The 71,318-nt window shown below is 47.1% G+C and overlaps 2 protein-coding genes across 3 annotated transcripts; both read right to left on the bottom strand.

Moving 5' to 3' along the window:
* Positions 1-16,546: 16,546 nt before the first annotated feature.
* On the bottom strand, positions 16,547-21,552 carry LOC112584421 (anthrax toxin receptor-like). Its single transcript, XM_044942030.1, has 3 exons — positions 21,122-21,552; positions 19,187-19,258; positions 16,547-16,634 (listed from the first exon to the last, which is right to left on the bottom strand). The coding sequence occupies exons 1-3, from the start codon at positions 21,322-21,324 to the stop codon at positions 16,547-16,549; spliced, it is 363 nt and encodes a 120-aa protein (XP_044797965.1). The 5' UTR covers positions 21,325-21,552.
* A 4,521-nt stretch (positions 21,553-26,073) lies between these two features.
* On the bottom strand, positions 26,074-36,954 carry LOC102397016 (anthrax toxin receptor-like). 2 transcript variants are annotated; one of them, XM_025284887.2, is made up of 5 exons: positions 36,731-36,954; positions 35,506-35,544; positions 34,314-34,385; positions 32,795-32,872; positions 26,074-28,746 (listed from the first exon to the last, which is right to left on the bottom strand). In XM_025284887.2, exons 1-5 carry the CDS (start codon positions 36,950-36,952, stop codon positions 28,525-28,527), a joined length of 633 nt encoding a protein of 210 aa, XP_025140672.1. In that variant the 5' UTR covers positions 36,953-36,954; the 3' UTR covers positions 26,074-28,524. The 2 variants fall into 2 exon arrangements, with proteins under 2 accessions (XP_025140672.1, XP_044798331.1); XM_044942396.1 differs by lacking the exon at positions 32,795-32,872.
* Between the last annotated feature and the right edge of the window lie 34,364 nt (positions 36,955-71,318).

The raw sequence follows: 71,318 nt of genomic DNA on the forward strand, positions 1-71,318 counted from the left end.
AAACAGACGAAGAGACAGAGGAATACCCAGCAGGTAAAGGAACAGGATAAATGCCCACCAAACCAAACAAAAGAGGAAGAGATACGAAATCTATCTGATAAAGAATTCCAAATAATGATAGTGAAAATGATCCAAAATCTTGAAAACAAAATGGAATCACAGATAAAATAGCCTGGAGACAAGGACTGAGAAGATGCAAGAAAGGTTTAACAAGGACCTAGAAGAAATAAAAATGAGTCAATATATAATGAATAATGCAATAAATGAGATCAAAAACAACTCTGGAGGGAACAAATAGTAGAATAATGGAAGCAGAAGATAGGATTAGTGAGGTAGAAGATAGAATGGTAGAAATAAATGAATCAGAGAGGAAAAAAGAAAAACGAATTAAAAAGAAATGAGGACAATCTCAGAGACCTCCAGGACAATGTTAAAGGCCCCAACATTCGAATCATAGGAGTCCCAGAAGAAGACAAAAAGAAAGACCATGAGAAAATACTTGAGATAATAGTTGAAAACTTCCCTAAAATGGGGAAGGAAATAATCACCCAAGTCCAAGAAACCCAGAGAGTCCCAAACAGAATAAACCCAAGGCAAAACACCCCAAGACACATATTAATCAAATTAACAAAGATCAAACACAGAGAACAAACATTAAAAGCAGCAAGGGAAAAACAACAAATAACACACAAGAGGATTCCCATGAGGATAACAGCTGATCTTTCAATAGAAACTCTTCAGGCAGGAGGGAATGGCAGGACATACTTAAAGTCATGAAAGAAAATAACCTACAGCCCAGATTACTGTACCCAGCAAGTATCTCATTCAAATATGAAGCTTATGATAATCAAAAGCTTTACAGACAAGCAAAAGCTGAGAGAATTTAGCACCACCAAACCAGCTCTCCAACAAATGCTAAAGGATCTTCTCTAGACAGGAAACATAAAAAGGCTGTATAAACTCGAACCCAAAACAATAAAGTAAATGGCAACGGGATCATACTTATCAATAATTACCTTAAACGTAAATGGGTTGAATGCCTCAACCAAAAGACAAAGACTGGCTGAATGGGTACAAAAACAAGACCCCTATATATGTTGTCTACAAGAGACCCACCTCAAAACAAGGGACACATACAGACTGAAAGTGAAGGGCTGGAGAAAGATATTCCACACAAATAGAGACCAAAAGAAAGCAGGAATAGCAATACTCATATCAGATAAAATAGACTTTAAAACAAAGGCTGTGAAAAGAGACAAAGAAGGACACTACATAATGATCAAATGATCACTATCAGGACAAGGGTGCCCACTTTCACCACTACTATTCAACATAGTTTTGGAAGTTTTGGCCACAGCAATCAGAGCAGAAAAAGAAATAAAAGGAGTCCAAATTGGAAAAGAAGAAGTAAAACTCTCACTGTTTGCAGAATACATGATCCTCTACATTGAAAACCCTAAAGACTCCACCAGAAAATTATTAGAGCTAATCAATGAATATAGTAAAGTTGCAGGATATAAAATCTACACACAGAAATCCCTTGCATTCCTATACACTAATAATGAGAAAATAGAGAAATTAAGGAAACAATTCCATTCACCATTGCAATGAAAAGAATGAAATACTTAGGAATATATCTACCTAAAGAAACTAAAGACCTATATATAGAAAACTATAAAACACTGGTGAAAGAAATCAAAGAGGACACTAATAGATGGAGAAATATACCGTGTTCATGGATCAGAAGAATCAATATAGTGAAAATGAGTATACTACCCAAAGCAATCTATAGATTCAATGCAATCCCTATCAAACTACCAACAGTATTTTTCACAGAGCTAGAACAAATAATTTTACAATTTGTATGGAAATACAAAAAACCTCGAATAGCCAAAGCTATCTTGGGAAAGAAGAATGGAACTGGAGGAATCAACCTGCCTGACTTCAGGCTCTGCTACAAAGCCACAGTCATCAAGAGTATAGTACTGGCACAAGGACAGAAATATAGATCAATGGAACAAAATAGAAAGCCCAGAGATAAATCCACACACCTATGGACACCTTATCTTTGACAAAGGAGGCAAGAATATGCAATGGAGAAAAGACAATCTCTTTAACAAGTGGTGCTGGGAAAACTGGTCAACCACTTGTAAAATAATGAAACTAGAACACTTTCTAACACCATACACAAAAATAAACTCAAAATGGATTAAAGATCTCAACATAAGACCAGAAACTATAAAACTCCTAGAGGAGAACATAGGCAAAACACTCTCCAACATAAATCACAGAAGGATTCTCTATGACCCACCTCACAGAATATTGGAAATAAAAGCAAAAATAAACAAATGGGACCTAATTAAAATTAAAAGCTTCTGCAAAACAAAGGAAACTCTAAGTAAGGTGAAAAGACAGCCTTCAGAATGGGAGAAAATAATAGCAAATGAAGCAACTGACAAAGAACTAATCTCAAAAATATACAAGCAACTCCTGCAGCTCAATTCCAGAAAAATAAATGACCCAATCAAAAAATGGGCCAAAGAACTAAATAGACATTTCTCCAAAGAAGACATACAGATGGCTAACAAACACATGAAAAGATGCTCAACATCACACAATGAGGTACCATTTCACGCCAGTCAGAATGGCTGCTATCCAAAAGTCTACAAGCAATAAATGCTGGAGAGGGTGTGGAGAAAAGGGAACCCTCTTATACTGTTGGTGGAATGAAAACTAGTACAGCCACTATGGAGAACAGTGTGGAGATTCCTTTAAAAACTGGAAATAGAACTGCCATACGACCCAGCAATCCCACTGCTGGGCATACACACCAAGGAAACCAGAATTGAAAGAGACACTTGTACCCCGATATTCATCGCAGCACTGTTTATAATGGCCAGGACATGGAATCAACCTAGATGTCCATCAGCAGATGAATGGATAAGAAACCTGTGGTACATATACACAATGGAGTATTGCTCAGCCATTAAAAAGAATACATTTGAATCAGTTCTAATGAGGGGGATGAAACTGGAGCCTATTATACAGAGTGAAGTAAGCCAGAAAGAAAAACATAAATACAGAATACTAAGTGCCTGATGAACTATAGAATGAGGTTCGTGACATTGTACAGGAGACAGGGATCAAGACCATCCCCATAGAAAAGAAATGCAAAAAGGCAAAATGGCTGTCTGGGGGAGGCCTTACAAATAGCTGTGAAAAGAAGAGAAGTGAAAAGCAAAGTAGAAAAGGAAAGATATAAGCATCTGAATGCAGAGTTCCAAAGAATAGCAAGAAGAGATAAGAAAGCCTTCTTCAGCAATCAATGCAAACAAATAGAGGAAAACAACAGAATGGGAAAGACTAGGGATCTCTTCAAGAAAATCAGAGATGCCAAAGGAACATTTCATGCAAAGATGGGCTCGATAAAGGACAGAAATGGTATGGACCTAACAGAAGCAGAAGATATTAAGAAGAGATGGCAAGAATACACAGAAGAACTGTACAAAAAGATCACGACCCAGATAATCATGATGGTGTGATCACTGACCTAGAGCCAGACATCCTGGAATGTGAAGTCAAGTGGGCCTTAGAAAGCATCACTACAAACAAAGCTAGTGGAGGTGATGGAATTTCAGTTGAGCTATTCCAAATCCTGAAAGATGATGCTGTGAAAGTGCTGCACTCAATATGCCAGCAAATTTGGAAAACTCAGCAGTGGCCACAGGACTGGAAAAGGTCAGTTTTCATTCCAATCCCAAAGAAAGGTAATGCCAAAGACTGCTCAAACTACCACACAATTGCACTTGTCTCACACGCTAGTAAAGTAATGCTCAAAATTCTCCAAGCCACACTTCAGCAATATGTGAACCGTGAACTTCCTGATGTTCAAGCTGGTTTTAGAAAAGGCAGAGGAACCAGAGATCAAATTGCCAACATCTGCTGGATCATGGAAAAAGCAAGAGAGTTCCAGAAAAACATCTATTTCTGCTTTATTGACTATGCCAAAGCCTTTGACTGTGTGGATCACAATAAACTGTGGAAAATTCTGAAAGAGATGGGAATACCAGACCACCTGACCTGCCTCTTGAGAAATTTGTATGCAGGTCAGGAAGCAACAGTTAGAACTGGACATGGAACAACAGACTGGTTCCAAATAGGAAAAGGAGTACGTCAAGGTTGTATATTGTCACCCTGCTTATTTAACTTCTATGCAGAGTACATCATGAGAAATGCTGGACTGGAAGAAACACAAGCTGGAATCAAGATTGCTGGGAGAAATATCAATAACCTCAGATATGCAGATGACACCACCCTTATGGCAGAAAGTGAAGAGGAACTAAAAAGCCTCTTGATGAAAGGGAAAGAGGAGAGTGAAAAAGTTGGCTTAAAGCTCAGCATTCAGAAAACGAAGATCATGGCATCCGGTCCCATCACTTCATGGCAAATAGATGGGGAAACAGTGGAAACAGTGTCAGACTTTATTTTTATGGGCTCCAAAATCACTACAGATGGTGTCTGCAGCCATGAAATTAAAAGACCCTTACTCCTTGGAAGGAAAGTTATGACCAACCTAGATAGCATATTCAAAAGCAGAGACATTACTTTGCCAACAAAGGTCCGTCTAGTCAAGGGTATGGTTTTTCCAGTAGTCATGTATGGATGTGAGAGTTGGACTGTGAAGAAAGCTGAGCGCCAAAGAATTGATGCTTTTGAACTGTGGTGTTGGAGAAGACTCGAGAGTCCCTTGGACTGCAAGGAGATCCAACCAGTCCATTCTGAAGGAGATCAGCCCTGGGATTTCCTTGGAAGGACTGATGCTAAAGCTGAAACTCCAATACTTAGGCCACCTCATGGGAAGAGTTGACTCAATTGAAAAGATCCTGATGCTGGGAGGGATTGGGGACAGGAGGAGAAGGGGACGACAGAGGATGAGATGGCTGGATGGCATCACCAACTCGATGGACGTGAGTCTGAGTGAACTCCGGGAGTTGGAGATGGACAGGGAGACCTGGCGTGCTGCGATTCATGGGGTCACAAAGAGTCGGACACGAGTGACTGAACCGAACTGAACGGAACTGATTCACTTTAAAGAATATCATGCTGTCTTAAGAAATGCCTTCAGTACAGTGATGATGATTCAGCTAGGATAACTTCTCTTGGTCTAGCTTTACCTCCTTCCCCTAATAATCAAAACTAAAACAGTGTGTGAAATAGGACAAATATAATGCCCTCATATTACTATCTAAGAAGTTATTCATGTTGAAAATATTGTTATTGTACTTAGGATGCAATCTGAATCAGCTGTGGTTTAACTCTGCCAGGTTAGTTGAAGAATAAAACATGGATGAATCCACTAAAAAAAAAAAAAGGAAGAAGTTGTGGTACATATACACAATGGAAAATTACTCAGCCATAAAAAGGAAGGCATTTGAGTCAGTTCTGATGAGGTAGATGAACCTAGAACCTATTATACCAGAGTGAAGTGAGCCAGAAAGAGAAAGATAAATATCGTATTCTAACACACATATACGGAATCTAGAAAAATGGTTCCAAAGAATTTATTTACAGGGCAGCAGTGGAGAAACAGACATAGAGAATAGACTTATGGACATAGGGAGAGCAAAGGAGAGGGTGAGATGTATGGAAAGAGTAACATGGAAGCTCACATTACCATATGCAAAATAGATAGCCAACGAAAGTTTGCTGTAGGGCTCAGGAAACTCAAACAGGGGCTCTGTATCAACCTAGAGGGGTGGGATGGGGAGGGAGATGGGAGGGAGCTTCAAAAGGGAAGGGGTATATGTATACCTATGGCCGATTCATGTTGAGGTTTGATAGAAAACAACAAAATTCTGTAAAGCAATTATACTTCAATAAAAAAATAGAGGAAAAAAAAAAGATGCTAAGGGATTGATTATTTTTAGGATTTCCATATGAAGGGAGAGTTAACCAGGCTTCCAGCCAAGTTCCCCCTCCACTTGTCAGTTTTGCCGCTATCATTAAAGTGTCTACAGTGAGAGGCCAGTAAGAACTTTGAAGGCTTTGTTGGGTGAAGGGAATGCAGTGTGTTGTGGCATATTTCTTAGTTGGAGGTATCAAGGGATTTACTTACCAAAGACTTTGCCGGAGCCCAACTGATATCTGCAAACAATTTCATCCTTCCTTTTTTCATCTAGGCCAGATGCAAAAAATGTCACTTCATAGGCTACTGCAAGAGTAACATCCAAAGGTCTGTGTTAGAAGGGCCTCAGTGCTGTCTTCCCTCTGATCTCACAGTTACAGAATTTCTCCCAAAACTGAACTCCCAAGTGACTTATATGAGGAAGCAGACAGAATTTCACCCAAAACTGAACTCCCAAGTGACTTCTATGAGGAAGCAGCTCTGTCTGAACCAAACTCTGGTGACCTCTTGTGCATGATCCTCACTGAGTGTCCACTCTGAGGCTACTGGGCTGGGCTTTGAGGCCTTGGGGTGCTGCTACAAATGAATGAACAGTTGAGCTAAAAGATACCCAGTCTCATACCCTCCACAGGGGTAAATCAAGACCTGGAAAAGCCACACTCTTCCCTAAGTGGTATAGACAGTGCTTGCCACTGAAAATCACGGAGGAACCAAGACAACACAGGCTGAAGACAGTCCTGACCTTTGAGTTGAGCACACAAGCCCGGTGCTTGTGGGGTTTTCTGACACTTGAGGGTCTGTTTCACCTCCCTATGTTTCTCTGTGTCTATGGCAGGCTAGTGACCCCAGGAGCAAAATCAGGACCTGGGTGAGGCATGCAATGAGGCAAGGACCCTGCACAGGAGAATCCCCCATGGAGGGTGAAATCCTGTCTTAGCTGTGGTTCTGAAGTCTGCAGTGACTATTCTTCCCCTCCTTCTTCCTGCCCCTTCACATGCCTCACACAATGCCCTACCCCCACCAGAGAGATTCACCAAGCACTTCCTTTAGCCAGGGTGGTAGACACTGATATGCAGTTCTGGGCCATAGCCCCTCGCCAGACTACTGGGTCCCCAGGGGTGCTTCCTGGCAACTGAAACAAATACCAGGGGATCCAGAGAGGGCAAGTCATAGGCCTGCCCCTGGGGAGCTGGCCAGGGTAAATGCAGGTCATCCTACTGCAAGTCCATGGTCGTTAGCCTCCACCCCTGCAGCCTGGCAAAGGTTGGCTAGTTCCAATTGCATATCCTTGATTTACCCAAGGTCACTTAACTTGAGAAACATTCCTCAGAAATGCCAGCACAGCCTTAGATCTCGCAGTCCTGATTTTTCCGGCTTTAGGTGTTCCTGCGGCTCCCATCATATCAAGGTGGGGTTTGCAAATTCTCTTTTGAAGTAAATAGATTCTTGGCCAGTTGGCTGACACTAGCCTGCTAACATGTTATGACAGACTTTTTTTAAGCAGAAAGCCCCATAAGGGACCTAGCAGTCCCAGCCTTATGGTGAAGATTGAGCCCAGCCTCTTCCTCCATGTGGAAGACGAGGGAGGGCAGCAGCAGAGGTCAGGGCTGGCTGATAGCCCAGGGCACAGGCCACACTGGCTTTTGCCCTCTGCCTGGGCGCCTTCCTTCCTCCTTGGGTCTCCTGCTGCCTCCAGCCCAGCTCAGGCCCTGCTTCACCTTTGCAGTGGAGTCCCTCTGTCCCAGGGACTGCTGCTTTCAAAGGAGGGCTTATGAACTCTGGCAAGTCTCCAAAGTGGAAGACAGGGTGATGGTTTTAGTATTTCAGCAAAAGAGACTTAAAGGTAAAGGCCCTTTGCTTTATCAAGAAAGCTGCTCCTTTTGTTTCCTAAACCCCTACGTCAGCACCCCAATCCCTCCAACAATATCAACCACAGGATGAAAATGAAGTGACAAGGAGGTCTAAAATCAGCTTCCAGGGCTGCATTTGCTGCATTTCCACATGCAGTCCACCGCCCACCAGCTCTCATGTGGCAGAAGGACTGACCGGCTCTCGAAGGGAGACCAGTCCTTTCTGCAATGGAGAGCTTTCTCTCTGAAAGAAAATGTATATACCAGGCCACCCGGGGGCTCCAATGACAGGAGCTGGGAAGGCAGGCCTCTCCCTGAGAAGGCTGATGGAGATGAGCAGGAGATGGAGATGAGCAGATGCCCAGGAAGAGGGCATCTGACTTGCTTGAGATGGACTAGGGTACACAGATGGACGTGACCTGCCCTGGGGAGGGCAGGTCTTGGAGCACCACATGCTACTTGGCACAGCCACTTTGAGAGAAACTTGACATGGACCAAATGTGACCTGGCTTTCCCTTATGGCAGCAGGTCAACTTCCGGTCCTTTTCCAAGCTCACAGAGAGGTAATTACCAAGATGGTCCTATAGTATAACTTCTGCTGCTGCTAAGTCGCTTCAGTCGTGTCCAACTCTGTGCGACCCCATAGATGGCAGCCCACCAGGCTCCCTCACACCTGGGATTCTCCAGGCAAGAACACTGGAGTGAGTTGCCATTGCCTTCTCCAATACATGAAAGTGAAAAGTGAAAGTGAAGTTGCTCAGTTGTGTCCGACTCTTAGCGACCCCATGGACTGCAGCCTACCAGTCTCCTCTATCCATGGGATTCTCCAGGCAAGAGTACTGGAGTGGGGTGCCATCGCCTTCTCTGAGTGTAACTTCTAGTATCTACCAATTAGGAACAATCTGAATATTGACCAAGGGAGAGTAATGAAATAAACTGGTCCATCCATAAAATGAAATACTGTGTAGAAGGTTGGAAAACACTATGTACTACAAGATGCCATGAATGTAAAAATATCCTTGTAAAGTATAGTTAGGTAGGAATTTACATATAAAAGGGCTTCCCTAGTGGCTCAGTTAGTAAAGAATCGACCTTGTAATGCAGGAGACCTGTGTTAGAGCCCTGGCTTGGGAAGATCCCCTGGAGAAGGGAATGGCTACCCACCCCAGTATTCTTACCTGGAGAATTCTTTGGCCAGAGGAGCCTGGTGGGGTACAATCCATGGGGTTGCAAAGAGTTGGACACAACTGAGCCACCAACTCTTTCACATAAAAGATGAACTCTTTGTGGTTAATTCTGGAGACAGTGGGATGAGACAAGGGGAGACCTTATCCTGGAGGAGGGGCAGCCTCTGCCCAGGCTGGCTGCAGGAGTGTCCGCCGGCACTGTGTGCCCATCCTTCATGCCTCAGGTCCTCCTGCCCCACAGAGCCTGCCCCCACCCAGAGTGTCTCTGGCTAGGATGCAGAGCTGGACGCTGGACCCCAGAGGGAAGCCCTGCTCTGCACTGGCTCCTACTATGGCCTTCACTGCTGGTATTCTTGAGGACACCCAGTCTGGTCTGCTCACATACAGGACAAAGAGTAACCAAATGCTGCCTCCAGCACCCCTTCCCGGGGTCAAGGTCTGAGGAAACCTAGAAACACACAGGAGGGATGAATCCTCAAATCATGGTGCCCAGTGCCCCAGAACAGAGCCCATGCTTATCCCTTGAGAGTCACTGGGGAGAGTTCTAAAGTGCAAATTAGACTGTAGAGGAAGAAATCAGGGAGTAGCTGCCTCTTAGGGGGTGGGGGCAGGGATTGCCTGGGAAGGGAGCTGAGGGGACACTCTAGGCGCAAATGTAATGCTCTGAGTCTTCGTGGGCTTTGCTGCTGTGTGCATTTGTCAGAACTCATCAAATGTTACACTTAGTTCTGCTGCATTTCAAAAAGAGAAATCTTAATAAAATTGTTTCCCAATTAAAGATATGTGGTGTAGTAGTCTGATGATTGTAATTTATTTTGAAATGCATCAAAAAATAAGATGGACTAATAAAAAGAGACATAGAAAGAGAGCTAGACAGATTAATATGAAAGGGAATACAGTTAGATATTAATTGCAAATCCAGGTGGTGGAGATTGGATTGCCCACTAAACAATTGTTTCTACTTTGCTGAGGGTTTTAAATGATCCATAATAAAATCTGAAGCAAAATAATTTAATGAATGATAAAAATAAAGATGTGGACATAGCCAAGCAGAAGTCATGCTTCATACCGGGTGAGAAGCCTCTAATGAGAGGAGAGATCAAGGGCTGTGGGAAACCAGGGGAGCCAGATGCCAAGGAAAGCCTTTGGATTAAGGTGCTCTGAGAGTGAAGTCTCAAAACCTGGGTGGTCTGGATCCTATAAAGTTAGACGAGGTTTTCCAGAAAGCCCAGGCCCCTACCTACCAGCTTCTGCAGCAGGTGAACTTAGAGCAGAGGCTGGTCCTTGGAGGGTCTGGTTATCCAGCTTGGGGGCCTCAGCCCCACAGTTATGTGGGTTAGGGAAGTGGCCTTCTCAGCCCCTAATGCCCTATGCAGAGGATGAGCTGGAGCACAGGCCTGGAGGCAGGGAGGCCAGCAGAGGCCTCTGCTTAGACCTGGAGGGAGCCTGAGAGGCTGAAGAAGTGACGTGTCTCATGCTCTCCCCCTCCAGGCTTCCTCACACCCAGCCCACTGACTTATTCAGAGTGACAGATTCTACTTTATTTAGGCTCCAGGTTCCTGCCTTGAGCTTTCTATCTCAGTGACAGTCATGCTGTGCGGCAGCTTTTGTAAAGATGGCAGCAGTTGTTAAGGTTAAGGCAGCACCGCTGGGCCTCACTGGCAGAGGGTGTGCAGCAGGCACCTGTCACCCCAGCTAGGCCACCACCGGGCGTGAATGACAACAGGCATCCTCCCCTGAGCTCTGCAGGCCCGTGAGTGTCCTGGGGACATGATCAGAGAATGGAAGCTCTCAGGTTGCTTGCAAGCTGGGATGTGCAAGGAAAGACCCTGCACATGTGTGGGGTCTCCTTCCATGGCCACACCTTGCACAGGCCACAGGGTCAGAGACAGGAGGAGTCAGAGAGCTTCCACCCACAGAGGGCTCAGCTGGAGATGCTTTCACCCTGGGTGTTCTTTAACCACTTCCCTCCCCAACCTGAGCTCAGCAGAGAGGTAGGGGAAGAACCAGGGGTCAGTGATGAAAGTCTTAGTACCAGTTCCTGTAGGTGAGGGCCACCAGCTTCTAGATCCTGTGCACTCTATTGCTTCTATGTCCCACTGCAGATCTGATAGTGGGTGGTGGGTGTTGTTATTTCAACTTCTTGGAGATGAAATTGGAGCTGGGAGATACTCAATAATTTGTTCCAGTTTTGTACCCATGAACAACAGAGCTCAGATATGAGCACTGCTCTGTCTGACCACAGCCTTCTGCACTGTGGGCTTGCAGTTTAGAGCACCACAGCCAGGACCATCTTCCTGGGTCTATATCCAGCTGCATCCAGCTTGGTGCTGTTACCAGTGGGAGCTTGTGCTTATCACCCACCTCAACTCTACAAATCCCAGTGACATGGATGCACAAACTGGCATGCACACAGCTCATTCAGAGAAAGGGCTTCTGACAGAAACACAGCTGCACAGGATCATCCCCACACTGGTGGAGAGACCCTCTCGGGGAGACATGGCTTCCCTGGATGCCTTTGTTAGGCTCTGTTACTAGCATGACACTGACCATGAGCTATGCCCAATTCTTTACCCACTGAAATAATCACGTTTTTCTTCTCCATTTTTTCTGATGAGGAAAATCACATTGATATTTTATAATTGAATCAGGCTTGCATTTCATGTGTGAGCCCTAATTAATCTTGATGTATTATGCTTTTATGGGTAGTTTGAATTCATGTGATAAGTATTGTTGAGAGTTTTAAGCGTCAATGTATATTTAATTTTTTAAAGAAATTTTTGGTTTTATATTTTAAAAACTAAATTTATTTATGGTCACCTTTTTGCAATATAAGTCTGTACCATTATGTGGTATACTTTAAAACTGTACAGAACTATATGTCAATAACCTGCCAATCAATCAGTGAGATAAAAGTAATCCCACACATCCACACAGAACACCTGGCATACACATGTCATACAGTCACATGTGTGTATATCAATGCATACTTCCATGCTGGACAGATTTCCATACAACCATGTCATATACACATATACATCAAACACTCACACAATACTCACATGCACACCACACACACATACCATACACAATCCACTCAGACCACATAGACACCAAACACACAATCAAGCCATGTACAGAAACACACTAATACACATATGCCACAATCAGAACACCCATGCCACTTGAATGCATCACACACACACACACACACACACACACACACAAGCACTTCTGTCTAGATCTGTGACTTGGTTCTTACCTCCTAAACAGACAAAGTGTGTGTCCCCAGCCATGGCTTCCGTACACGAATTTTTCACGAGCTGGAACAGAGGGGTGGCAGGGTCAGGGAGACTGATGGCAGGGACATGGGGAAAAGGCAGCCCATCTCCCCTCTCATGTTTAGCCCACACTCACCGACGTAACAAATGTTTCTGCAGAATTGAATTCCTCTGTCCCATACATTTGGTCCTTTCTTTCTACAATATCATTCAACTACAAGAGACAGGAGATGGTTATCAACAGCCAGGAGTTGAGAACACAGCAGTCTCAACTCAGGACATAGACTCTTGCCTCCTGCCATGTTGGACTCCAAGAGCCACACCCTGGCGCCTGTCAGGAGCCCACCCCAGACAGTGGAAACTCCACCCGCAGCTCTGGTGTGTAGGTTTACACAACACTTGCTATTCATCTGACTACCTGTTGTCCAAACATTTGGGCTGAGGTTGAGGGCCATTGTCTGGGTGACCTTGGGACAGCTGCCTTTGAAAGCTTTCGCCAGCTGGGCTCAAACGTGGCACTTGGTTATCTGTTGTGAATTACCTGATCTCTCTCATAGTCCTTTACACCCACGCAGTAAACCTTGGCCCCCATATCCCGAGCCTGTTGAGCCTAAGAGAAAAAAAGTTTTGAGTGGAAACACCCAACCACATGGAGCACAAAGCTGATACCGATGGACAGGACTCACTTCCTTCTTTGTGTCCTGTAACGTCCTTGGTAGCAGTGGCCCCGCAGTCAGGGTGATAATCAGGCTGGAAGTATTCCTGTCTAGAGAGGAAGCAAGTGATGGCCTGGTGAGCAAGGCACCTGAAGTGACCTGCCTCAGGCTGCCAGGCCTGCCGCTCTGCTCCTGTGCCTCCTCCTCCTGGGGAGGGGCCACTCTGACCCCAGAACTGCCACCAGAGTGCCTGGAGGGACAGAGGACTTAGCCTAGGACTTACTTGACAGGTGAGGAGCCTGAGCCTGGCTCAGAGTGCTTCCTAGCGGACCCTCACTAGGGCAAGGTGGCACAGCCTTTATCCTGCAGCTACTCCCCTGGCAAGGACAAGCCCCTCATTACAGCTCAGGGAGGAGCAGCCAGACTGACTGCCAGAGGCTTGGGCAGCGGCCCCGCCCAGCTCCCTGCCTTCCCAGCAGCCTGCGCTTCCTTCCTGATGAGGCCGCAGCCCTACAGCCTACATGCCGATGGTTCTGGGCCGAGCACAGCCTTTCCCACTGTTGGAAACACCAACACAGGATGAGAGTCAACCACAGGGGAGAGGCTGAAGGGAAAGGGGCAGAGCCAGGACTGTGGTGGACAGAGTGTGGGCAGCCAGCAGGCACCAAGGTCTCTGCTCCCTAAACTGAACTCTGCTTACTGTCCCTGGAATTTCTCTTTTCTTTTTCATGCAGCCCAACTGTAGGTCAAGCACTTGATATCTAGTAAGAACCAGGAATGTAATGCATGACTCCATGTGGTTCTCAGGAACATCCCTGGGGGAGCTTTTCATCCTCACTGTGGGGAGGAGGAACCTGCAGCACAGAGAGGGCAAGGAGCTCGCTCCAAGAGTCAGCGCCAGGAGCTGGCCGAGGAGGGTGTGCACCAGCCTGCGCTGAGGCCCGGGCCTGGCTCTGTCCCCCCTGAGCACAGTGACGTCAGCGGGCAGCTTACCTTCTGAGGTAGCTTGTTGAATCTGTTTATTTGCCTGCAACAAATTGAAAGAATGTTGGCGGATGAACCAATAACACTCTTAAGAACTTGACAAAGCAGAATAAATTTTCAGAGTTGTCTTGTACCTTTTTCAATCCTTCCTGCATGTTTGTGGCTCCTGTAGGCACTATATCCTGAAGTCTTTTAAGACCATCACGTATTTTTGTTCTAAAAACATATCGGAAAAGAGGGTAGAGGGGGAACGAGAGTTAATGGCTATAAAACAGCCCCAGCTGTCTTGCACCAGTCCTGCCTGGACCAGAGAGGATACAAGTGGTCCTGTCCTGACCCTTCTGCCCATGTCTTTGATGCTGACGGGACTAACCCTAATCCTTCTTTGTCCCCTACTCAGTGACTGTGGATGCTGCTGCTTTGCTGGTCCCATGAATATGGCTGCCTTTCAGCATGCTCATCACTGTCTCAGGCATCCAAACCTCGGAGACTCAGCAAGGACCCAGCTTTGACTATCCACGGTGAGGGGGACACCTATGGATCTGGCACCCCCATCATGACTGGCCGTACTGCTGGCACCTAAGGGGTCCCTAGTAAGGTCATTCCAACAGGGAAGGCTGAGTTTGGAGAAGTCACTTTGCTGATGCTCCTGCTCTGTCCTCTCCTCCCCTGCTGCAGTCCCCTGTAGTGGACTGGGTCCCTCCAAGACACTTCCCTCACTTGATCGATGCTAAGGGAAATAGTCGAGCTGCTCCATTAGAGTCTAGGGCTCCTGGGCTTCATGTGCTCCTGAAGAAATAGACCATAAATGGGGAAGAGGCCTGAGGAGTGTCCATGAGGGCTGAAGAGCAGTGACCCCAGGCTGCCACAGGGATCTCTTTTGGCTTTTGTTAATGCAGGTAACAGGGGATGGGACTGGGACATGCCAGGGTGTGGGGCTTAGGTTCAGGTTTGTCCTGTGTGATGGGCTCACCTGTCACAGCAAGTCTTAGAGAACGTGGCACCTGAAAGCTGGCTCTGGCCTCAAACAGAAGTGATTCTGCCATGAGCTGAAATCTGAGAGCCCCTGGTCCTGCCCTGCCTGACCTAGCATGGGAACTGAGGAGGCCTGTGACCAGGGCCACTGGAGGCCAAACCAGGCCTTCCCCATCCCACTCTTCCTGTCACTTTTGGGAGGATTTCTCTTTCATTGACAACACCTGCAAATATGCTGGAACTCTTATTCACCAGCCTTTTTCTTAGACTGCCCTCCCTGCCACCTGCTCAGTCTCGACTCCCATCTCCATGCATGAAGAGAACACTAGCCTGCTTATGTCTCCACGAAGCCCTTAACTTCTTAAAACTCCATCACCCTTTTCCCGTCCCCTCATCCCCACTCCTCTTCTGACACTTTCCCTTGAGAAAGACAGCCTCACCTCCACTCTCCAGAGAGGACTGGGAGCCCCTTAGGAGTCTCCCCCACAGGTCGCTTGGTTCAGACTCTGAATCCTCTGCCTAAATGAGTCAGCAGTCCTCCTCTCCCCCACGGGTAGCTCCTCTATCAGAGGCCCCTGTCTCTCTCTCTTCCACCTGCCTGACAACTCCCCCTCACTTGCTGCTTGCACCTCACACTCACTCAGGTCTCTCTCTCCATAATGCAGACCACAGGGACACACAAAACCACACCTTCCCCAGCTCACTGAACAGGAAGCCCCAGTCCCTGCTTCTCCTGGGAGCCAGGCCTGGAGAGTGCTGTCTCCATGCACTGGCACCCCCACACTCTGTGGGTTTCAGTCATTTGCACTATGAGCGTCTTGAGCTCCTGGATGCTCATGAGCTCCCTATCTTCCACCTCAGGCCTTTGGGCACGTGGAGAATGGCACGTGCATTGGCACCCCACTCCAGTACTCTTGCCTGGAAAATGCCATGGACAGAGGAACCTGGTAGGCTCCAGTCCATGGGGTCGCTAAGAGTCGGACACGACTGAGCGACTTCACTTTCACTTTTCACTTTCATGCATTGGAGAAGGAAATGGCAACCCACTCCAGTGTTCTTGCCTGGAGAATCCCAGGGACGGGGGAGCCTGATGGGCTGCCGTCTATGGGGTTGCACAGAGTTGGACATGACTGAAGCGGCTTAGCAGCAGCAGCAGCTGCAGCAGCAGGATGCTGCTGTGTCATGCTGCCCTCTTGACCCCAGCCCAGCCTGGTATTCAGAACCACACTCATGGGCTCCCTTGTTTCAGAGCCACCAAGGGGTCAATCCACGGAAGCTCTAGCACTTCATCATGCCCATCCCTGCCGCCTGGTCTGACTCTGCCTCTCTTCTTCCCCCATGGCCCAGAGCAGAGACTGACACACGGAGCAGGAGCCAACACAGGCCAGTGTTCGCAGAGGGCCCGCATCTGCTCCTCCAGGTCCCAGGAGTCCTCACAGTGAGCCAGTTCTAAGAAAGGAGAAAGGGCTGAGAGGACAGGACAGGCGGAGGGCTGGGCTTAGAGGAGGTGGAGATATCTAGCAGCATGGGGTCTACCAGTGCCAGCTCAGCCAGAGGTCAGTGGGAGGGAGCCAGGACTGGGGGTCAGAGTGGACACTGACAGTCCAGGATGGCCTAGTCTGCACCTTATGGCTCCTTATGATGTCTCAGGGAACCCTCAGTTCCCTGGTTTTTCCTGTGACCCCCCCACCATGCCTGCCTTGGGGGATTAAAACAGCACTTGCCTGTCTGAGGTGAGCTTCATGACGATGTGGCCCTGCGTGGAGTAGGTGATGAAGGACATCCGCAGGTCAGGGCTGGAGAAGAATATGCAAATGAAGCCAGTGAGGAGCCAGGAAGGGGGTGCCTGCCAGTTTCTCTACTCCCATTCCAACTCTTTTGCTTTGGGGTTATTTCCTGAACCCCGGAGGTTCCTATAACTTAGTGAAGGAGTCTGAGGCCTGTGGAGATGTGGGACCCTCTTGCTCCATCCCTATACTCCCACCCCTTCTCCAAATCTCCTTCTGTCTCTCTTTCTCTCTCTGTCTCTCCCTCACACAGGCATGCACATGGGATGTGCACCAGAAGATAGGCACCCATCCACTTTTGCATGATTCTCTCAACTGGCCTCTTATCTACTCTAATATTCTTTGTAACTTCACTACTTTTCCCTCCTTGCCACCTTCCCCATGTTCTGTTCATATCAAAGAAATTCAGTTCAGTTCAGTTCAGTTGCTCACTCGTGTCTGACTCTTTGTGACCCCATGAAACCCAGCATGCCAGGCCTCCCTGTCCATCACCAACTCCCAGAGTTCACTCAGACTCACGTCCATTGAGTCAGTGATGCCATCCAGCCATCTCATCCTTTGTCGTCCCCTTCTCCTCCTGCCCTCAATCCTTCCCAGCATCAGGGTCTTTTCAAATGAGTCAACTCTTCCCATGAGGTGGCCAAAGTATTGAAGTTTCAGCTTCAACATCAGTCCCTCCAATGAACACCCAAGACTGATTTCCTTTAGGATGGACTGGTTGGATCTCCTTGCAGTCCAAGGGATTCTCAAGAGTCTTCTCCAACATCACAGTTCAAAGGCATCAATTCTTTGGCACTCAGCTTTCTTTATAGTTCAACTCTCACATCCATACATGACCACTGGAAAAACCATAGCCTTGACTAGATGAACCTTTGTTGGCAAAGTAATGTCTCTGCTTTTGAATATGCTGTCTAGGTTGGTCATAGCTTTCCTTCCAAGGAGTAAGTGTCTTTTAATTTCATGGCTGTAATCAACATCAGCAGTGATTTTGGAGCCCAGAAAAGTAAAGTCAGCCATGGTTTCCACCGTTTCCCCATCTATTTCCCATGAAATGATGGGACTGGATGCCATGATCTTCATTTTCTGAATGTTGAGCTTTAAGCCAACTTTTTCACTCTCCTTTTTCACTTTCATCAAGAGGCTGTTTAGTTCCTCTTCACTTTCTGCCATAAGGGTGGTGTCATCTGCATATCTGAGGTTATTGATATTTCTCCTGGCAATCTTGATTCCAGCTTCTGCTTCCTCCAGCCCAGCGTTTCTCATGATGTACTCTGCATATAAGTTAAATAAGCAGGGTGACAATATACAGCCTTGACGTACTCCTTTTCCTATTTGGAACAGTCTGTTGTTCCATGTCCAGTTCTAACTGTTGCTTCCTGACCTGCATACAAATTTCTCAGGAGGCAGGTCAGGTGGTCTGGTATTCCCATCTCTTTCAGAACTTTCCATAGTTTATTGTGATCCACATAGTCAAAGGCTTTGGCATAGTCAATAAAGCAGAAATAGATGTTTTTCTGGAACTCTCTTGCTTTTTCCATGATCCAGCGGATGTTGGCAATTTGATATCTGGTTCCTCTGCCTTCTCAAAGACATTACTCTACCTCATTTCAGCCTTTCACACGTCTCTCCCTTCTCTCTCCTTCCACTGTCTTGTGGTCCATTGACCCACATTACTTTTATTTTAGTTGCTACCATAGGTCCCTAGCTATGCTCCTTGCTGCTCTTGGTTTTTGTTACAAATCATTTTAACCACTGTTAGCAGACTTTGCTACCTGGAGAACGTCATGCATCATATTAGACACTTGCTCAAAAATCAGCTTGTAGCTCCCAAATGCTCAGAGCAGGAATTTTAAGCCCCTTGGCTTGGCATTATGAGCCTTAAAGGTTTTGGCCCCATGCTCTCCTGTCCCAGTCACCTTTCAACCTTCCCCATAGTTAACTGTACTCTCTAGTCAAACAGACCACTTATTCGACAAGAAATCTGCTATTTGTTCACGTTACCCTGTCTTTCCCCATTCTTCAAATCTAGTCCAAAATTTCAGATCCCCTAGGAAGTCACACTTGACTTTCAAAAAAGAAGAATACTTGCTTTTTCCTTAAAGTTGAAAGTAATTCCTTTGCACTTTTGTTTTAAACCTTGGCACCATTTAACTCGGTGTTTGGTTACTGGTTTTCCTGTTTCTTAATCTGTGAGGTCCTCAAGGGCAGACTGTGTCCCTTACAATGTGGACTGACTCACAGACAGGAGCCAAGAAACCTGTTAAGACCTGATAGAACCAGAGTGCTGTGTCCTTTCTGCTTCAGAACACCCCCTGCTCCAGGCTCTGTGCTCCTGAGCAAAGGGACGTCTACAACCACCAATTCTAGAGAGCTGTGTGCCCAGCCCAGAAGAGGAAGACCCACGACCACCAACTCTAGAGAGCTGTGAACCCAGCCTGGAAGAGGAAGACCCACAACTACCAACTCTAGAGAGCTGTGTGCCCAGCCCGGAAGAGGAAGACCCACGACCACCAACTCTAGAGAGCTGTGTGCCCAGCCCAGAAGAGGAACCCCAGCCGTACTTTGTGTACTTTGTCGTTATCTCATCCACTAGTTGGCAAATGTCCTCCCAAATATCTTTTGCCTTCTGTGACCTGAAAACAAAGAAGACCTGAGTCAGAGACATGAGGAGCATCCATCCAGTGGGTGCAGTTTCTGCCTCCCCAGATTCCAGGAGAGACTTGAGCAAATCCTTCCCATCCTAGGCAGTGCAAGGCTGCCACACTCCCTCAGCACCTCAGTGGTCACCCTAGTGGTGACTTTCATCACTGTGAGTGCTGGGGAGGGTGACCAACGGGGGTGAGGAACTTCGGGTGGCAAACCAGGAGGGTCGATCATTGTACTTAAGGCTTCAAGACAAGGGGATAAGGAAAGATGCATTAAAAAATTCTGCTGTGTTGGCTCTCCTATCCCTCACTTATGGGCCTCCAACAGGCACCACAGCCTCAGGCCAAGGAGGGTGTTATAGCATTTTATTTCCATTTTCTTCCCATCAGCTTTAAAGCTGAGCCACTCTGGACACTGAAAGCCTTTTCTGGGACCACTGTCTGGGGAGGGGCTAAACATGGCCTGGGACACTGCTGTCCTGGCATCATGATACCCCACCAGCAGGGAAAGCTTCAGGCCCTTCCTGGTTCTGCTTTCAGTTGCTCCCTTTGTCTTTAACTTTAGTGCCAGGGTGGAGACTGAGGACGCTTAAGACAGTGGGGCCTGAGGAATGTGCTGTGCTTTCAGATAAGCCTGGTGTATTCCACTGTAGCCATAATCTAGACTTACGTCTCCCTGACCCTCAGCTCCTTTTCCCGTTTGTAGAATCCACGATTCAGTCCTGTTACTCTCACCAGCCTCTGGGCTACTTTATCCAATGTCTAGGCGCCCGCCCTCTTTCCAGTCGATTATAAATGCAAATACACCCCCTACTCTGCCTCCATATGTTTTAAAGATAGCAGATGCGCATTAAAGGGATTTGGGGGCTGTAAAGAGCTTCAGTGATATTGAGAGTCATGTCACTGTCACTACTGAGTGAATAAAATTTATCCTCAGCCCTGGGCTTCCTTGGTAGCTCAGATGGTAAAGAATCTGCCTGCAATGCAGGAGACCTAAGTTCAATCCCTGGGTCGGAAGGTCCCCTGAAGAAGGGAATGGCAATTCATTCTTTTATTCTTGCCTGGAGAATTCCATGGGCAGAGAAGCCTAGCGAACTACAGTTTATGGAGTCGCAAAGAGTTGAACATGACTGAGTGATGAACACACACACATCATCATCAGTCCCACAGAGGTGTTGAAAATGGAACCAAGGCAACCTCTCCAGTCTGAGGCCCTGCCCCTCCCTTTCCTTCCTTGATTGCCAGAAGGTACTTAATAAGAGGCCCAGGTTTCCCAAGGCCATAGGCAGACAGACCAAACTGTTCAGAAAGCAAACACAAGCACTCATGAGGGTGTCCAAGTTGTCAAAGAAAGCAGCAAGACATTTAGAACCTACAAATCAAAGGACTTGTAAGCAGTGACACCATGAGAATGTTTAACAGATGACATGCCAATCTCTCTGGAGGCAGTAGAAATAGAAGTCACTGGGGTAAATTAAAAAACTGAAACCAAACAAACCCAGAAATCACAGTGAGCTTCTCCCAAATGCTGAGAAGACAGCTCTTGGCAATCAGCTGCCCCTCCAGCTGATTAAGGGACATGCAGGTCACAGATCCAGGTCAAGCTGACGGAGAGACTGACAGCCATCCAGAAACCCTGTGGTCTTTTGTTTACTTTCCAAAATATAAAAGTCCCAGGGGACAAAGACCCAGGGCACTCCTAACTCAGGAACAAGGAGGACACAGAGGTCTGTTCCTTGGGTCTAATCAAGACTGTTCTTGTCTCATCAGTGGCCCTGCCACTGCCATGAAGTGGTCCTGTAGACAGAGGTTCCCTGAAGAGCACCTGGGCCAGGTAGGAGAGCCACTCACGCGTCCACTATGAAGTACAGGTCAAAGACACCCTTGCAGGATTTCAGCTTCTCCCAGGTGCTTTCGTGATGTCTGGAGCCCAGGTGGAAGCTTCTCAAGTTTGGGGGGTGGTGCAGGGATCTCCCTCGGCTAAGCGGTAGAGGCTGCAGCCCGAGCATCAGAAAGAGCATGGAGCCCAGCAGCCCAGGCCCAACATTCCCCATTTTCTTTGGCACCCGCCGTGGTCCCACTGGCCCTGGCCATCAGGCCATCTCAGGCCGTGGCATCTGCTACCTCCGCTGGTTCCCAGGGGCCCCCCGCCTCCAGCCCTTTCACTGAGGTGTGCTGGTGCTGCAGGCCCCCCGGTATCTGCCCGAGTGCAGGAGAGGCAAGAGGCTGGCCCTGGGGGTGGTCCCTCTCTCTGCACAATCCTCCTCCGCCCCAAGGAGGCAGAGTTGCGGTGGTGTCCCTTATGAGGGACAGGATGGTTGGCATGGCGACTTTGTGACCCGTAGGCCTGCTCAGGGTCCTGCCTACTGACAATCCCAGGAGGGAGGCATGGTTGTGGAGTAAGATAAAGCTTTCGTTTGTTCTTTATCCCAAACATTCTCGGCCATAATTCCTTCAAAAAGCCTGCCTTTTTGTCAACTAAAAGAAGGCAGCTGAGATGATTTACATAAGACCATCACTGTTGGGTAAAAAACTGGCAGCCTGGAGTGCTGCGGTGGTTACTTGTGTGACCCAGTGGATGGATAGAAGGATCTAGAAGGGAAAGAAGCCTTGCAAGGATGTCAAAGTTCTTTGTGAATGTGGGACATTTTCAGTCATCTTCTTCTGTGTAGCAAATCACCCCAAATTGAGTCACAGAAACGAGAACTATTTTATGATGCTCCTAGGTTCTGTGACCAGAAATCAGGGAAAGTTGAGTGGCAATGGCTTCTCTCTGTTCTATGTGGGCATACACAAGTCTAAATAAAACATGATTAAAAAGCTAAGAATATGAATTTAAAGCTTTTTGGAAATACCTTAAGCAATTTATTTTATTTTCTTCATTTTTATGTGCATAAAGGAAGACTGATATATGTTAAAAATCCTCCTCTAATAAGTCTAGATCTTTCAACATGCAAAATAAACATTAGAAGTGATCAAAAGCATTTTTGGAGCGGTATTTAAAATAATGGAGTATCTGATATAAATGGTGTTTTGGAATTGAAGAAATCTGGTGTACTTCTCCCTAGAGCCTATTAGATTTTCCTAGCTTCACATTCCTCATGACACTTGATATTGTCATATTTTATATATTTTCTGATCAATGTAGCCTTCCTTTGTGGTCGTCATTTGTATTTCCCTCATTATGATGTGATCGGTCTTTCTGAGATTTAGTCTCCTGTCTGAAGGAGGTAACAGGTGCCAGAGCCTTTTCCAATTAGTTCTTGAAAGACTATGTGCTTGGTAAGCCTGGAATGTGGACCTACATGTGGTCAGCAGCCTTTTACAGAGAATGTTCATGTGTAGGACCCCATGTCTTAGTACCTATAGAGTTGAAAGTCCCAGTCCTGACTTATCTTACAGCCCTGTCCTCATCGGACACCACTTGATGCTTCTGAGAGAGGACTTCGATCAGAAGAGCAACTACACAGGATCCTGCCCACACTGATGCAGGCACCCTCTCAAGGCAGAGATGGCTTCCTGGTCAAGTTTCAGATCCCAGAGAGACACCATCCCCATTGAGCACTGAGCGTAATGTTAGTTGTGAGAATGCATTTTGTGTGGCTGCCTTTTGTTAGCCTGCTCCCATTGTGATGCTGAACTTGAACTGTTTCCAACTATTTTCTTCCTTTTTTGAGATAATCATGTTTCCCTTCTCCATTTTGCCAATGTGGTAAATTATATCGATACTGCAAACCTGAATTAGACTTGCATTTATGGGGTGAACCTTAATTAGTCTTCATGTATTGCCCTTTTTGTACTTTATTGGATTTCATTTGCTAGTGTTATGTTCAGGGTTTAAAATATACATTTTCTTATTTTTTAATTTTAATTTTGAGCTTTTAAAAAAGTAATTACTCTAGCTTCATCCCAGCTCTAGTTATACACTGGTAGATCTGGAAAGCACTGTGAACATAGTTTAGCCCAAATTCAGCATAATGATGAGAAATTCAGGCTGAGAGAGGTGAGTGATCAGTTCAAGGTCACTCAGTACAGTGATGTGTCTGCCTTTGTCTCTCTTCAAGGAACATTGGCCAACACTAATCTTAGATGTCCATGGCATTTCCTTTGAGGAATCAGTTTTGAGATGATATTAGGAGAGGCTCAGATGCTGACGGTGGCGCAGTTTGGATGTCCTTTCAGGATGACAAAGCACACGAGACCCAAAGACACATATTTGGGTGTCCTATATTTCCTCAGGAGCTGTTAGAAGTGCAAGGGAGTTAGACAAGAATCTGACTTTTTCATGGAGTAAATAAACACTCAGGAGAAGTTAGAGTTAAGGTAGGAAAGGATGCTTAAACTCTCAACGTGCCCTCATTTGGTGTTTGGGTCACATGGTTGGTTTGCTGTTCATCACTGGGGGCTCTGGGAGGGTAACATGGCCAGTGCAACCAAAGCGGGCTTTGGGGACACACACTTGAGTTTCAATCCTGGTTGTGCCACCTCCTTGCAGGGGACATTGGGCAGGATGCTTAGTGAGGCAGGATCTGGGCCCTCCTCATCGGTGAAGGAGGAAGATGACCCTCCAGGTATATGGAAGATGGAAGGAGGTGAAATATGCAAAACACGTGTCACAAACACTTGTCAAGATAGTGAGCAGGGCAGGTAGTTGTGAGGCCTCTTACGGGTGGGGCAGGAGGCAGGGCAAGAGGAAGAAGCTGAGTTGAACCTAAAAGATGTCCCTGTGAGGAAGGAGCAGAGCTGCCCATGCCTCAGGTCCTCCTGGGCTCAGGACACATATTTCTTAATGACAAAAACTCAGAACACTCAGTGGAGTGTGGTCCAGCAAACATCTCACAAACTGAAGAAATGCTTCAAGATGGGTGTGCTAGCTTCAAGAACTTGCTTGCGGAGTTGATCAGGGAAAGGCAGGGATGAATGCAACGCCATCTTTAAAACAATCTTGACAGAGATTGCTCTGAGGGCATAGACGGCGTTAGGGAGTCTGAACAATTCACCAATATTGATTAGTCTGATCCATGAGCATAAATCATCTCTCCATTTATTTATGCCCTCTACAGTATCTGTTATCAATGTCTTATACTCTTAATATACAGCTCTTTCATCTATCAGTTAAATTTATCTTTAATTGTTTTATTGATACTATTGTATATGGGATTGCTGTCTTCATTTTTTTCAGATCCTTCATTGTTACTCCATACAAATGCTAGTAATTTTTCTATGATCTTTTTATTCTGCAACTCTACTGAATTTGTGGATTATATCTAATTTATTTTGTGGAGTCTCTAAGATTTTCTGGCTCAGTGGTAAAGAATCTGCCAGCAATACAGGAGATCTGGGTTCGATCAATATCAAGGTTGATGTTAATTGGTGAACTGTCATATATGGAATTTTTTGTTGGGCTATGGTCCTTCCATACATGTGTTGAGAGTTTTTATCAGTAATGGATGTTGCATTCATTTAAATGCATTTTCTGCATCTGCTGACATGGACATATGACTTTCTTCTTTTAATCTATTAATGTGACATCACATTTATTGTTTGGTGTGTGTTGAACCATCCTTGCGTTCTACTAACTTTGTGCTTATTTAGTTCCTTAGGCTGAACTATTTCTTTTTCCTTAAAATAATAATTTACTTCTATAAATGTCATCCTTAGAAAAGCTTTTGAGGCATACCACATGATTTTGTTTTATATATTGTCTTTACTTTTTCATTGTTCAAGGTATTTGTCTATTTTTGTTTTGAAAAAGTCTTCTCTGATCCACTGGTTACAGACGTGTGTGGTATGTACTTTTCATGTGTTTGAGGATTTTCCAGCTTTCCTCATGATATTCATTTCTAATTTCATACCACTGTGTTTGGAAAAAACACATGCCATGATTTTGATCTCCTTAAATTTATCAAGAATTACCTGGAGCCTAAAATATGATCTACTTTAGAAAATGGGCCATAGGTGCTTAAGAAAATTGTGTAGTCTGCTGCTATTGGATGAAATATAATGCATATGGCCTTTAGGTCTGTTTTTGTTCAAATCAGCTGCTTCCTTATCAATTCTCTATCTGGATGATTTTCCCATTGTTTAGAGTGGATGTTAAAATCTCCACCTTTTACTGTATTATTTATTTCTCCTTGCGTGCATGCTGGGTTGCTTCAGTCGTGTCCAACTCTTTGCAACCCTATGGACTGTAGCCTACCAGGCTCCTCTGTCCATGGGATTCTCCAGGCAAGAATACTGGAGTAGATTGCCATGCCCTCCTCCAGGGGATCTTCCCGACCCAGGGACTGAACCCACAGCTTCTGCGTTGCAGGCGGAACTTTACCACTAAGCCACTGGGGAAGCCCTTATTTCTCCATATGTTCTGTTCATAACTGCTTTATATACTTAGATGCTCTGATGCTGGGTACATAAATGTGTGCAATTGCTCTTTTCTTGATAGACTGACTTTTTTTTAATCATTATATAATGACCTTTTTACCTAGAGCATTTTTAGCTTAAAGTCTACGTTCCCTGTAAGTATAAGGTATAGGTATTGATGCTGTCTTTTGCTTACTCTTTGCTAGAGTCTCTTCTCCCAATCCATCACTGTTGGTCCTTGTGTGTCTTTAAGGCTGAAGTGATTCTCTTATGGGTAGCATATTTTGGACCTTTTTTTTTTTTTTTTTGTCCATTAAGGTATTTTATGTGTTCTTAATTGAATTTACTTTATGTTTAAAGTAATTATTGATATGTAAGTACTTACCATTGCCATTTTGTTAATTTTTCAACTGTTTTCTAAATCCATTTTTCCTAGCTTCTTATTGTGCTGTCTTTTGTTATTTTATAACTTTTAGTAGGGGGTATGTTAAGATTCCTCTTTCATCTTTGGTATATCTACCAGAGGTTATTTCTTTGTGGTTATCATGAAGCATACCTAAAATATCTGATATTTATCATGTCCTATTTTAAGCTGATAGCATACCTAAATTTTCCCTTTATTTCCTCCTCATTCATGTTAGGTTATCAATATGACAACTCACATACTTTATGTTTTGTGTCCAGTAAGAAATTATTGTAGTTATGGTTGTTTAATATATTTTTTAACCTTTTAACTGGTATTCTGAGTGAATTATGCACTATTATGACAATATTACAGGATCAGCCATTATTGGTGAGTTTTACATTCTTCTGACATTTTCACGATGCTAATTATTATTCATTTATTTGTGCTTGATGAAATTCCTGCAGCATTTCTTATACAGAAAATTTTCTGGTGATGAACACTTTCAGCTTTGTTTTGTTATTGTTTCTTTGGTACGTTTGCAATATCTCTTTCATTTCGGAAGAGTAGATTTCCTGGATACAATATTCTTCCTTGACAGTTTTATTTTCTTTCTATATTTGAATGCATCATCCCTCTCTCCTGGTCTGCAGAGTGTCTATTGAGAAGTCTCTCTTGAGTGTTATGATGGTGTCTTACATGTGGTGGCTCATTTTTTTTTTCTTGTTGCTTTAAAAATTGCTTGTGTCTTTGACCATAGACTATTTACTCACAATGTGATTTCCTGTAACCATTGCAGGCTCAAGCTATTTGGGATTCTTTGGGCCTCGTGAATCTGGATATATTTCTCATTCCATGTTTGGTAAGTTTTCAACCATTTTGTTTCCAATATACTTTCTTTTCTCTCTCTCTCTTCTCATATGGGACTTCCATAATTCACTATTGTTTCTACTGATAATGTCCTAGTGTGTGTTGTCACACTTTTTAATAATTTTTTTTCTTTTCACTCCTGTGGCAGGATAATTTCAAATGATCTACCTTTTAGTTCACTGATTCTTTCTTCTGCTTGCTTGAGTTTGTTGCTGAAATACTTTATTATATTCTTCAATACAGTGTTTTATTTTTCACCTCTCGTTTTCAGTTGTTCTTTTGATTGTTTTCTTTGTTGAGCTTCGCATTTCGTTGATGCATCTCAACGGAATTTGAATTTCGTGTAGTTGTCTGAATTTCATGTAGTTGTCTGTCCATGCTTCTTGCATTTCACTAAACTGCTTTAAGAGGACTGAATTCTTTATAAGAGAGTTCATAGATCTCTATTTCTTTAGGGAATTTTATTCACTTCTTTTCATCTTCTCATGTTTACTTGATTCTTAATGGTCCCTTGTTTGTTGCACTGGTATGTACACATTTGAGGTAGTAGCCACTTCTACTCATCTGGGACTCTTTGATCCAGGGTATTGATTCATCTTCATAAACATGTTGTGTGATCTTCACAATGAATTCTTGTCTACTGATAGTCCTCTAGCATGTAAGTGTGAAAAGAAACCTGATTATGTCTTCAAAGGCTTCTTCAGGAGGGATCTAGAAAATCGGGAGCTGATAGGAAAAATCAGAGGAGCTGATAGGAAATTGGAAACTAGGAATTAACTTTATGAGAAAAATTAAGGTACACGAAGGGAACTCATGTTTGTCAAGGACATGGTGGTGGAAGGACCTTTTCTGATGGTATCTTGGAGATTACATGGGTGGTGGACTTTGATGTTAACTTCATGTGGTTAACAGTTTTCAGAGAATTCTCATGTATGCCAACCCTTTGTCATGGTATCCAGTGCTTAAAGTTCCAGTGATGATTTTTTCTAACATCTTTTCACTCACCACACACTTCCTGATGTCTCTGAGCTCATCACTGTCTCCTTCCCTGGTGAAGCAGAGAAGACCTTAAAGACCTGGCCCCTGAGTCTTTACAAGTGAGCTGGCCTTGTGCTGAGCATGTTGCAGCAGTCACTGTCGCCCTCTTCGTAGAAGAGACACCATTATCCACGTCTTTTCAGTAAGGAAACTGAAGTACAGGGAGATTACATAACTCACCCAGGAGATTAAGTAACAGCAAGCGAGTAATGGACACCAGACTATTTCCATATATCAGATATTTGGGGCTTTCTTGAAAGAGCATATTTCGTCTAACACCCCATGCATCTCAACGCTCGGTGACAGATGGAGGTCCATCTTGTGGGAATGGGACTCATCATGTCTACATCCACAGGATACCAGGGTGCCTTGTCCTGGTAGATGAGTACAGTTGCATCTCATACAGAGGAGCAGTGCTCCCCAGGCAAGAAACTCTCCTGCTGATCAGAAACTAATTCTAGCTCCTTTTGACTGTAATCCAAAACACAAGATATATATTGTATTATATATATATATATATATATGTCTAATTTGGTACAAAAGGGGCTCCTAATTTTCAGTTTTAAGTTCTTTAGATGTTGAGCTATGGGGGCGGGAGAGATAAAGTACTTCTGTAGACCTCTGGGGGAGGGATCAGCGGTAACATCCTGGACGGTGGCTGAGAGCATATCGGTGGGGGATGCTGACAACGTGAGCAGCAGATATTGAGGGGGAGGCACTCTTGACTGGGTTGAAGGCAGGTCTCTGAGCCACAGAGCATTGGCACGCAGTGAGGACTCATTAAGGCAAAGTCGATGCACCTCCCCTGTATGAAGAAGGGTAGAAACAGAATATCACTGAGGAGCCACTGGACTTGGGAGCAGAAGGCTGTGGTCTCCTTGGCTCGAGGAGATCAAGTTCAGTACCCCCTCAGGATTCCCAGGGTCAGCCTTTGTTGATGCCATTCCTCTTTCTGTGTGTTGGCCTCCAGTCTGTGCTCCTATATCTAGACTCTGTTCAGACACTGGAATCTATTCTCCCTTTTCCCATGGAGCCCTGTTTTTCTGACTTTGGATCCCCTATGCTCTGGTATTGAACTTGTCTGCTCCCCTGTGCACTGGGAGCCTGTGGAAGGATAAGTGCTGATTGCCACAGCAGCCCCAGCACTAACCAGGCTCTCTTGGTGACTGTGTGCTCAGAGGATGAGTCCTCACCACAACCTTCAGTCTGAGCTCCGGGCCCACAGGGCAAGGGCAGACGATGGTGCCCTCAGATGGGTGGTGGGCTGTTAAGGCAGCAGCACATACAGATCTTTCAGTTTGGGTAGAGATTGCCATCGACCCTTTGGGACAGCATAATCTACAGTATCAGTTGCTTCTAGCTTTGCTATCATCTCTCACTAGTCCCCTGCTGAGTGTCCTGGATGTGACAAGAAGGGTAGCCTCAGCACACTGAGCAGCTGACACCAACTCTGGGCTGCTTAGGATGAAGGCAATCAGATTAAAATCTTTCTTGGAACAACTTAGGTTACCATTTCTAAGTTATTACACAACCTAGAGATAATTGGCTATTATCTCTCTTTGGAGTATCCTTCCTTACTGTGTTTTCCTAGTGAGCTCCTAATCACCTTTTAAGAATCACCCTAAGTCCTACCTTTTCCATGAATCCCCGTAACTATCCCCTTAACTTCATTTCCAACAAATATTTCCAACTATTCCTACTCAGTCTATCTTATAAACCTTGCATGTTTCTTTTCTAGCAAGACGTCTGATCGCTGAGATTCCTTCATTAATTGTCTGTCCCTGGAGTGCTATGACAACGGGGGAGTGGGCGAGGTTGAGCTCCTGACTTCTGACCTGGGTGGCCCGCAGGCCGACGAGAGGCCTGTCACAGTGACCGCTAGATCACACGGTCCAGTTTGGCAAAAGACTGGACCACTATGTGAACCACTTTCCTGCACAATAAATCCCCCTCATTAATTGTCTTCTTGTTTGCACTTATTTTAAGGCACAGGTTTGAGACCATTATGTCTTTAGCACAAACTGGGCCATAGCAGGAAGCCTTCTGAAGTATACTGGAAGGCTGAGGCCCATAAGTCCATCCTTACTTTGTTCATCCTCCTTGTAACTCATCACCCTCAAAGCAATAATTGATTAAGTGTGGGGAGGTTCAGTAGAGCCAGGAGAGGGTGGGCCCTTATCCTCAACTTCTTCCCGAGCAGCAGTAGGGTCTGTGAGGACACTGAGAGGAGCCCCCCTGCACTAGCCATTGTGTGAGGAAGAGGAGGTGACAGCTTGGACATCAAGGGTCCGAGGGACTTGTTAACTGCTGACCACTCCACCTCCCCCCATGGTTTCCACCTAGCACGATGCCAGGGCTCTGTCTCCCGGTTACCACCTCCTTCCAGACATGGTCCAACTCAGACCACGCATTTTCCATTTCCTCCGCTTTTAAGATTCCCTTCCTCATTCCCACAGGCTCCACATTCTTTTTCACGCTGGGTGCCTTCACACACCATATCTTTTTTTATTTCTTAGGAAAAAGCCCTACAGGAACATGGGCTGAGATACCACAAATCAGAATATAATGCCTGGTGATGGAAGACTTTGCTGGGGTGGGAGCTAAGTTGGTTCCCTTTCCCATTGTGAGGAGGGAGGGTAGGACAAGGTGGGAACCCAGAGGGCAAGTTCTTCTCCAGAATGGGAGGCAGAGAGTGGGTCCCTTTCTCCACTATCCTCCCAGCCAAGTGCTGAGAGGACATGGGCATCAGTGAGCATGGGAGATTCTAGACATGCTCTGTCCTCCTGAAGTTTGTGTGAGCTAGGATGGGGAGCCAGAGTCACCCCTGTCTATAAGGATGCCACAGTGGTAACTACCAACAGATGTAACATTTGGTAGGTAGCCACGGATCAGATTTGTCAATAGAACTCCAGACTTTGGATTATTCAGACTCACCTGAATCCTCCCTTGCCCTCAGCAAAAATAGACCTAACATTCTTCATAATTGCATTATTGTTGGTTCGGCGGTATTTTGTTATTTTATCCCTGTTTGAGATACAAATGGTAGATCTTGGAGCATTAAAGAAACTAAGTTTGCAGACTTAGTAGCAGGTTGAAGTCAGTAACTCCAGAAAAGGCCACAGGGACCTTTCTTCATCCCTGCACAGTGCCCTGCAAAGAAGATATCTGTGCCTTATTTCATTAGATCCCAAATGCCTATGCATGCCAGAGAAACAGACTAAGCATCTACAAAGAAACACATATGACTGGACATGTCCATTCATTCACTCACCACAGGAGGACTCAGTGCATGTCTGGACCACACGCAGTGTGGACTTGGTGCTCCTGTGATGCTCTGATCTGCTGGTGCTCATCTGTCCCCCACCCACCATAGGGTGACATTGGTAACCTGGGAATATCTTGACCATTGGACTGATGAAGACAGTACTCAATTTCCAGCCTTTCGATTCTCCAAGCCTAACAGCCCCAGAGTAAAAGTATTGGATGTTTCATCTGTTGGGAAGGATTTTGGATTTTCACTTCACCAGCTCCTTTTCATCAATTATTTCTTAGCTTAAATGTCACCCTGTCACAGACTGTGATCTGGCCAAGCAGGTGCTCATTGATACATACATGACTTTCAAGTCTCCAGAGAGCTATCGAGAGATACGTGGAGAATGGGGCTTCTGTGTAAGCAAAGCTGGGCCTGAGAGCTCTATTCTGATCCACAGCCAGGAGCCCAGCTGCACTGAGCCTCCGTCACCTGCAGCGTCTCTGGTGGGCAGGACCGTGCCTCAGCTGTGTCCCCAACAGTGTCCAGGGGCTTCAGGCCTGTCCAGAGCTTCTAACACCCACCTGACCAGCCACCTGAGCCAGTGCTCGCCTGATTCAGTGAACACAGTCAGTGCAGCCTAACTACAGACCCTGGAACCAGAACATCCTCCAGATCCCTGGCCCAGTCTGTACAAAAGGTCTGTGCATGAGAACACCCCAAAATATGATGCCCAGGTGCTTCCCAGGTGAACCAGGAGTAGTACCTCTTTGAATCTGGAGGACTGAGGAGGGCAGATCTCTGGTGGCTTGGGAGTAACCATCATGAGACCATGAATGCTGAACTGAAAGGGGGCAGAGCAGTGAGAATGGCCAGGCTCAGAATTCAAGTTCAGCTTTGTTCCTCCCAGCCTCTGTGACCTGGGTCAAATCACTCAGCCTCTCTGTGGGTCAGTTCCCCCTTGGCAAAGTTGGGATAATGGTACTGGCACAGTTACTGGGAAGATTAAATCATTGAAAACATTATTAGTCTAGCAACTGACCACAGAAAGGATGCACCATTATTATTCATAATTATTAGTAAATTCCAGGGATGACAACTGGAATGATTTGGCTTCTCCCCATTGTCACAGACACTGACGCAAGGAGGGCATCTTTATGACCTGGTAAATGCAGTCAGTGTTGGCCAGACAACATTGGGGAGGGGGTGTCACCATGTCCTCCACCACTCCTGGCACCTGAGCAACCAGCCCAGGAGGGTCTCAAGGGTGGGGTGCAGCCAACAGTCCCACAGCGGTGGGTAGTGGGGAGGGATGATGGATGGGAGGCCAATAGGCCTCATAGCCCTTTTTACTCAGGATTGGAAGTTCTGGGCATTGCTCTGGAGAAAAAGGGTCCTGACATCCTTGAGAAGACCATGCAGGGAAAATGCATGGGCAGCATGTTGAGAATTATCTGGAGGCTCATGACGTCCAGGTCTCCCTGTCTTGGGCTTTCCTCTCAGCAGATGCCCCCATGAGGCTCTGAACCACACTCACAGGCAGTAACTGTCAAGACCAAAAACAAGACCCCAGCCCATGGGGGGCACACTGCTCCTAGCTTACCATGCCCCTGGGTTGACACCACATCCACGGCATCAGGCTGCAGCGCTGAAGAAAGTTATAAAAAACATCCAGTTTTCCCTGCAAAGCAGATGTGGTTGTGAGGAAGCGACAGGCACAGACGCTGCCTCCAGATGAGCAGCATCGCCTCCATCTCCCACGAGTCCCCAGGGCTGTGTCCCCACACACTGGCTGAGGCAGCGCTGCAGGCCTCACCTGGGGCAGGGGGCTGGGAAACCTTCTGTGTTTGTTGGGAGATGGACTCTGTGGGTCACAGACTGAATTGGATTCTGGAACAAATCAGTGCTTTAGGTGTAGGAGGAGATGTTGGGGCTGCTTTTGAAAAAAAAAAAAAAAAAAAGAAAACAAGCGTCAAAGGTTGGAGGAGGTACACAGCAGCCAAGGAGAGGTCCTCAAGGAGAAACATGGTGGGCATGGGGACTGGGCAGGAGATTGAAGGAGGGCCTGCATTTGGGGACACAGAGGGAGAAGGCTGGGGAGAGACCCACTCCCTGCTCAGGGGGAAGGGTCCTGATACTGGGGAGAAAGAGAAAGATGAGGAAAATGAAGGACAGGCCAGAAAGTGGACCTGGTGGAGGTAGGATGTGGGGCCGGGTCTCTGAGTGGGAATAAGTCCCTGGCAGGTGGCTTCCTCCCCCTTGGAAGGTGAGCTCTGGCTTTCCTTGCTCCCCACAGTGACTGTCAGGGGAGATGTGGGGCTGGCCTTCCAGCTGCCATCTGAAGCTCCCAGGAGGAAGCAATGGATCCCACAGGGACAGAGGCAGGACCAGGAGGAGAAGGGCAAAGCTGAACCCAGAGATGGTGGTTCTTTCTTCCTCGCACCTGCCACCTGCGGCCCTCCTTAGTCCCTGTCATCTCTCAGCCTCCTGCCAGCAGGGATCTCAGTCACTCAGCGGAAGGAAGTGTCCTCAGCTTCCTTCCTTCTGGTGTTTCCTGTCACCCCATCTCAGGTGCCACAAGAACATGCAGTAAGGCCTTTGTCTCTCTCACTGAGCAGACAGGAGCTGTGGGCACTTCCTGGTATTTTAATGGTGGTAGAATCTTGGCTTATATGTTTCTTTTTCTTTTTCTTTTTTTCTGACCTGTGTGTGGCTCTTTGTCATTGTTTCTTTTCTCTCATCCAATCACTCTCTGGTGAAATTCAGGACATTGTCAGAACTGATGACAATCTCTGTGAGAACTAGGAATTGGCCAGCTGTGAGTCAGCCACCAACATCCAGAATCCTGGGCCTGTTCAAGGGGAGACCCTGGTGCTGGGACAGCTGGAGGCAGTGAGTGCATGAACATTCAACTCTTTGTCTTCCCCTGAGCCTCTGGGGTGGGAAGAGCTTCTGGATTTGCTCTGTCACCAAGTGGTGGGAGACCAGAGCCCATAAAGCTCATCTCCATCCAAGCCAGGTCTTTAAGGCCCAAGTCCATGTAGATCAATCTGCCCCCCCTGCTCCTCCAAGCCTCTAGCCTTGAGGGGGATCATTCTTCCCTTCCTATGAGTCCTTCTCACCTCCATCTGTCTTATCCTGTCTTCTTGGCACTCACAGCGGGAGACAATCACTGTGGTCTGTACAGGGCATGGCTGTGAGAAAGAGAAATAATTGTCTGAGATCTTGTCTGGCAGCTCCTGGGTGCAGACACATGACATCTGTTGCCCTGGCACCTGTCAAGTACTTGCCACTCTGCAAATGTTTGTGGGAGAATCAAGGACAGATGAGCAGCACCCGGCACAGGAAGAGAGTGGCCTCCATGTGAAAGCACACCAGCTCCATTTGGCTTACATAGACGGCTCTTCTCCAAACATCAGCAAACTCTACCCTGTCCCCTTGGTTCCCAGAGGCGCCCCTGCAGGAGAGGCTGGGTGTGAGGCTGTGCCACGTGACGGTGGCTGTCAGGGTGCAGCAGCAGCAGGGGACAGGGCTGCACTCACCCGCCTCTGGCCGATCCAGCCTCCCCAGGCCCCACTGCAGCCAGTATCGATGCCAGGCAGTGACCCTGTTGGCCACTAGATCTCAGACCCAGATCTCCCTTTCTTAGGACATGAGCCCCTACTCTACTTCTTATGGGCCCTGGTTTGGGTCCCCACTCTGGGTCAGTCACAGCATTTTCTCCTGTCCCTTTGTCTCTGCGTTCATCTGGGCTGCACCCTCTTCACAGCTCAATGCCAGGTAAGACTCCCTCCTCCTTCCTTAGTCCCCAGGCCCAACCCTGCCAAGACCTCCACCCTGAAATGAGATGGAGAAGAAGGTCAGGGAGACAGAGCACAACATGCATCGCGTGCGGGCAGAGACCAAGGCCCGGAAACCTGAGGATCCTTTTCAAAACACTCACCTGTGTCCTGGAAGGACCATCCTACACACAGTCCTTTGGGAACTGACAAAAAGCTCATTGATTCCAGGAGGGATCATAGGTGTTTCTAAAACAGGCCGCCCCACATTGCTAATTCCTTGATAAAGGCCCTGTATCAGGTAGTGTTGGGAACTGGGGAATGGTGTTTGCGGGCGACTTGTTGTGAGTCCGTTTCTCATCTGCATCCCTCTCTGCCCCCTGTCACCCTCTTCTTTCTGCCACTTCTCTCTGCTCAGATAGGTGGGAGCTGGAAGGGTTGAGGGGCATAGCCCCATACGCATCAGGAGGCCTCACTGTGCAAGGCAATGTGTGCATCAGGCATGCTCTCAACATCAGCCAAACACATCACTCACTTTTTTTGGATTCTGGGCTGATGGTGGCTCCTTGATGACCTAGGATGTTAAAGAGACATAATTAATGTGGAAAGGGCATGGGCAAGTCTGACTCAGTCATGCAGACACTGGGACGCTGCTCTGCAACAGTAAGTGGGCAAAAAACAGGCTTTAGGGTATCTCTTAGGTGCTCATGACCTGTGACTATCTTTCTAAGCCTTAGACTTCTCAGATTTCAAAGGGGAATCAATACATCCTTGTAGGGTCAAGGTGGAGAAAGGCAGATCAAGACCCCTGGTCCCTGGCAGAGGCTGCACATGGGAGTTTTCATCAGCAGCCCTGACATAATATGAAGACAAGAGAACACTTCCCCCACCCCTCCCAGCTGCCCTCTTCTCCCCCGGCCCTGCCTGCCTCCCAGCCCTCAGGGATGATGGTCCACCTCCTTCTCCCCATGCTTTCTCTCCTCATTCATCTCTTGCAGAAATCTGATCTGCTAGCTTCTACGCTGCTTTGCTTATCCTTTCTCAGCTCTGCTTTTTCCTCTTCTTCTCCCGCTCTGGCCTGTGTCTTCGCAAATCCAGCTGGCCATCCCCTTTTTCTCCCCTCCCTCCCCAGGGCCAGTCTCTACTCTTTTCATTATCAGGGTTCCTGACACACCCTCTGAAGGTGACATTTACCCTCAATGTCCCCCCGGTGCCAATACCAGACCAGACACTGGACAGTGAGCTCCTGTGGGCAAAGGTGGCAGCTGCATATCCTGGTGACTTATTATGACTGAGGAAGGAGTGACTAAGGTACCAGAGACCGGCAGGGATCCATGCTGCTTTCAAAGGCACAGCCACCTCTGAGGTAGCACTCTCCAGGCCAGCAGCCTTCTCCCTTTGGGCCATCAGTGACCATGCAGACCCCTCTTCTTCCCCCAACAGCAGAGATTTCTGGGGCTTTGGTCTACCTGAGTCCTTCAGGAGTCTGACTCCTGTGGGACAGCCTTGGTCTCAGGGGTCTGGACAATTCATAGGCCCCTTCCCTGTGAAGTTAAAGCATGAGGCAGGTGGCCCCCCAGAAGCCCAGGCTGTGTCTATGCCCAGAATGGGGGGGATAGTCTGCACCTTGTATACTGGTGTGAGGGCCCTGGAGCTGATAGAAAGCTTCCCACAGGCAGGGTTCTGGGGCCAGCATGTGCCCCGCCCCTCAGGGCGTTGGTGAGGGGTGTGCAGAGGCTGTGCAGGCAGGGGTCACTCACCCTCTTGTAGCAGCAGATGCAGATAAGCAGCAACGGGACCACGACCAGGGATGGGACAAGTGTCGGGTACAAGAGAGGAACCGGGCTCTGGGTGACAACAATGGACACTGTAGTCTCTGGGACAACTGTACTTTCTGTGGTTGTGGTGGTTGTTGTCGTGGTAGTCGTCGTCGTCGTCGTCGTCCTTGTTGTCGTTGTCCTCCTCGTTGTTGTTGTCGTCATCGTTGTTGTCGTCGGTGTTGTCGTTGTCCTTCTCGTCGTCGTCGTCATCGTCGTCGTTGTCGTTGTCGTCGTCGTTGTCGTCGTTGTAGTAGTTGTTGTTGTAGTCGTTGGTGTTGTCGTTGTCCTCCTCGTTGTTGTCGTCGTCGTTGTTGTTGTCGTCGTTGTTGTAGTTGTTGTTGTTGTCGTCGTCGTCGTCGTCGTCGTCGTTGTCGTTGTCGTCGTCGTCCTCCTCGTCGTCGGTGTTGTTGTTGTTCTTCTCGTTGTCGTCGTTGTCGTCGTTGTAGTAGTTGTTGTAGTCGTTGGTGTTGTTGTTGTCCTCGTCGTCGTCGTTGTTGTTGTTGTCGTCGTCGTCGTCGTCGTTGTCGTCGTCGTCCTCCTCGTTGTCGTCGTCGTCGTCCTCCTTGTCGTGACAGTTGTAGGCACTGTGGTCCTCGTCGTTGTGGTAGGCTTTGTGGTCGTTGTGGTCGTTGTGGGCTCTGTAGGCTCATACTGTAGAGAGCACATGTGCCAAAGTCCTGGGGTTAGCCCGAGTAACCACTTCTTATGCACCCAAAGTGCACTTCCCACACTAGACCCCACAATTCCCCTTCTCCTCAGGTTGCCTCATCTATAGGAACCAGAGTGGGGCTAGGAGATCATGGCTGGTACCCAGAGAGCCACTGTGGAGCCCTGGGCCACAGACCCCCACCGCTGACCCTGCTCAGAGGCTCTCCCCAGAGCCCTGTCAAGGAAGCCCAGTCCTCCAAGGAGTGACGGCCCAGCCCTCACTGCCTGTGTTGGCTGAGCGCACTGGGGTTTTGCAAGGACCACAAAAAGCTATGATACACAGATGAGCAAGGGAGGGCTGGGGGCCCCTGAGGAGTCAGGGTGCAAGAGAAGAGGCAGGCGAGAGAAGAGGTAGAGATCACCTACCCGTAGCTTCTCTTCCCTACTTCCCAGCTCTGTGACCTTGGGCACAGCTACTCTCTGAGGCTCCATCTCACATCTGTGGTGAGGAAGTGCAGGCACTTGAAAGCGTTAGAGAGAGGCTTTAGAAAGCCCAGTAGCACAGGGCATGTCCACATGGGAGCTTAAGGAGTGAGCTCTGTTCATAGTCAAGGGTGTGTTTGCTGCATACATGGGCCTGCACTGCCCAGCTCTTCCCCACATCAACAGCTCTGCTGGAGAGAAGCAGAAGGGAAGGGGACAGAGAAAGCCCCTGTCCAGGAAATAGGGCTGCTGAAAGGAGAGGCCAAGTCAGGCTGAGAGTGACCCATGCTGCGCCTGGAGCCACAGGCAGCTCCAGAGTTCGCTTCTCAATGTGCCTGTGGACAGACAGCAGTTAGGTGGAGGGACTCCTGGTGGGAAATGTGCAGGTTCAGGCGCAGATCCTCAGGAGGATGTGCAGGGACCAGCGGAGAAGGACACACAAGGACCATCACATTGAAGGAACCCTCACCAGCTGGGACTGGACATAGGGGCAGTGGCATTAGGCACCAGCGTCCCTCCTCCTAGAGAAATCTCAGTCCAGGCCGACAGGCTCTGTTATCCATGCTGGGCTGCCCCAGGCTAAGCAGCCTAGATGCTGTAGAGCTGGGAAAAGCAGCCCTTTCTTCCCAGCTTTGTCTCCTTGTGCTGAGCCCCAACCTCCCCGTGACCCTGCCAGCTGCCCAGGAACAGAGGGTAGAGCCCCTGCAGATGTCAGAGCCAGTTTGCAGAGAGGGGCAGAAGAGGAACATGAGAAAGGAGGAGAGGCAGAAGGGAGGCTGATGACCTCTGTAAAGTGATCGTCTGTGTTCCCCAGTCTTGGGAGGCTGGGATTGTGAAGGTAATGAGTGGGTTCAGAGCTCTACCTGCTGCTGCACCAACTCAGCGAAGACACAGCCTGGGCATGGCCACAGCTGCTCCCACCCTCCAGACCCCTGTGCTTGGGACTCTAATTTGGAGGGCCTGGGAGTCTCAGAGGGCTGAATTCTGTCTCCTAGAGTGCAGTGTCCCAGCCTCTTACATTCACTCCAGCTGGAATCCAGGCTGGCACCTGGAGTTACCCACCACAAGTCCTGGGCCAGGAGAGGTGGCAATGTGGGTCCAGGATGGGCAGAAGCTCAGAACCATTTTTGGAGTTGCTTAGAGCTTGAGTTGGTTCCTTGCACATACCTTCAACGATACTTGGTTCACAGAGAAGGCAGTTTCTGTAGGACCCAGATAGCCAGCTGTACCCTGAGACACTCATAGAGGCATTCCAGTAAATTTCACAAACCAGAGTTGTGGGGACAGCTCCCTGATAAAGAACTCAGGCACCAAACTGGCTGTGAAATGCTACCTGAAGTGCATGTCTGCACAGATTACTTGCTGGCCCTTTCCCAATGATGTTGTTCCCCTGTCCTGCATCCCTGGTTGTCTCTTCCTCCCAAGCAGATTCTCTTGCAACCCAACATTCACTCACACAGTCCCTGCTGGTAATTTTCAGGCTTCGCTCACTCCAGGTATTTTCCCTGTTCAGAGAGTAATCAACGATGGCCACCCTAAAGCATAGAAAAGGGCAAATGGTGACAAGTGACAACTGACAGTTCTTGTGCTTGTCTCAATCTGTTTTCCCCAGATGTCTTTATTGTAATGACTTCAAACATCAGGCATTTGGAGCTTCCAGGGAGCAGGAAGCATGGGCAAGGAAAGTTGATGCCCAGACAACATGCGATTGACCTCTGAAATGAAGGCAGACCAGGCAGTGAGGAGCCCTGCATGGGGTGAGATACCCTCATGACCACGGACTAAGTGACGAAGGGTGGCTGCATGTGTCACCATCCCAACTCTGTATGTACACAGCATGTTGGCTTCGTCTGGAAAAGCTTCCTGGAGTAAAGGTACCATCCCTGAGACACACCGTCTCCCACATCCTGCCCTCCTCAGCAGAGCCTGGGTCACAGCCCACAGTGGATCTCTGAACACCTCAGGGGATTATCAACCAGGACAGGGGTGGAGGATGCCTGAGCCCTCTTGGAGACAGACATGTGCTGCCCTCAGTAAATGGGGCATCCCACACTCTGGACTCCTCATGGTGGGGAAACCTGCCCAAAGGGCCCCAGATCATAAACACTTACTGTCCAGCCTCAGGAAAAACATGTCCTATGCAGACTAGTTTTTCTCCAGTCACTGAGTCAGGTGGTTTAGCTAAAAGACAATCATATGAAGAGTGTCAATGGACTTGTCCATCCATCCACCCCTCCCCTTCTGCCTGCCCTTGGTAAGCAGAGCTACCGCTCCGGCAGAAGCAGCTTCTCTTCTCTGCCTTCTTCTGACACCCTACCATGCACCAGGCATGGTGCAGGGTCTCAGGTGTTTCATGGGAACAAGGCGGGCAGAAGCTTGCTCTTAAGGGCCTGACATTTGTGGGACTCAACAAGGAGACAGACAATAAAGTAACAAACAACAAAATGAATGCCAGAGAGAAAAGCGCCATGATGTCAATAAGCAAGGGAAGGAATAGGGAAGGGAGTGGAAGGAATAACTGCTTAGTCTTTTAGAGACACAATTTCTCTTTAAGAGAAAATGAAATATTTACACAGGACATGATGGGGGATATCTGGGATTTGCTTTATAATAATCAATGGTGAAAATATGAGCAAACCAGATTGGCCAGGGTTGATAATTACCGAAAGCAGGTAAGGCTGCTTCAAGGGCTCTATACAATTTTTGCTACTTTTGTATGTTATTGAGAATTCTCATTAAAGATAAGGTCTCTGAGGCAATGTTCCTGGAGCTGAAATGATGAGGGGAAAGGCAAGGAAAGTTCTGAGGAAGAGTGTCCAGGCTGTGGGCACCTGTGCCATGGCCTGTGGCATAATTAGCTGAACTTGTTGATGGAAAGAGACGAGTGGTGGGGGACTCGTGGACCCTGGGAAGGGGTGTGGGCTTTATTCTAAGTACAGTGAGTGTGTCGAGGGGCTGTCCAAGCCCAGATGAGTTTGGACACAGAGGCAGAAGGACCTGTAGGTGGCCTGGATGTGGGATGAGAACAAATAGGAGTCACAGATGACACGCAGGTTGGTGAGCAGAGCATCTGGGTGGGCGGTGGTGCCATCTGTGCACACAGGGAAGCCTCTGTGTCTGGGCTTGTTCTATAATGTTGTGGGGGTTGGCAGATGGCCCTCAGGAGCCTCCGACAGTGCATGGTGAGTAGCTGTGGAGCCTTCCTTTCCTGAACCCTAACTATTCTCACACCCTGACTGTCTGCAGGTCAGGCCTTCCCTCTCAGATGGTTCCCTTCCCAGTGACCAGCTTTTGGCCATAATTCAGTTCTCACATTATTTACAAAGTTTTGAACTGTTTTCCCCTTCATTGGTACTGATATTAAAAAACTAATCACTAAGTTTATTTAGGGGGAAGGATTTGTGTCTGAGGGGTAGAATGGTTGGGATTAGGGTGAAAAAAATCACAAGAAAATGTAGTATAATCTCCACAGTGTTCACACAGCAGGGAGAGTGAGGTAATGGCAGCTGCCTCATATACCGAGGGTCACAAGAACAGCATGTTTAAAGATTTCTTAATATGTGAAATCATGACACACTTAAGATAGACAATATAAAGCATACAGAAATGTTGGTTTTAAAATTAATCTTTGTTATGCTTTTCTGTGTTTACTAAAAAGTTTTCCCAGATGTTTTAATTAGAGTAAACTATAATGAGAGACTACCAAATGAATCCTCATTGCACTCATGGCAATCCTCAGGGCTCATGGCAATAAATACTGCTGATCCACCACTCTGGTCAGCCTCCAGCCACAGCCACCATGGCGGTCAGCAGAGAGGCCAGCAGGGATAAGCTCTCCCATGTGAGATCTCTGTGCTGGTCCACCTCAGAGAGAAACTGAGGACAGCATGGGTGAGAAAACAGTAATAGCCACCAAACCCAGAAGAAGTGTCTGAGAACATTTATTGGATGATATGTTGTTCCCAACCTTTTTCAAGAACTCTCATCAGCAAGGGCAAAGACCCAGACTAGGCGGTCAGATCACTGTTTGCTTTCCAGCTTTTGCTGCATCAGCTACATACAATTAGGTCTCATTTGAGAATTAACTGAGATAGTGCATATAAACCACTTATCACATAACCTGATGCAGCAGGTGTTCAATAAACATAAGTTCTCCATACAAATGATTTACTCGGTAGGAACTACTCCTGAGAAAGTACAGACCAAGGGAAATCTAACCCCCAAGGCCATTTACACCCTGTGTGGTGTTAGAGTGTGGAAATGGCAGAGCCCTGCCCGTTCTATGCACTCATGTAAGGAGACATGGTGCAGAAGTGTCCTGGTGGAGAGGGCTCGCTCTGGGTTTATCAGATGACCCTGGAATGAGGAGTCAGAGAACATAATCATATCCAATCAACGTATCAGGGGGCTGACTGGGAGAGTTGAGGAGGAAGAGGAAGTCCAGCTGTCTCCAGGCACTCTCTGGGGGAGGTCAGACCCGCCTCCGTGATGAGGGCTCATCTCCTGCCCCCACTGTGGGCTTTCTCAGGCTGCTCCCCCATTGCGGAGGGTATTTGTGCCTGAATATTTCCAAATAGTAGCTTTATGTATATGGTAGGGCTTAGTTCGGAGAAGGCAATGGCACCCCACTCCAGTACTCTTGCCTGGAAAATCCCACGGACGGAGTAGCCTGGCAGGCTGCAGTCCATGGGGTCGCTAAGAGTCAGACACGACTGAGTGACTTCACTTTCACTTTTCACTTTCATGCATTGGAGAAGGAAATGGCAACCCACTCCAGTGTTCTTGCCTGGGGAATCCCAGGGACGGCGGAGCCTGGTGGGCTGCCGTCTACGGGGTTGCACAGAGTCGGACACGACTGAAGCGACTTAGCAGCAGCAGCAGCAGCAGCAGGGCTTAGTTAGTGCACCTACTCTACAGACCCCATTTTACAGTACAGATAATAGAGGCTGAGAACAGAACATTCATTAGGTCAAAATCACACATGTAAAATGGGCCTGAGCCAAGATCCCAGGGCCCAGGCCTGGCTGTTGTCATCCTTTCTCAATCCCGGTGACCCCACTCTCCTGGGAGAGCTCAGTGCACCTTGCACAGACTCAGGGCCCCAGGGCTGCCTCCACTTCTCACCAATAGACTCATAAGATTCAGGTCCTTTCTCTCAGGGGGAGGGACGGCGAAGGAAATAGTGGGAGAATGTAGCATGAGGGCAGAGCCAGTGCTCCCAGCAGGGCTGAGCCTTTGCAGGGATAAGCCCGGATCCAAGGCTTTCTTGACTTGTTGGGGACTGATCACTCCCCAGCCTGAGACGAAGGGCAAGGGGGCCAGGTTTCCTAGCCAGGTCCCTGCCTCCACTTGTCCCCACTCCTTCTATCCTCAGAGTGTCTAAGTGAAGGGTAAGGAAGGCATCTGATGGCTGGGTTGGCTGAGGGAATGCAGTGTGGTGTGGAAAGCTTGTCACTTAGAGGCACCGAGGTGGGGGGTTACTTACTGTAGACTTTGTTTTTGTCCAGTTTATATCTGCAAGTATAGTCACTAATTTTGTCTGGACTCAGTTCAGGTGCATAAAATCCGAGATGGTAGGATTCTGCAAGGGCAACATCCAAATTTCTGTGTTAGGAGTGGTTGAGTCCTGACTTCCTTCCGATTTCACAATTATTACAGGTCACCCATAACTGCATTCCCAGGGGTCACCCGTAAGGAACCAGGGTCTGAATAACCTATTTGTCCCCTGGGCTCACCTATTGTCACTGATGGTCCACTCTGAGGCAGCAGGGCTGGGCTTTGAGAACTCAGGAGACCTCTCTGTACTTCCCCTGACCCATCAAACTCACTAAACGCACCCAATGTCATCCCCACCACAGAGGCAAAGCCAGTCTCGGGTTTCTGACCCGTATGTCCCAGAGTCTTCCCTAGGCGTTGCAGGCAGTGTCTCCACCAGGCCCTCCCTTACACAAGACAGGAGCCAAGACAAAGCAAGCTGAAGATAGGTCTGACCCTTCTTTGGGTTGAGCACACAAGGCTGGTGCTTTGTGTAGCACCAGCTACACAAAGGACTTCCTCGCATTTGGGGTCTATTCCTCCTCCCTGTGCTTCTCTGTGCCCATAGCAGGCTAGAGACCCCAGGAGCAAGGCCAGGACCTGGGCGAGGCAAGCAAAGAGGAAAGGGCCCTGCACAGGAGAATCCCGCGCGGAGGACAAACCCTTGTCTTAGATGTGGTTCTGAAGTATTCAATGACTGCTCTTCCCTTCCCTCTTCCTGACCCTTCATGTTCCTCACACATGCCCCCAGGGTTCACCAGCACTTCCTTTTGCCAGGGTGAGAGACATTGATATGCTAAAGTGAAGTTCTGGGCCATAGCCTCTCTCTAGGCTGCTGGGAATTTCTGGTCCCAGAGGCAAATACCAGGGGACCCAGAGAAGACGGCTTCCCTGGTGGCTCAGTCAGTAAAAAATCCACCTGCAACGTGGGAGACTGGGATTCAGTCCCTGGGTTGGGAAGATCCTCTGAAGGTGGGCATGGCAACACACTCCAGAATTCTTGCCTAAAGAATCCCCATGGACAGAGGAGCCTGGAAGGCTACAGTCCATGGTGTTACAAAGAGTTGGACCTGACTAAGAGGCTAAGCACAACAATCTGGGGAGTTGTCCAGGATAACATGCAAGTCTTCTTGCTCTAAGCCCAAGGTCATTAGCCTCCACCTGTGCCTCCTGGCCAAAGTTGGTGAATTTCAATCCCAGATGCTTCATTTGCCCAAGGTCAGTTAACTTGAGGAGCATTCCTCAGAAATGCCAGCACAGACTTTTATCTGGCAGTCCTGATTCCTCCTGCTTCAGGTATCCCTGCAGTTCCCATCAGATCAGGGCCAAGTTTGCAATTTCTCTGCTTGCAGAAAATATATTCTCAGCCTGTGGGCTGAAGCTGGCTTGATGATAAGTTTTTTAGGTTTTCAAGGGTTCTCCAAAAATTGCACCCCATGTTTAAAGTCTGCATACTTTCTTGACACCAAATAAACAAAAATTTTTGAAGAAAGAACAGAGCTGGAGCTGGTGCACTGGGACGACCCAGAGGGATGGTACGGGGAGGTAGGAGGGAGGGGGGTTCAGGATGGGGAACACGTGTATACCTGTGGTGGATTCATGTTGATATATGGTAAAACCAATACAATATTGTAAAGTTAAAAAAAAAAGAACAGAGCTGGAGGTATTATGTTTCCTATTTTCGGACTATACTCCAAAGCTGCAGTAACCAAAACAGTATGGTACTAATACAGAAAGAGACACATAGGTATAGAGAGCCCCAAAGTAAACCCATGCACATATGGTCAGCTGAACTATGACACAAAAGTCAAAGCACCTTCACTGCTCACCAAGACGTGGGAATCTGTGTCCCAGAAAAAGCAGTTGGGACTGTGTCTTGCACATACACCTTTGCCAGCACACCTTGGTCCACCTGGGCAGGGCAGCTGCCCCTCAGTCTCAAAGGGGATTGTCTGTAATTTACATTTTAGGATTACTTTTTGCAAAGAAGCATAGCTCTAAACGAATAAACTCTATTGTAAGTAGATACAGGCAGAGAAAGGAAACCTTAACTGCCAGAATATGGAGAGGTCAGGCTCTAGATGAGGCAAAAACAGCCCGTGTAGCCTTCCTGCCAAAAAGACAAGAGGAACCAGAAGTGGGAAAATCCATGCAAGGCACTACCTGCTGTGTTCATTCAAAATGATGTTCTCCACAAGCAAGCATCTACAGTGCGCCTATCAATCTTTATACTTCTTCCTTTAAGTCTCCTGAATCCACAAGGTACACATGATCTACTACTCCCAATTTTACAGAGAGTGAAATTGGAGCTAAGATAGGGCAAGAGGTACCCCCTACTCCCTGGCAGGTACAGGGCCAGAATCTGAGCTCAAGTACCTAACCCAGCACCCACTTACACCGCCTCTGCTCCTGTCTTGAAATGAAGTGCAAGTTGTTCAGTCGTGTCCGACTTTTTGTGACCCCATGGACTATACAGTCCATGGAATTCTCCAGGCCAGAATACTGGAGTGGGTAGCCGTTCCCTTCTCCTGGGGATCTTCTCAACCCAGGGATTGAACCCAGGTCTCCCGCATTGCAGATGGATTCTTTACCAGCTGAACCACCAGGGAAGCCCACTCCTGTCTTAATTCTGAACATCTATCACACTCCTCTCCAGGGACACATCCTCCCTGACACTCTGATACGTGGATTTTTCAGCTCGTTGGACTGAGTTGGAACCAGAGGGGACCTGGCAAGCCCCAGACTCATGGTAAAGATTGGACTCTGCCTCCTCCTCCATGTGGGTGACAGGAGGGAGGGCGGCAGCCGAGGGCAGGGCCGGCTGACAGCCCAGAGCACAGGCCACGCCGCATCTTCAGGAGCAGTGCGTGCTGCCCTCTGCCTGGCGCCTTCCTTCCTCCTTGGGTCTCCTGCTGCCTTCAGCCCCGCTCAGCTGCTGCTTCACCTTTGCAGCAGAGCCCCTCTCTCCCAGGCACTGCTGCTCTCAAAGGAGGGCTTCTAAACTCTGGCAAGTCTCCAAAGTGGAAGGCAGGGTGATGGTTTCAGATTTTTGAGCAGAAGAGAGTTCAAAATAAACAAGTTTTCTTTGTCCAGGCAGCAGCCTCTTCTGTTTCCCAACACCCCATATCCTAATTCCTCTTAAGTTAGCCCCACAGGATGAAAATGAAGTTTCAAGAAGAACTGAAATCAGCGCACAGGGCTTCATTTCCCAGGCACAGTGCAGCTGCCCACCAGAGGCAGAGGGACCAACAGCCTGAGGGACACTGATCCTCTGTGGAGGGGAGAGCTTTCTCTCTGGAAGAAAAGTTACACGCCAGGTCACCTGGGGCCGCTAGACAGAGTTATGGGAAGGCAGCCTCCCTGAGAAAGCCAGGTGAGAGGAGCTTGAAGAGGACATGCAACCTGCATGAGACTGGCTAGGGTGCACGGGTAGAGGTGGCCTGCCTTGGGCAGGGCAGATGGCGGAGCCCCACATGCAGCCTGGCACAGCCATTTTGAGACAAGCTGGACACTGCCCACAGTGAGCTGGGTGGCCCCTTAAGGCATCAATCCTACTCTGGTCTTGATCCCAGGGATACTCTGACCCAAGAGGAGTAACCATCAGGACAGTCCCTGCAATGTGACTTGTAGTATACTTATTAGGAATAATCTGAATATTGACCAAGGGAGACTAATGAAATACATTGGTCCATTCATGCAGTGGAATACTGTGCAGAGGCTGGAAAACATTATGTACTGCAAGATCCCATTAAAGGAAAAATATAATTTACATATAAAAGCAGAACTCCTTGTGATTGTTAGCTCAGGAGAAAGTGGGATGGGACAGGGGGGACCTTATCCTGGAGGAGGGGCAGCCTCTGCCCAGGCTGGCTACAGGAGTGCCCGTCAGCACAGTGTGACCATCCTTCATGCCTCAGGTCCTCCTGCCCCACAGAGCCTGTCCACCCCCCCTCACAGAGAGTCTCTGGCCAGGATGCAGAGCTGGACGCTGGACCCCAGAGGGAAGCCCTGCTCTGCACTGGCTCCTACTATGGCCTTTGCTGCTGGGTTTTTGCAGACACTGACTGGTCTGGTCACATACAGGAAAAAGAGTAACAAGGTGCCGCCTCCAGCCTGCCTTCTGGGGTCAAATCTCAAGCAAACCCAGCAACCCACAGGGTGGGTGAATCCCCAAACCACAGTGGCGAGTGCCCGGGCCAGATCCTGTGCTCATCCCTGTGAGTCACTGAGGAGAGATTCTAAAGCAGCAAATTAGCCTGTAGAGGAAGAAATCAGGGAGTAGCTGCCTCCAGGGGGTAGGGGAGGGATTGCCTGGGAAGGGAGTCGAGGGGACATTCTAGGTGCAAATGTGATGCTCTGAGTCTTCGTGAGGTTTGGAGCTACATGGGTGCCGTGTGCATTTGTCAGAACTCATCAAATGATACACTTAGGTCTGCTGCATTTCAAAAAGAGAACTCAACCAAAAACAGTTACCAGGTAAAGTCATGCACAATGAAGGGTTTGGAGGTGAGGCAACCCCATGATAAATGATAATAGAAATGCTGTCAGTCTAGGCAGTGCAGACAGGAGAGTCCACTGTACATCCGTTTTCACTTTGCTATAGTTATGAACATTTCCATAATAAAAGGCAGGAAAAAGTGAGGTGAATGATAAAAATTAAAAAATAAAGCCATGGACACAACGAAGCAGAAGTCATGGTACACAAGTGACAAATGACAGAAAAACATCAAAGCTGTGGGAAGCCGCAGCGAGCAGCTGACCAGGAAAGGCTCTGGGACTGAGGCACCGAGAGTAACATCTGAAAGGGTGGTAAGCTGAAGCCTGTAAAGCTGAGGGAGGTTCTTCAGGAAGTTCAGTCCCCTGACCCCACAGCCTCTGCAGCAGGTGAGCTTACAGCAGAGGCTGGTCCTTGGAGAGTCTGGTTATCCAGCTTGAGGGCCTCAGCTTCTGTGGTCAGGTGGGAAGGGAAGTGGCCTGCTCAGCCCCTCGTGCCCTGGGCAGAGGAGGGCCTGGAGCACAGGCCTGGAGGCAGGGAGGCCTGCAGAGGCCTCTGCTTAGTCTTGGAGTAGAGTCTTAGTCTTGAGAGGCTGAAGAAGTGACCTGCCTCATGCTCACCTCCTCCAGGCCTCCTCACACCTGGCCTACTGACTTATTCAGAGTGACAGCCTCTGCTTGTTTCAGGTCCAGGTTCCTGCCTTGAGCTTCCCTCCAGTGACAGTCATGCTGTGAGACAGCTTTTGACAAGATGCCGGCAGTTGTAACGGTTAGAGCAGTACCACTGAATCTCACGGGCAGAGGGTGTGCAGTGGGCACCTGTCACCCCTGCTGGGCCACCACAGGGCATGAATGACAACAGGCATCCTCCCCTGAGGTCTGACAGGGCTGTGTGTGTCTTGGGGACATGATCAGAGAATGGAAGCTGTCAGGCTGTTAGACAGCTGGCAGCAACACCAGAGAAGCAGGGAAAGACCCTGCACGTGTGTGTGGGTCTCTCCTCACATCTACACTTCACACTGCAGGTCACAGGGTCAGAGACAGGAGGAGTCAGGGTCAGAGGTGACCTACAGTGGGTGCAGCTGAAGACGTTTTCATCCTGGGTGTTCTTTAACCATTTCCTTCCCCAACCTGGGCTCAGCATGAGAGTGGGGGCAGAGCCAAGGGCCAGCTCCTGTTGGTAAGGGCCACCAGCTTCCAGATACTGTGCCAGTCACTGTGAATCCCACTGCGTCTACATCTCTTTGCAGATGTGATAGTGGATGTTTGTTATTGTCTAAATAACAAAGAAGAAGATGAAGATGAAATTGGAGCTGCCAGATACTCAGCAACTTGCCCCGATTTTGTACCTGTGGGCAGCAGATCTCGGATATGAGCACTGCTCTGTCTGACCACAGCCTACTGCACTGTGGTCTTGCAGTTTGGAGCACCACAGCCAGGACCAGTTTCCTGGGTCTGTGTCCAGCTGCATCCAGCTGGGAGCTGTTTACCTGTGGGAGCTTGTGCTTATCCACCCGCCTCAATTGTACAAATCCCCGTGATGTGGATGCACAGACTGGCACACACAGAGCTCACCCAGAGAGAGGGCTTCAAATAGAAACTTGACTGCACAGGGTCCTTCCCACATTGAGGCAGGGATACTCCCAGGGGAGAGAGGGCATCCTCGTCAAGTTCGAGACGTCAGAGAGAGGCCATCCTCGTTGAATCACTGGGTATAGTGTTGGCTGTGAGAATTTGTGTGGTTGCCTTTGTCAGACTATGGTCCTCTTACGACTTGAACTTTGTCCAATTCTTTTATTCATCCATTGAAAAAAGTCATATTTTCTTTCTCCATTTTGTTGATGTGGTAAATTACACTGATATTTCAAATACTGAATCAAACTTGTATTTCTGAGGTGATCCTTAGTCTTGATGTATTGTCCTTTTCATATATTGTTGGATTACATTTGCCAGTGTTCCATTCAGAGTTTAAAAATAAATTTTCTTATTACTTAAAATATATTTCTTATTAATCTGTGCTTTATTTTTCTTATACCTAAGTAAAACTTTTTAGCTTTGAATTTTAAAAAGATAATTACACTAATCTTACTAGGGTAATTATTTCCCAACACATGTATGTGAAGTCGTTGGGTGGTATATACCTTCAATTTATACAGAGCTGTATGTCAAGTATATCTCAATAAAACCAGAAGAACAGGTAATTACACCCAATATCTACATCATAATCCATGGCAGACATGACTCACACACACACTTACTTAACGACTCAATGCACAATAACATACCCGACATATTTCTGTAACAACACTCCATGCACACACACAGCACACACTGAGACACCACACACACACACAGACTTCACACTTACACCAAAGACACACACCACACTCAGACTCAGGCACATGCACATCACACATACGCAAATGTCATTTACTCTTGATCAGTGACCCCAGCACGTACCTCCTACACAGGCATAGTAGGTGTCCCCACCCATAACTTGCTTACAGGAATTTCCCACGAGCTGGAAGAGAGTATCATAGGTGGTAGGGTCAGGAAGAGAGACACGCATGAGCAAGGTGAGAAGCTACCCCAACCTCCTTCTCACATTTATCCCACACTCACCGATATAATAAAGCCTTCCATGTCATTGGGTTTGGGTACCTCATATACCTGGGTCTTTGCACCCACAATTTCAAACAACTACAAGGAAGAGAAGATGGCTTGGCAAACAGACAAGGGTTGAGAACACAGCATTCTGTCCCGGGAAATAGGCTCTTGCCTGCTGCCATGTTGGACTCCAAGCCTGGCATCTGTCAGCAGCCCACCCTCAGGGCGGGGAAAGCTCCTCCACCCACACCTCTGGTGTATCGTTTACACAACACCTTCTGTTCATCTGAAGTGACTACCTGTTGTCCAAATGCTTGGGCTGGGATAGAGGGACATCCACTGGGTGATGCTGGGACAGCTGCCTTTGAAAATTTTCCCCAACTGGGTTCAAGAGTGGCACCTGGTTACCTGTTCTGAATTACCTGGTTTCTCTGAGAGTTTTTCATACCTATGGCATAAAGTTTGGTCTTAAAATTCTTCAACCTGTTGGACTAATAGAAAAAAAGGCTGTGAGTAGAAAATATACAACTAGATGGGACCCAAAGTTGGAAATGATGGACGGGACTTACTTCCCGCATAGCAGCCCACACTGTCCACTTGTCCAGTGATCCAGCGGTCAAAGCATAAACCATGCTGGCAGCTTTATTGTCTGCAGAACAAGCAGGGAGTGGCCTGGTCAGCAAGCACCTGCCTCAGGCTGCCAGGCCCACAGTGCAGCGCCCACATCTCCTCCTCCTGAGGAGGGGCCGCCCTGACCTGAGTACCCACTACCCAGAGCACCTGGACGGAGAAGGAGCCTTAGTCTAGGACTCACATGACAGATGAGGAGCTGGGCTCAGAGCGCTTCCTAGTGACCCTCACTAGGGGCAGGTGGACAGCCTTTATCCTGAATGGCAACTGCAGCTACTTCCCTGGCAAGGATAAGCCCCTCATTACAGCTCAGGGAGGAGCAGCCAGACTGACTGCCAGAGGCTTGGGCAGCGGCCCCGCCCAGCTCCCTGCCTTCCCAGCAGCCTGCGCTTCCTTCCTGATGAGGCCGCAGCCCTACAGCCTACATGCCGGTGGTTCTGAGCTGAGCACAGGCTTTCCCACTGTTGGAAACATGTTCACAGGATGAGAGTCAACCACAGGGGAGAGGCTGAAGGGAAAGGGGCAGAGCCAGGGCCGTGGTGGACAGAGTGTGGGCAGGCAGGGGGCACCAAGGTCTCTGCTCCCCAAACTGAACTCTATTTACTCATTCACTGTCCCTGGAATTTCTCTTTTCTTTTTCATGCAGCCCAACTGTAGGTCAAGCACTTGATATCTAGTAAGAACTAGGAATTTAAAGCTTGACCCCATGTGGTTCTCAGGAACATCCCTGGGGGAGCTTTTCATCCTCACTGTGGGGAGGAGGAACCTGCAGCACAGAGAGGGCAAGGAACTCGCTCCAAGAGCCAGCGCTAGGAGCTGGCCGAGGAGGGTGTGCACCAGCCTTCACTGAGGCCCAGCCTGGCTCTGTCCCCCCTGAGCACAGTGACGTCAGCAGGCAACTTACTAGCAGAGTAAATTTTCGCAATCTCATCACCTGCCTGAAACAAAATAAAGGAAAGTTGGGGGAGGGCAGTGAAATGACCCAATAATTCTTTAAGAACTTGACAAAGCAGAATAAATCCTCTGACCTATAGAGTCCGTACCGTTTTCAATCCATCGTGCAATCTTCTGGTTCCTGAGGGCCTTACCCCCCGAAGTCTTTGAAGACCTTGTTTTAGTTCATTTCTGAAAACAATTCGAAAGGAGAATAGAGGAGGAATGGGTGTTGATGGCTACAAACAGCCCCAGCCACCCTGGGACCATTCTGCCCTGCGCAGACCTGCCTGGACCTGAGGGGACACAAGCGGCCCTGCCCTGACTCTTCTGCCCACGTATCTCCCACTGACAGCACCGGCCCTACCCCTTCTTCATTCCCGACGCAGGGAGTGTGGAGGAAGCCGCTTTTCTGTCCCATAAGTAGGACCTGGTTTTCAACGTGCTCATCCCTGTATCAGGCATCCAGACTTCAGGGGACTCAGCAAGGGCCCTGCCTTGACCATCTGTGTTGAGAGGGGAGCACCCCGGATGTGCACCTGTGGATCCAGCACCCCCAGCATGACTGGCGGTACTGCTGGCACCTAAGGGGTCCCTGGTGAGGGCACATTATCCTCCAACAAGCAAGGCTGCGTTTGGCAAAGTCTCTCTGCTGATGATACCCTGCCCTGTCCCCTCCTCTTCAGCCACAGATCCCTGAGGTGGACTTGGTCCCTCCAAGCCACTTCTCCCTCTGGACCAGTACTAAAGGAAGTAGTCAAGCTTCTCTGTTAGAGTCTAGGGCTCTTGGCCTTCATCTGCTCCTGAAGAAACAGACCATAAGCTGGAAAAGCGACTGAGGGCTTTTCCATGAAAGGAAAAGCTGAGGGCTGTCCATGAAAGGGGAGAGTAGTGACTCCAGGCTGCCATGACAATGAGATGTCATCCTCTGCTAAAGCAGATTGCAGGGGATGGGACTGGGATACACTAGGAAGGGGTGGGGGGACTTAGGTTCAGGCTTATCCAGTGTGATGGGCTGAGCTGTCCGTGGTCCCTGAAGGCTGGCTTCTCACTGCGGGCAGAGATGCTCAATGTGCAGTGAAATATGAGAGCCCCAGACCTACTCAACCTAGCCCATGAGAAGAGGAGACCTGGGACCCACTGCCTGGGCAAGCCAAAGTAGGCCTTACCTAGCTGAGCAGAAACACATGTCCTGGCACTTTCTAGAAGATTTCAGTTTTGTCATTCACACCTCAAAATATGCTGGAACTCTCAGTGCTCACAGCCTCCTGCCCAGGACCTACATCATCAGGCAATGTTCTCACCTGAGTGGCTCTCTCTTCTGCTGCCTTTCCAGCTCTTCTCATACCATGACATCAGGCTTCTAGTACCCTCAGCAATCACTCCTGCTCTTAAAGTACCCCACTCATACGACAGGAGCTCCTGAACCTCTTCCCAGTTCTCACCCACCCCCACCAGCATGCCTGAGGCTTCCTAGCCCCATGCCATCTGGCTTCTCCAGCACCAGAGCAAGGCCTGTGTGGACGGTGCCCTCTCAGCCTGCTCGCCCCAGTAGATAGGGATCAGAGAGCACCAGCCCCAGTCCCAGTCCTGCCCCAAATCCTCTGCAGACCCACTAGAGTCACACTTCTTATCAGGCTCCCTCAGCCAATCTGGACTCACCTTGTACAGCAAGACCCACCCCAGCCCTCTACCACATCCTCCTAAATGCCTAGGCACTTTTGGAAATGCCCAACCCCAGGCTGAGACCAGCTCCCAGCAAGATTCTGTCATGGTTGATGTTGACCTGTTTTCCTAGGTATGTATTCCCCTCCCCATCCAAACCACTTCCCCCCCCACCTCCCACACACAGGATTTCACTTCTTTTCCTCTCCCTTGAGCTCCATTCCCTCTCCTGAACCCTCTTGTCATGGAAGATTTCTCTCCTTCACTTTTCAGAGAGGACTATGGAGGCCCTGCATGAGCCTCACCAAACGTCTCTTGGTTCGGGCATCGAGACCCATGCCTTAGAAGAACAGTTGTCCTCCTCTCCTCCTTGGGCAGTTCTGCCCCTAGAGGTACGTTTCCAGTCCTCACTGGACACCTCTCTGCCACCTGTCTCCATGAACTGACACCATCACACTTCCTCCCTGGAAACCTTGCTGTCCTGTTTAATCTGCTGCTTGTGGCTTCTCTCCAAGGTCCTGAAAAGGGTGCTGTGCCACAAATCCTGGACCCACGTAGTTCTAAATGACCTTAACCTCTCTTTGGTGTTTCACCCACTGAACTGGGTTCAGCACATCAGGAGCATCTTTATCTCCCTGTTACTAGAAGCACGTCTTAACACCTCCAGGCTTTTTGGCACACTTAGGATGCTGCTGTGTCATGCTTCCCTCCTATACCCAGTTCTGCCTGGTATTTGGAACCACACGCATGGGCTCCCTTGTCTCAGATCCACCAAGGGACCAAGCTCCCACACAGTGAAGCTCCAGCACTTCATCACGCCCATCCCTGCTGCGTGGTTCTGACTCTGCCTGCCCTCTTCCCCCATGGCCCAGAGCAGAGACTGGCACACAGAGCAGGTGCCCAACACAGGCCAGTGTTCGCAAAGGGCCGGCGCATCTGCTCCTCCAGGTCCCAGGAGTCCTCACAGTGAGCCAGTTCTGAGAAAGGCGAAGGGGGCTGAGAGCACAGGATGAGTGGAGGGCAGGGCTGGGAGGGGCTGAGATGGTCCAGCAGCACAGGAGTCTGCTAGTGTCAGTACAGCCAGGGGTCAGTGGAGCCAGGGAATCAGGACTGGGGTCAGAGTGGGCACTCAGGAGAGCCCAGGCTGGCCCAGCCTGCACCCAGTGGAGACCCTCAGCTCCCTGGGCCTCTCTGTGACCCTGCCCACCAGGCCTACCTTGGAGATTTAAAATGACACTTACCTGTCTGAGGTGAGTGGCAGAATGATATTGCTGACTGAGGAGTAGGTGATGAGAGAAATCCTCAGTTTAGGGCTGGGGAGGAAGCAAGGGCTCATAAGAAGCCATGAACACTGGTCAAAATTAATATCAATGAGCAGCCAGAGAGGCAGCAGTGCGTGTCAACTTCTGCCCTACCCATCCCAACTCTTTTGCCTTGGTGTGCGTTTCTCTAATCCTGAAAGTTCCAATACTTTCATGAAGGGTTCAGAGGCCTGTAAGATGTACGATCTTGCTGAAAGTTGCTAAGATGTCATCTCGATCCATTTCTATATCCCCCCACCCCAAGCCCCCAAAGTTTCTTTCTCTCTCTCTCAGACACACACACACACACACACACACACACACACACGCACACACAGAAACATGTGCATACTTCCTGTACACACAAGAAAGTGGACACTTATGCACTTGTGCGTGAGGGCCTCTCCACGGACCTCTCCTCTAACGTAAAATTCTTTGGACCTTACCACACTTCCTTCCTCTCTGTCTTCCATGCTTGCCTTTTATCTCAGGGAAATTTTTCTACCTCTCAGCAGCCATTCATGCACACATCCTTCTCTCTTTCCCCCACTGTCTTCTGGTCCATTGACTCATCTTTTCATGAAGTTGCTACCTAGCTGGGTTCCCCACTACTCCTGGTTCAAGTTTCATCTCATTTAATCCATAATTATCAGACTTTTCTCCTGGAGCACAACCTTGATCATGTCAGATCCCTGCCCTAGAATACTCTATAGCTCCCTATTGCTCACAGCAGGTAATCACAAACCTGGCACTACGAGCCTCCCAAACTGCCCTGTTTAGCTTCATCTCTCAGTCTTCCCTTGAGTCAACCCCACTTTCTAGCCAAACAGACCACTCACTACAGAAGTGGTTTCCGTTACCCTGTCTTTCCTCATCCTTTAAGATCTAGTTCAATATTCCACAGTCTCTAGGAAGCCAAGCTTGCCGCCTTCTTTTTCTAAGAATACTTGCTTTTTCCTTCAAGTTGCAAGTAACTCCTTTGTTCTTATCCTTTGGTCGTTGGCACCCTATAACTCAGTGTTTAGGTATGTGACTTGCCTGTTTCCTAATCTGTGAGGTCCTTAAGGACAGAGGGTGTCCCCTACACTGTGACCTGATTTCCAGGCAGGAGTCAAGAAAGATGCTGAGCATGTATTTAGTTGCTCGGTTGTGTCTGACTCTTGCGACCCCATGGACTGCAGCCCACCAGGCTTCTCTGTCCATGGGATTCTCCAGGCAAGAATACTGGAGTGGATTGCCATTTCCTTCTCCAGGGGATCTTCCCAACCCAGGAAACGAACGCAGTTCTCCTGCATTGCAGGCAGACTCTGTACCGACTGAGCCATTGGGACCTGGTAAGATCAGTGTGACTGGTAATTCCTTCTGCCTCAGAACACCACCTAGGGCTCTCTGCTCCTGAAACCGAAGGACTCCCATTTTCGCCGACTGTAAAGAGCTGTGTGCTCTGTCTGGCAGAGAAAAACACCAGCCATACTTGGTAAACCTTTTCAGCAACCGTTCTGTTAAATCACAAATTTCATTCCAGGTGTTGCCTTCGCCGTTCGACCTGAAAACAAGGAAGACCTGATTAGGAGGGATGAGGCGCCCCCTTGCGGTGGGCAGATTGTCTGCCTCCCAGTTTCCCTCAGAGTCTTTAGCAACCCTTCCCCACCCCGTGTAGCTGAAGGCTGTCATACTCCCTTAGCAACCTCTCTGGGTCACCCTGGTGGTGACTTTCACCAGCGTGAGTGGTGGGGAAGGTGACCAACCTGACTCATGTTGGGGATGAGACACTTTGGGTAGTAAACCAGGTTGGTTGACACTCAAGGAATAAGGGAGGATACACTGGCTGGAGAAGTCTGAGCAATTCTAATACGTTTGCACTCCTGGTCCCCTAATTTTGACACGACAAGACGAGCCCTGGCCTCAGGCAGGAGAAGGATGTACTACTTAGATTATTTTATTCTACTACTTTCTTATCGGCCTGCAAAGCTGAGCCACGCTGAGCGCTGAAGGCCTTTCCTGGGAACGCTCATGGGGAGCGCAGCACTTGGTCCAGGTGCTGCTATCCTGGTGCCGTGATGCCGCGCCGTCAGGGAGAGCTGCGGGGCTTCCCTGGCCCCACTTCCAGCTTCTCACTGCCCTCGGCTCTGACCAGTTACCTGAATGGAGAATGGGGAGGCTGGAGAGCCTCACGACCTCTTACGTGTAGGTGCGAAGAACTTTCATGTGCCTTGCTGGCCTCGCAGTCCCGCACCTCTGCAGGCTGCGCTCCAGGTTACGGAGGGCAAATGTGGGTCTCTCTGGCTAATGGTTTTGTCAAGGTTCTGCACATGGTAGTAGAGAAACTGAGGCTGGTGCCTCGTTCTGGGTTCTTCCTCGGTGAACGTTGGCTCAAGTCTTTGATATGGATTGTGAGTCTGAGAAAACCCGCCGGAGCTCCTTCTTTTTACCTGCAGTAATCACCATGCCCATAAACACCCTGAATATCGTGTTTAAATGTGTAATGCTCATATACCCAAGGGCATCTTTCTCCTCTCTACTATTCCTTCTGACTCCTCTTGGCTGTATCTAAAGCTGTTAGGAGATGGTGAGTAAGGACATATGATTCTAACAATACTGTAGTTATTATTCATGGAGTATGTACATACCAGACACATTACATGCATGATTTCCAATGCTAAACACTTCTATGAAATCATCATTATTTGCATTTTACAGATGAGAAAATGGAAGTGCTTACAGATCAAGCAACATTTCCATGGATGTGAACCATAAGAACCAGCTGTAAACCCCATGATTTACCCCCTCAACTTAGCAGACCTGGGAGACATGCTGTGTGTGGCAACTGTGGGCGACAAAGCATGAGACGGTCAACCTACCCACAATGCACACTTTTTCCTGGGAGCTCCTGTACTTTTGGTGCGAGGCAACGCCTTTCCTGACTATGCACACCACATCCTGCTTTCCCTCTCATTACTCCCCCTCACTGCAAAGGATCTTCCAAAGAAGATGTAAAGGAAACTTAGGTCTTTAACCCACCCACCTACTCTGCAAAAGGTTTCAGTGTGGGATTATTGTGACTGGGGTGTTAGATTCTAGAATGTAGGAGAACACCAGCATTTATGGCAGTGGAAACCATGACAGGGAGCTCCGGGTCCCTAGGAAGGGGGCACTCTGGAGCCGAGCAGCCACGTGGGCTTCTGCCAAACAAGTTCCAAGCATCGCTAGTGCCCTCCTCTTACACGGGAGTGGAGAGACAAGGACCACCAGCAATTGCAGGATAGCTTTGCTATTATGCTTGAGACCAAAACACCCTACTGAGATAGCTATGATGGGACATTGGAAGTTGTTGGGGCAGGGTCATGTGGGAGAGCTGACCTCTAAGAAAGCTAAATTTTCTTCCTCCCCTAATAAGAACTCAGTAGAGAAGGTGTAAACCTCACAAAGCAGGAAACAGTAGTCAGTACAAGCACAGCATTGGAAACATGATCATATTATCAGAAGGAAAATCTGCAAGATTTTTCTTGGAAGTGAGATCCCGTGGCTGCCTCTTGGAAGTGAGATCAAAAATGGGGAGGAAAGGGTTAGGAGCCTCACGACTTTTGCTGTGAACAGTAAGAGTGTTTGATTTAAAATTTGTGTTCAAGTAGTTTCTCCCAAATGTGAAAATAAAATTGCAAACAACAACTTATGGCATGAAGGATGTCATCAACATGGCAGATTCTGAAAATCTAAGCCTTCATTCCCCTAGGGACACACTCAACAACCATACCTATCAGCATCAGCTGTCTAGGAGCTCTAAAAAACAAAGATCAATGATAAAGCAAAGGTGCAGCCAACAAATAGTTCATTTCAAAATGGTATGAAAATTCTGCTGCACATTTCATCACCTTTCTCCCACAACTTCTCTGGCATGGTGACAATTTTGTTTTTGATCACTGGCTTTGTCCCAAGCTGACTTTGATCCAGAGGGTGGAATGTTGACCTAACTTACAGATTATTTTGTAAAACTCATCTTACCTGGCTGGTGTCAATTAGGATGTTTAAAATCAGCTGTGGCGGGCATAGGTGAACTTAGAAACAGATCCAAATGTGCAGCCCAAGAGAATGTGCAGGAAAGTCTTGAGAAGACTTCAAGTTTCCACCTCAGGCTGGTCCCTAGGCTCAGTGGTGGTCTGGCTAAGTGCTAAAGAAATGTCCTAGTAAAGAAACATTCTACGAAGAATGGAAGAGGTGGCTTCTCCCCGCCACTCCCATGTCTTTTTACAGTTTTGCAATGATTTCATGTTTGTTTCAGATCCTGGCATTTGGGAAATCTCTGTCAATACATTCAGTGAATAAGAGTTACAGGAACAGGAACGCTAGTGATCACATACAACAACAAGGAATAGTCTTTGCAAAAGTAGTTTGGAAATGTTTCAGAATAAATGGACTATTACATGAGTCTATGTTAACAGATGAAAGCAAATACAACTCAGTGAGCTATGGTGAATTCTGCTTTCTAGATGTACCACATTATAGTAATAAAAATCCTAATTTTAAACAAAAATAATCATAAAAAATACAAAGAAACCAGACCACTGTTCATTCAAAGAAAGAAATAAAATTACAGAAATCACTCCTGAAGATGAATGGCATCAGACTTACTGGAAACTCTGTAAGGCATCAGACTTACTAGAAAAACACTTAAAATCATCTTAAATATACTCAGACAGTGGGAAAATAAAGACAAAGAAATAGAGGAAATCGGGATAGTGATACACGAGCAAAATAAATATCATGAAGGACAAATTATTAACAAATCAAGGAGGAATTTTGGAGCAGAAAAGTATAATAATAAATTGAAAAAATCATAATTAGGGTGGTTCAATAAAAATTTTTACTAGGCAGAGAAAGGAATAAGCAAAGAGGAGGACAGGACAATTGCTACGGTCTAGTGTTAGGAGCATAAAGGAAAAAGAACGAATAAAGGAGGTCAGAGTCTGAAGGACCTGCAGGACACACTTAAGCAGAACGATATACATACTGTGTGAATTAATAAAGCAAAAAGAAAAAGAAACAAACATTATTTGAAGAAATAATATCCAAAAATGTCCAAAATTAGACAAAATATATGATCCTATAATTCCAAGGATCTTAGGTACAAATGAAATAAAATAAAGAGACTCACATCAAGATACATTATAATCATACTGTTGAAGACAAAGACTAAGACTCCGGAGTTCCAATTCTGGATCTGTGTATTCCATATTGAGGCTTTGGTAGGTCATTCATCCCCAGGCCTTGAGCAGCCTCCTTACCTCATGTGTAAAATGGAGATAATAATATTTATTCACATTATGAAGAAGACATGGTGAAGAAACTGCTTTCCTCTCCTACCCCTATCTCCAACCTAGAACACACCTGGCTCCCCCAGCCGCCGACCATCCACACTCTCTGGAATCCTGGAGCCTCTGATTTCAAAATAGCTCCAGAATCTTTCCATTCATCACTGCCACCCATATCTACTGGTCCACGCTACCATCATCTCTTCCCTGGATTCCTGCACCAGATCCCTCACTTAGAAGGCTCTATTCTTGTGCCCTTCATCTGTGACTCTTTTAAACATGATCCAATCACACACCTACTCTGTTCAAAAGTCATCCAAGTCTTCTTGACACCATCTCAGTCTGTCACTATAGTCTTTCCTGGGTACCTCTTTAGAACAATCCCTCCCTCAAAACTTCTCATCCTCCTGTCCTGATTTTCCCCCTGGTGTTTATCCCGATCTAATACCCTAGCTCCTCTTTGATTTACGTCTTGCCTCCTAAAACGAAAGATCTAAGAGGAAAAGGATTTTTCAAGTTCTGTTGTGTTTGCTGCCTTATCTCCATTGCCCCAAACAGTGACTGGTGTATAGAAGTTTTCCAGTAATTATTTCAGTGAGGGGATAAGCAAGGGGACAAAGGAGTGAATAAGACTGCTCACCAATGGATGAAAGATCCAGACAACTCTGGGAGTGTCACCCACAGAAGTGGGCCTTAGAAAGCATCACTACAAACAAAGCTAGTGGAGGTGATAGAATTCCAGTTGAGCTATTTCAAATCCTGGAAGATGATGCTGTGAAAGTGCTGCACTCAATATGCCAGTAAATTTGGAAAACTCAGCAGTGGCCACAGGACTGGAAAAGGTCAGTTTTCATTCCAATCCCAAAGAAAGGCAATGCCAAAGAATGCTCAAACTACTGCACAATTGCACTCATCTCACACGCTAGTAAAGTAAGGCTCAAAATTCTCCAAGCCAGGCTTCAGCAATATATGAACCGTGAACTTCCAGATGTTCAAGCTGGATTTAGAAAAGGCAGAGAAAGCAGAGACCAAATTGCCAACATCCGCTGGATCATGGAAAAAGCAAGAGAGTTCCAGAAAAACATCTATTTCTGCTTTATTGACTATGCCAAAGCCTTTGACTGTGTGGATCACAATCAACTGTGGAAAATTCTGAAAGAAATGGGAATACCAGACCACCTGGTCTGCCTCTTGAGAAACCTATATGCAGGTCAGGAAGCAACAGTTAGAACTGGACATGGAACAACAGACTGGTTCCAAATAGGAAAAGGAGTACGTCAAAGCTGTATATTGTTACCCTGCTTATTTAACTTATATGCAGAGTACATCATGAGAAATGCTGGGCTGGAAGAAGCTCAAGCTAGAATCAGGATTGCCGGGAGAAATATCAATAACCTCAGATATGCAGATGACACCACCCTTATGGCAGAAAGTGAAGAGGAACTAAAGAGCCTCTTGATGAAAGTGAAAGAGGAGAGTGAAAAAGTTGGCTTAAAACTCAACATTCAGAAAACTAAGATCATGGCATATAGTCCCATCACTTCGTGGGAAATAGATGGGGAAACAGTGGAAACAGTGTCAGACTTTATTTTTCTGGGCTCCAAAATCACTGCAGATGGTGACTGCAGCCATGAAATTAAAAGACGCTTACTCCTTGGAAGGAAAGTTATGACCAACCTAGATAGCATATTCAAAAGCAGAGACATTACTTTGCCAACAAAGGTCTGTCTAGTCAAGGCTATGGTTTTTCCAGTAGTCATGTATGGATGTGAGAGTTGGACTGTGAAGAAGGCTGAGCGCCAAAGAATTGATGCTTTTGAACTGTGGTGTTGGAGAAGACTCTTGAGAGTCCCTTGGACTGCAAGGAGATCCAACCAGTCCATTCTAAAGGAGATCAGTCCTGGGTGTTCTTTGGAAGGACTGATGCTAAAGCTGAAACTCCAATACTTTGGCCACCTCATGCAAAGAGTTGACTCATTGGAAAAGACTCTAATGCTGGGAGGGATTGGGGGCAGGAGGAGAAGGGGACGACAAAGGATGAGATGGCTGGATGGCATCACCGACTCGATGGACATGAGTTTGAGTGAACTCTGGGAGTTGGTGATGGACAGGGAGGCCTGGCGTGCTGCAATTCATGGGGTCGTTAAGAGTCGGACACAACTGAGCGACTCAACTGAACTGAACTGAGGCTTATTCTTCTTACTGTAATGGCCTGAGGCTGGGGAATGGGTATGTAGGTCCCTTTCTTGGACAGCCTCTTTTCCTCCACCCATTTGCAGAATCCAGCAGGATTTGGTCCTGGCACCTCCACCAGCCTCTGTCATACCTCATCCAACCTCTAGGATTCCATTTCCCTTTTCCAAGAGATTGCATAGGCAAATACATTGCCACTGTGTCTCCCAGGATTGTCTTGAGGATGATAGATGCCAGTGATGAGCCTTGGAAACCGTATAATGTTTCAGTGATACTGAGAGTCAAGCCATTGTTACTACTAAATCAGTAAAGTTTATCCTCAGTTTCACAGAGGAGTTGAAAATGGAGCCAAGGCAATCTCTCCAGCCTGAGGATTCACCCTGCCCTTTCCTTTGAGGGTCAGAAGGTACCTAATGCACAGCCCAGGTTTCCCAGGGCCACAAGTAGACACACCAAACTGTTCTTGAAGTGCACACAAGTTAAAACGTGGTTCTCCAAGCTTTCGAGAAAGCAGCAAAACAGTTGCAACCAGCAAAGCAAAGGACTTTCCAAGCAAAAACACTACAAGAGTGCCTAACAGAGGACACAGCAGTCTCTCTGGAAAGAAAACAAAACCAAAACGCACTGTGAGCTTCCCACAACTGCTGAGAAGGCTGCGCCTAGCAATCGCCTGCCACTCCAGGCGTTTAAAGGTCATGCACGTGCATCGCAGATCCTGGCCAAGCTGAAGAAAGAGAGGGCCACTGGGCACCTTATTGTGCCCCTTTTCCTTTTCAGACGTAGACATCGCAGGAAATAGATGCCTGGGGCTTTCTTTTTGTCTAGGAACAAGGAGGCCACAGAGGTCTATTCCTTGGGTCTGACCAAGACCGTCCTCACCTCCTCTCTCACAGAGCCTGGGGACCCCTTGAACCCCTTCTTCCCACCAGTGACCTTGGTGACAGAGGCTCCTTGAGAAGCACAGGGGGCCAGACGGGAGGGCTACTCACGCATCCAAGACTAAATAGAAGTCGAAGGCACCATCACAGTCATGCAACTTGCTCGCCTTGCTCCTGATGCTCCTGTGGAGGCTTCCCCAGCCCGGGCTGAGGTAGTGGTGAAGGGTTTTCCAGCCAAAGTCAAGGTGGCGGAAATTTCTCCAGTTCAGGACATCGTGCTGGAAGCTCCCTGCACTCAGCAGTGGAGGGAGCAGCAACAGCAACAGGAAGAGCCCAGGGCCGAGTATCCAGGGCCCACTGCTCTCCATTTACCTGGCCATACATATGGCCCTGTTGGACCCTGGCCACTCCAGGCCCCCTCAGGCCACAGCCCCCACGACCTCTGCTGCCCAGGGGCCTCCACCCCTCTAGCCCTCTAAACACAGTGCACAATGAGCTGCCCCTGGTACCTCCCCCGAGGGGGAAGAGGCAAAGATGGTTGGCTTTGGGCCCTTGCCCCACCCCAAGGAAGCAGAATTCCTTGTGATGACCCTTATAATGGACGGGAAGGTTGGCATAGTGACTTTATGACCTGCGGTTCTACTCAATGTCCTGCCTGTGGACAATCCTGGGGGGAGGCAGGGGATCTTTGGAGGGGCAGTAGGGTGAGACCTCTGTCCCTCATCCTTCTCAGGGGGCCATTAAAATCCTGGAGAAATCCTACCTTTTTGTCAACTGAAAGAGAGCAGCTGAGATGGCTTAGATGAGGACATCACTGTTGGGAGGAAGTCTGGAAAGTGGAAGTGTAGAGAGTTTCAGTGGTCATTCTTGTGACTCCATGGATGGAAGGATCTAGAAGGGGAAGAAGGTCCTGCAAGGATGTCAAAGTACCTTGTGAATGAAGGGCATGCCAGTTATTTTCTGTTGTTTAACAAACCACCCCAAACTGGGTGACATAAAGCAAGAGCTATTTTATTATGGGGCTTCCCTGGTAGCTCAACCTGCAATGCAGGAGACCCTGGTTTGATTCCTGGGCCAGGAAGATCCTCTGGAGAAGGGATGTGTTACCCACTCCAGTATTCTTCGGTTTCCCTGGTGGCTCAGACAGTAAAGAATCCGCCCTGCAGTGTGGGAGACCTGGGTTCGATCCCTGAGTTGGGAAGATCCCCTGGAGGAGGGCATGGCAACTCACTCCAGTATTCTTGCCTGGAGAATCCCATGGACAGAGAAGCCTGGCAGGCTACAGTCCATGGGGTCACAAAGAGTCAGACATGACTGAGCAAGTAAGCATAAGCTTTTATTATGCTCATAGTTTCTGGGACCAGAAATCAGAAAGGGGTGGGTGACTTGTGTCTCCAAAGACTAACCTTGGACATAAACAACTCTGAGTCAAAAGTGTTTCAAAAACTGAGATTGTGAATATAAACATTTTTAGAAATAATTTTACCAATTTATTTTCTTTTCTTTTGTTGGCACAAAAGAGAGAAATATGCTGCAAGTCATTCTGTAATAAATATAAAATAGATCTTCAAATATGTATAACAAAAACACAAAAACTACAAATGTTTATGCATTGTGTTGGAGATTTTTGTAGTTCTTGTTGTTCAAGTGGTGTTTTAAATAATGGAATATCTTAAATAAAAGATATTTGGAATTGATGAAATCCAGTATACTTCTCCCTACAGCTTATTAGGTTTTCTTTGCTTCACATCCTTCATGACACTTGCTATTGTCGTATTTTTATGTATTTTTATATTTATTCAACATCTATTTCAGTCTGAAGGGACTGATGTTCTGTTCAAGAGATTTTGGGTCATTCGTTTTCCATCCTTTGTGAAATGCCTGTTTCTGCATGTATCCATTCTCCAATTCAGTTGTTTCTCTTTCATATTGATTCCTTAAAATTCCATGCTTATTGAGGATACTAATCTTTTATCAGTTGTTGCAAAGATCTTCAGTGTGTGGCTCTTTTTTCACTCTATTTAATGCCTTTTAATAAAACAGAAATTTTTGGTTTTTATAAAAATAAATCATAGTTTATTTGCAATGTGGTAGTTTCAGGTGTAGAGCAAAGTGATTTATATGTGTAAATATATGTATTCCTGAATAAGTGTGTGTGTGTGTGTGTGTGTGTGTGTATTCTATGTATACATATGTGCTCTTTTTTAAGTTCTTGATTTTAATGTAGTTGAATTTGTCACTTTTTAGAAGCTGTTCAGTTTTGCACAGCTTGTATCTTATTTAAGAAATTCTTCTTTGTTAAGGTGAAAGAGGTTTTATCTTAAAAAGTTTTAAAGATTTCCCTTTTACACTGACATCTTGAATCCACCTGCAATTAACTTATAAGTGTGATTCTTGCTACGGACCTGATTTCATGTTTCCCATATATAGAGCAAATTGTTCCCACGTCATTTGCTGTCTGTTCTCTTTTTGCCTCCATGATTCACACGTCACCTCTGATGTGTTCGAAATCCGTACTGTTGTGGGCCTGGTTCTGTGCTCTCTGTTCTACTGCCTTCATCCATCTATTGGTTTATATCCAGAATGTCGATACCACACTGTCTGAATTGTCACCTGTGAACGATCATATTGCTGTTTTTCCCTCTCCCTTCCTCTTGTAGAGGACTGCTTCCCTGCCATATTCATGGCAGACTTGGACTTGACTCCACCGAGGAAACATTAATAGAAGTTACATGTGCCACTTCTGAACAGAATCTTTATGAATCCAGGTGTGACTTACGTGGAACTAACAGCCTAGGAGCTGAGTAAGTGAGAAGTGCTGCTCCCTCTTGGGAATCTGGGATGCACATGTATGTGTGCAACAGTGAGATATATGAGTGAAATATAGTTTGTGCTTTTCAGCTGATAAGATTTGGTGGGGTCTGTTATAATCTGATATACACAGGATTCAATCATTATACCTAGCCTAACATACACAGAGAGCTAGAGCGAGCCTTGTTGTGCAAGGTAAATCACCCATCAAATTTTTCTTAGGGTAATTGTTGGCCATTTGTTTGGTCATGCACATTTTAGAATCAACTCTTGATTTTAGAACTGATTCTTCACTCCACCAAAACCTTCTTAATATTTGTTTATGATTCATTTTGAGGTATTTGAATCTGCAGTCGGGACTCCTCAGTGAACATGGGGATGTCTTCTTTCATTTGGGTCTTTCTCAGTACCTTTCATTTCCCTATGAAGATCTTCACTTCTTTTGTCAAGTACCTTCTCTAAATAACATTTTTTGATGCTAGTGTGAGCAGTACTTTAAATAGAGTTTTAAGTTGTTTAAGTTTTAAGGTACTTATTCATTGATATAGTCACTCGATTTGCTGCTGCGGCTGCTGCTAAGTCGCTTCAGTCGTGTCTGACTCTGTGCGACCCCATAGACGGCAGCCCACCAGGCTCCCCCATCCCTGGGATTCTCCAGGCAAGAACACTGGAGTGGGTTGCCATTTCCTTCTCCAATGCATGAAAGTGAAAAGTGAAAGTGAAGTCACTCAGTTGTGTTCGACTCTTAGCGACCCCATGGACTGCAGCCTTCCAGGCTCCTCCATCCATGGAATTTTCCAGGCAAGAGTACTGGAGTGGGGTGCCATTGCCTTCTCTGCACTCAACTTGCTAGGCTCTCTTATTTTAAAAATTTAACTATAAAATCCATTGGGTCAGCATAAAAATAAACATTGTCCTGACTACTCCAAAGAGTAGAACTATGATGGAGGCATTCTTGATTTTTAAAAGAATGCTGCTAACACATCACCATTAAGAATGATACTGAAAGCTTTTGGTAGAAATCCTTTATCAGATAAAGGTATTTCACTAATATTCTTGGTGTGCTAGATATGAATGAATGCTGAATTTTAACTAAAATTTTTTGTATATTTTGTGAGAAACATATTTTTCCAGTAATCTATTAATATGGCTAATTAAATTAATGCAGCTGAAACAACATTAACATATTGTCAATAGATTCAAATTGGCCATGATATATTTTAACTGCTGGATTGAATTTAGTATTAGTTCAGATTTTTTTTTGTCTTTGCTCATGAGAGAGGCTAGTCAGTAAGTTCCTATTTTTGTGCTGTTCTTATCTGGATTTGCTTATTAGGTAAGACTATTATGCCAAATTCAGACTTAAATTGAAGAAAGTAGGGAAAACCACTAGACCATTCAGGTATGACCTAAATCAAATCCCTTATGATTATACAGTGGAAGTGAGAAATAGATTTAAGGGCCTAGATCTGATAGATAGAGTGACTGATGAGCTATGGACTGAGGTTCATGACATTGTACAGGAGACAGGGATCAAGACCATCCCCATGGAAAAGAAATGCAAAAAAGCAAAATGGCGGTCTTGGGGAGGCCTTACAAATAGCTGTGAAAAGAAGAGAAGTGAAAAGCAAAGTAGAAAAGGAAAGATATAAGCCTCTGAATGCAGAGTTCCAAAGAATAGCAAGAAGAGATAAGAAAGCCTTCCTCAGCGATCAATGCAAAGAAATAGAGGAAAACAACAGAATGGGAAAGACTAGAGATATCATCAAGAAAATTAGAGATACCAAGGGAACATTTCATGCAAAGATGGGCTCAATAAAGGACAGAAATGGTATGGACCTAACAGAAGCAGAAGATATTAAGAAGAGATGGCAAGAATACACAGAAGAACTGTACAAAAAAGATCTTCATGACCCAGATAATCACGATGGTGTGATCACTGACCTAGAGCCAGACATCCTGGAATGTGAAGTCAAGTGGGCCTTAGAAAGCATCACTACGAACAAAGCTAGTGGAAGTGATGGAATTCCAGTTGAGCTATTTCAAATCCTGAAAGATGATGCTGTGAAAGTGCTGCATTCAATATGCCAGCACATTTGGAAAACTCAGCAGTGGCCACAGGACTGGAAAAGGTCAGTTTTCATTCCAATCCCAAAGAAAGGCAATGCCAAAGAATGCTCAAACTACTGCACAATTGCACTCATCTCACACACTAGTAAAGTAATGCTGAAAATTCTCCAAGCCAGGTTTCAGCAATATATGAACCGTGAAATTCCAGATGTCCAAGCTGGTTTTAGAAAAGGCAGAGGAACCAAAAACCAAATTGCCAACATCTGCTGGATCATGGAAATAGCAAGAGAGTTCCAGAAAAACATCTATTTCTGCTTTATTGACTGTGCCAAAGCCTTTGACTGTGTGGATCACAATCAACTGTGGAAAATTCTGAAAGAGATGGGAATACCAGACCACCTGACCTGCCTCTTGAGAAATTTGTATGCAGGTCAGGAAGCAACAGTTAGAACTGGACATGGAACAACAGACTGGTTCCAAATAGGAAAAGGAATACATCAAGGCTGTATGTTGTCACCCTGCTTATTTAACTTCTATGCAGAGTACATCATGAGAAACGCTGGGCTGGAGGAAGCACAAGCTGGAATCAAGATTGCCGGGAGAAATATCAATAACTTCAGATATGCAGATGACACCACCCTTATGGCAGAAAGTGAAGAGGAACTAAAAAGCCTCTTGATGAAAGTGAAAGTGGAGAGTGAAAAAGTTGGCTTAAAACTCAACATTCAGAAAATGAAGATCATGGCATCCGGTCCCATCACTTCATGGGAAATAGATGGGGAAACAGTGGAAACAGTGTCAGACTTTATTTTTCTGGGCTCCAAAATCACTGCAGATGGTGACTGCAGCCATGAAATTAAAAGACACTTACTCCTTGGAAGGAAAGTTATGACCAACCTAGATAGCATATTGAAAAGCAGAGACATTACTTTGCCAACAAAGGTCCGTCTAGTCAAGGCTATGGTTTTTCCTGTGGTCATGTATAGATGTCAGAGTTGGACTGTGAAGAAGGCTGAGCGCCAAAGAATTGATGCTTTTGAACGGTGGTGTTGTAGAAGACTCTTGAGAGTCCCTTGGACTGCAAGGAGATCCAACCAGTCCATTCTGAAGGAGATTAGCCCTGGGATTTCTTTGGAAGGAATGATGCTAAAGCTGAAACTCCAGTACTTTGGCCACCTCATGTGAAGAGGTGACTCATTGGAAAAGACTCTGGTGCTGGGAGGGATTGGGGGCAGGAGGAGAAGAGGATGACAGAGGATGAGATGGCTGGATGGCATCACTGACTCGATGGATGTGAGTCTGAGTGAACTCCAGGAGTTGGTGATGAACAGGGAGGCCTGGCGTGCTGCGATTCATGGGGTCACAAAGAGTTGTACATGACTGAGCGACTGAACTGAACTGAACTGAAGACTATTATGACCAACCTAGATAGCATATTCAAAAGCAGAGACATTACTTTGCCAACAAAGCTCCATCTAGTCAAGGCTATGGTTTTTCCAGTGTTCAATTATGGATGTGAGAGTTGGACTGTGCTTTTGAACTGTGGTGTTGGAGAAGACTCTTGAGAGTCCCTTGGACTGCAAGGAGATCCAACCAGTCCATTCTGAAGGAGATCAGTCCTGGGCGTTCATTGGAAGGACTGATGCTAAAGCTGAAACTCCAGTACTTTGGCCACCTCATGCAAAGAGTTGACTCTGATGGAGTCATCAGTCATCTGATGCTGGGAGGGATTGGGGGCAGGAGGAGAAGGGGATGACAGAGGATCAGATGGCTGGATGGCATCACCGACTCGATGGTCATGAGTTTGAGTGAGCTCTGGGAGTTGGTGATGGACAGGGAGGCCTGGTGTGCTACGATTCATGGGGTTGCAAAGAGTCGGACATGACTGAGTGACTGAACTGAACCGAGCCTCCTAAAATGCACTTGAGAGGGTTTTACATTGTCTTTGGAAAGATTTTGAACATGATTACAATGATTTGCTTTATGAATACTTGATATGCTATCTCCTATATCTGGTATTTTCTTTTTGGCAAGTTTTTTACGTACTGATGTAACTTATTTGATATTTACTGAGTGCTATGAGCTGAATTGTGCCCTAACTGCCAAGTTCATTTATCAAGCCCTAATCCTTAATGGGACTGCATTTAGATGCTGGGTGTTTAGGGAGGTGATTAAGGTTAAATAAAGTCTTAAGTGTTGGGCCTAAGTCTAGTATCCTCATAAGAAAAGGAAGAGACACCAGAGATGGGCCTCAAACAGTCACAGTGAAAAGGCAGTGTTTGGGACACAGAGGGAAGGTGGCTGCCTACAATTCAGGGAGGTTTCATAAAAAACTAGCCCTACTGACATCTTGATCTTGGACTTCCAGTCACTGTTTCTTGAAACTCTCTGCTTTCTTCTGGGTTCCGTTTCCTTCCTTCTGAAACACATTCTTTATAGTTCTTCCACCAAGGTTGTGAGGGTGTTCAACTTAGGCTCTGTACCCCTGAAAATATCTGTGTTGTGCTCACTCTTGAATAACAGTTGGGTCAGATACAGAATTCTAGGTGGACAGGTTATTTTCAAGGTTGTCCTAGAAGTCCTGTAATTCCACTAAGGTTGACTGAGCTGCACATTAGAGATTTGATTTCTCATGTCCATATTAATTAGTGGGCTCTCTTCACAGAAGGAAAGTTTTGCTTTGGGGGACCGTTACCAGAACTTTAATGTCTGTTCTGAATTTCACTTTGCCCACCTCAGACTCATCATAATTTTGTTCCTTTACAATCTTGCCTTGTGTAACAGATGCTCCCAAATCTTTGAGAAAAGCACAGAGCTTTGTCACCTTACGAACCCACACTCTCCTTTCAGGGGCATCCAGAACAGTTATTGAGTGACTGAAGGAAGGTTCCCCTTAGTCCCTCAAGGATTCTCTCTTCCCCTATCCAATCTGCTCTGCCCTTCTGCTGGGCTCAAACAATGTGACCCATAC

Source organism: Bubalus bubalis, chromosome 4 (assembly GCF_019923935.1).
Source record: "Bubalus bubalis isolate 160015118507 breed Murrah chromosome 4, NDDB_SH_1, whole genome shotgun sequence".
NCBI classification, from domain to species: domain Eukaryota; kingdom Metazoa; phylum Chordata; class Mammalia; order Artiodactyla; family Bovidae; genus Bubalus; species Bubalus bubalis.

Coding starts and splice junctions, on each gene's coding strand:
- LOC112584421 (XM_044942030.1), bottom strand. CDS start 21,324: ATGGGGAATGTTGGGCCTGGGCTGCTGGGCTCCATGCTCTTTCTGATG. Junction 19,259..21,121: donor CTGTACTTCATAGTGGACGC/GTGAGTGGCTCT, acceptor CTTTGTTTTCAG/GTCACAGAAGGCAAAAGATA. Junction 16,635..19,186: donor ATAACGACAAAGTACACAAA/GTACGGCTGGGG, acceptor ATTCTTCTCCAG/CCCTGACCTGCGGATGTCCT.
- LOC102397016 (XM_025284887.2), bottom strand. CDS start 36,952: ATGACGACAACAACAACGAGGAGGACAACGACAACAAGGACGACGACG. Junction 32,873..34,313: donor ACAGGATAAGACAGATGGAG/GTGAGAAGGACT, acceptor TCTGCTTTGCAG/GGAAAACTGGATGTTTTTTA. Junction 28,747..32,794: donor GGTGTCAACCCAGGGGCATG/GTAAGCTAGGAG, acceptor TTCTTCATACAG/GGGAGGTGCATCGACTTTGC.